This window comes from Cupressus sempervirens, chromosome 7, assembly GCF_028749045.1.
Source record: "Cupressus sempervirens isolate cs-2001-9-10 chromosome 7, ASM2874904v1, whole genome shotgun sequence".
Classification (NCBI taxonomy): Eukaryota; Viridiplantae; Streptophyta; class Pinopsida; order Cupressales; family Cupressaceae; genus Cupressus; species Cupressus sempervirens.
Genome location: NC_143124.1, coordinates 469,955,097 through 470,027,185, shown reverse-complemented (window position 1 = coordinate 470,027,185; position 72,089 = coordinate 469,955,097). Strand labels below are relative to the sequence as shown.

The 72,089-nt window shown below is 33.1% G+C and overlaps 1 pseudogene; it reads right to left on the bottom strand.

Annotated features, from left to right (window-relative positions):
* Window positions 1-40,256: 40,256 nt before the first annotated feature.
* LOC149547573 (peptidyl-prolyl cis-trans isomerase FKBP42-like) lies at window positions 40,257-67,794 on the bottom strand (annotated as a pseudogene).
* Window positions 67,795-72,089: the final 4,295 nt, after the last annotated feature.

Sequence of the window (72,089 nt, the reverse complement as noted above, 5' to 3'; positions counted from 1 at the left end):
AGATTACTGTTGAAGTTTCTTCTTGAATTAGTGTTTAGTTACTTGTAGGGTCCATATGTTGGACATTAGAGATTAAAAAGAATGTTGTTCTTCATTATTGTACTGAACTCACTATGTAATAGCATCATATTGGTAACACATATGGATGATATCATATTTCATCTTGAGTATTTTGGATTGAGAGTGACTCAATTGTTGTATTTGTACTCGTATTAAGTTGATTTAATAAAAAAAAAAAATTGTGTTCTTTGTATTTTTTATTGGTTTCAAATTTATTTGTTTTTGTTGGTGGTAGTGTTACAATTAATTTTTTAAAATAAAAAATTGTGTGTTTTTGCCCTCGTATTATGGGCATGACAATCTACTTCTAAGAGAAAACTCTCCCTTTTTTCTATCTTCAAAATTTCTTCTGTAATATGATAGAAAACTCTCCCTCTTTGACATCTCATGCCAAAGTCAATTTTAAATAATTTTAGTGTAACTCTTGTACTAATTCATATGCAATATGCCCTTTTTGAATACTGCATCAACTAGCTGATCTTCAACATGCTTTGGTTGATGCATCACACAACTTCATTTAGTGAGCTTTAAATAGGGGAATGCCTCCTAACTTATGTCTTACATACAAAAATGCATCCTTAGGTAATGGTTTAGGGAATATGTCTATAATTTGTTCTTTTGTATTCACATATTCTAATCTTACCTCTTTATTTTGTACATATTCTCTCAAAATATGATATTTTATAACTATGTGTTTGGTTTGGGTATGCATTACTAGATTCTTTGATATGTTAATTGTACTGGTGTTATCACATAATATAACCACTAGGTCCTTGAATTCTATCTTCATACCTACCAATAGTTGCTTGAACCAAGCAATATTGGAACAATTAACTACTACTTCCACATATTTTGCCTCTACTATAGACTGAGACATACATTTTTTCTTCTAGCTTGTCCAAGATACTAGTCTTTTACCAAGAAAGTATGATCCACCACTAGTACTCTTCTTGTCATCAACACTTCCTTCCCAATCAGCATCTGTGAATGCTTTCATGTCCAAATTGCCTTCTTTCTTGAACCATAATCTGTAGTCTTCAATACCCTTTAGATACCTCATAATTTTGTTGATTATCAGGATGTGATTTTCTTTGGATTTGTTGAGAATCTTACCAACATACCAACTACCAATGCAATATTAGGCTTTGTGTGCACTACATATTGCCATTTTCCAATCATCGATCTTAATATGGTTTGATCTATTTTCTTAAAATCATTCCAACTAGTCTTGAATCTCCCATTCCATATTTCTTGGGTATCTCCTTGATATATTTGGATTGAGTAATATAGATACCATCCTTCTTCTACTGGATCTATAATCCAACAAAGAATTTTATCTCTCCAAAAATGGACATCTCAAATTATTACTCGTCTCTTTTGAAAATATCTTACATAAGTCATCATTTCCTGTAAATAAAGTGTCTTCCACAAAATATTTTGCCAACACAATTTTATTTTCTAGTCCTTCTTTGATATATAGATTGTTGCTATCATTTGTTCTTTGAAAACCAATTGTTAACAAGTAGTTACGAAGTCTTTCATACCAAGCTCTGGGAGCTTGTTTTAGAACATGTAATGATTTATGAAATTTATAGACCATATCCCTTTATCTAGGGTCTACAAAACCTTCTAGTTGTTCTATGTAAACTTATTCTTTAAGTATTCCATTCAAGAATATAGACTTTACATCCATGTGATAAGATATAAAACCTTTATGTGCAACATAAGCAATTAAATTTTCAACACCTTCTAATCTACGAACATCAGCAAACATTTCACCATAATCAATTCCTTCTTCTTGAAAATAGCCTTTTTATACTAGCCTTGCTATGTTTCTAGACACTTTTCCATCTTTATTCAACTTATTTTTGAAAACCTACTTAGTACCAATTATTTTCTTACCCTTGGGTCTAGGGACAAAAGTCCAAGTCTTATTTCTTTCTATTTGTTCTATTTCTTCATTCATACCTTCAATTCAACTTTCATTATTCAAAGCATCTTTCACTATTCTAGGTTCAAATTCAGTAAGCAAACATGTACCCTTTAATGTGTTTCTTGTCATTGTACCATCAAACTTATCTCTAACGATCTAATTAGGTACATGATGCCTTTTTCCACACTTAGTAGATTATTCTTAAGTCAATTAACCTAGTAAGAATTGTCACATTTAAACTCATTGGTTAGTAAGATAGAACCTTTTCATTTTATGGAACATGGTTCATTGTTTTCTAAACCTCACACTTCCACCATCATAATGTTCTAATTTTTTAAACTTTATTTTTTCACTAGTCATATGATGTAAGCAGCCACTATCAATAATCCATGTATCATTTTTGATAGCACAAGAGATAAGTACCATTTTATCTCCTTCATCATCAGATTCATCTTTTACAACAATATAAGCCATTTCTACATTTTCACTACTATCTGAATCTTTAGCCATAAAATAAGATTTCTTACCTGTGTCCTTGTAGTCTTTGTAGTTTTTGAAATCCTTCTTGCCTTTGAATTTTTTTTTCTTCTTATTGTCATTGTCTTCCTTATTTGGGCATCTTGAAAAAATATGTCCAACTTCTTCACAAAAGAAATAGATTACAGGAATCTTACCTCTATACCTTCCTCTACCTTTGTAATATTTTCTTCTAAGTAAGGCTTCAACAATTTCAAAATCATTGTCAAAATTTTCTTCCTCTTCTTCACTTTCTAATCGTTTGGCCTTTGATCTTCCACCTTTCTTCTTGAGTGATACCTTGGCTTCAAATCTAGACTTGAGTTTGCTTGAACTAGGAGTATACTTATCATAGTTGTCTAGTTCAAATGTAGTCAATCTTTCAATTAGAGCATCCAAAGTAATTTTATTGTTTGGATCACATCTCATCTCTTGAATAGTAGATACATTTATTACATAGATGTGAAGAAGGGTTAACAATACTTTTCTTACCACTATCATATCTCTAATTATTCCTCTATAAGATTTGATAGCACTGGCATTGGCTTTGATTCTCTCAACATATTCTGCAATTTTTTCATCTTCTCTCATTTTCACCTGATCAAACTAACCTCTTAAGCTATTAGCCTTAGGTATTTTCACATTATCATCACCTCCATAGATTTCCTTTAGTTTGGTCCACATTTCATAAACAATAGAACATCCTTTGACTTCATCAAATTCAACATAGTTATAGGCTAATGCAATGCCAATTATCATGATATACATTTATAATGATGATATGATTTTTCTTTTCAACAATATGATCCACAATTAATGCTCTAGTAGGAGTTTTGTAAGTAATCTCCAAATACTTTAAACATAAATCACTAATGGTTCCTTGGTGTAACTTCATAAGTTCTTTCCATTCAAAAAGTTATCTTTGTTCAGCTTGGGAATCTCTCTTCTGTAAGACATCCTAATCTTTAGCTTAGGTCCTTGAAACCTTCTCTGTAAGCACCAAGATGCTTTGATACAAATTGTTAGAAATATAGGAGGGGTAACTAAGAGGGGAGGGGTGAACCAGTTACCAATAATATTATTCCTAGATCCCTTAGATTTTAATACAAATTAAAACATAAACTTTGATTAAACTATATTTTGTTGTTACTCGGCAAAAACATAGATACCTTGTTAATACAAGAAAAAAATTTTTATTCAAAAATAATTGAATATACTAATCTTAATGTGACTAACCTCAATTTCAACTTAGTTTCATCCACATAAAATAAATAGCATGAACACAAGTGACACCAAGATTTAATGTGGAAACCTAATTTAGAAAAAACCACCAATTGCAACGAGTTACTATTTTCACTCTTCTAAAGTGATCCCTATTAGGAGCCAACCCTGTTAAAGGTTAAAAAATGCACTATTAGGTATCACCCTAATAGGAGTGTCCTTGTTAGAGGTTTCTAGACACTTCAATCTAGAAATGCCACCTTGTTAGAGGATTTACAAATAGCAATTAAACTAACTTGGTTAAGAGATTTAGATGACTACTACAATGGTTAGAGAGTAACAAAAAGATGACCTAACTTATGATGCAACCAAAATTTTAATTATATATCACAATTATGTCTTGCATACTTGATCCTTTCTAATCAAATGTATCTTTCCAGCTCAACAAGGATATTCTGCTTATTTTCCTCATTCATTTCCTCTAAACATCTTCTAATCTTCTATTCTTGTTCCACACTTTCAACCTACAACTTGACCTTATACTTATAACTTACATATTGGAAAGATAGCATGAATACAATCTAAAATACTTAATATTCATCTCCTCGATTAGCTAGAACCAACAAACAAATCCATTATACTCAATATGAAAAAACAAGAAAATCCTTCATTAACCAACCTTGCTCAGTAGACACTAACTAAAAATAGATTTTATTATGTTAACCAAGTGAACTCAGTTAAAACTGCACATTCACAAAATTTCCTTTGCTAAATAAGTGAGCTTGGTTAACATTGGTTCCATCAAAAATTTCTTTCATTAGCCAAGTGAGCTTTGCAGATATTATCTTCTGAACTAGGAAAAAATTGGAATTCTCTGTAGACACAAAAAATAGTCTTTGTTGCCCCAGCAAGCTCAACATACACTATCTAATAATGATATGACATTTTGTGTAACATCAAAGAAAATGAAAAATTAACCAATTTTTTTCAATAATTATAACCTATTATAACTTATGAAATTACAAAAACTTAATAATGTGACACCCAAAATGGTCAAGTAAGGTTGACATAGTCAATAATTAGGGGTTTAAACCTGAATGTACCTTGATAGGGGTGTTATTTAAAGATTATGTCAAAATATGAATTACATAAACCTAACTTCATTCAGAACTAAAAAATTTAATCCATATTCAATCAAAGAACAATGGAACCCTAAATAACCTTGAAACATGTTATCATTACTTAGTTTAGGTTTAGTCAACTAACCTAGTTAACATAGAGAAGGTGTTTTAGTAGCACCTTGACTTGAGTGTTCCAAAACCATATAATATGTTGAGATGTCAACTCTACATCTTAATGAAATGTAAACACAACTTACATAGCATATTCAATATAGTATGTATTAAACTAAATAGATATTAACAAAATAAAAATTTAAAAAATAAAATTATTTTTCTATTTTTGCACCAAATTTTGGGCATGATATCATGTACATCCCTTCATGCTTATGTTATTATATTATGCTTTTCATTCTCTATATAATGTGTTTAAGAGATTAGATAAATAGTTTATTTGTATACTATTTTAAATTTATTATTATACTTTTACTACCTTGTTTATAATATTATGATTATTTGTTTTCATACTAACCCAAATAACCCAGTGTGCCTTATATATCTACACATGCATGTTTACTCTATATGGCGTGTCTTCAAAATTAGGGGAAGTAATCATAGTCACTCCTTTGGGAGATCTACATGATGTTACACACTTTCTTCCTTTTCTATCACTATTGTGTATGCATGCACATGCCTGCATGTGTGTGTGTGGTGTATCTTGTTGGTCGATGAAGCAAGTGTGTGGAGGTACTAGGCATTGACTCCACATAGATACACAAGTCCAATCATACCTCAAAATCCTTTAATCAATTGTTGTTAAAAAGGAGATGGAACCATGATCCATATAGGCATCCTTATATCCTTAGTAATAGAAAGCTAGTCACCTAGTTTGGGTTTTATATTTTTGTTATTTCTTTTAATGGTTTGATTGGTAGATTCTAGTGTAAAAGGGTTGTGTTTATGATTTGGATATTTTCATTTTCATGTAATTCTCTATGATATTTTTTTGGTATATTTATAAAATTATATATGGTTGCACACATATATAAGTATATAATATATATGGTTGCATAGTTAATGCATGTAATCAATTGTGCATGTTATAAATTATATGCGACTAGTTTATTAAAACACTTATATATAAAGATAAATTTAATAGAATATAAAAATAAATAAATAAAAATATGTAAAATAAAAAGAATAAGTATTTAAAAGAAAAGTAAACTCTTTAACATAAAAAAGATGGTTATGTTCGAATGGGGTTGTTGTTGCACCAAAAGAATGATTTGTTAATGCCCAATACAATCACTCAACTTATAGTACATGAGTGTGCACCAAGTTGTGGTGCCAAAAGAATGACACCCTTTTTTAGTTTTTAAAAGTGTGTGCACACTATAGCACGTACGCACTTTTGAAAACTAAAAAAATTATAAATGGGTTGTATGCTCATAGCCCATTTCATTTTGCAAGCGTATCTTCCTCACAGTGCCTATGCAGGTTGAAGGAATCAAAGACTTTCACCACCCGCCTCCTCAAAATGCCTCCTCATCATCGAAGTTTGAGATCAAGATCATGTCGTATGTTTTCTACTCTTATTTTTGCATTTTTTAATATGTTTTTACATTGTTTTCTATGATTTTGCATTGTTTTGTAGGTTTTTTTCAATTTTACTTTAAAGTTGTTTATTTATTTAGATTACAATTGGTTTGTTAACAAGAAATGTGAATAATGAACTGCATAATCCCCAACAAGATCAAAACCAAAACCCTCCACAACAAGAGAAATAAATTCTGAAACCTGCACCAGTTGGAAGACCTCCTCCTACCACACAAGACAACATAATAAATGAAATAGAAAGAGGGAAAAATGAAGTAGAAGCACTCATTGGTAGGTTGAAAGCTTGTGGAAAAACCAATCCAATGAGAGCATAATTGGCATCCTCCCTCGAGTCCATTATGACCCATGTAGCTTTTGTTACTAGTCAGTTGGACATTTGACTTGTTAAGAGGGATTACAAAAGAAGATATTATGTAAAAAAAATATCATATCAACATTTAAAAGAAAAGAAATAGAAAAAGGTAGCATTTGTGTATTGTTTAGAAAGCCTAGTGAGCAAAATACTATTAGAGAGACAATTAAATTGTTCCCCATCCATTGGTGCATACATGATGGTATTAGAAATCATTTTTGGAATAGATGGCAGATGGTCTTTGATGCCCCTCCTTGCAATAATCATGAGGTTCCAATGTATTTCTTAAGGAAATTGTATTGTGAATTTGTCCTTGGGGAGATCCCCAATTATTTTGATATATTGGAATCTCAAGGTAGAAGTGGGGGGTCATCATTTGGGAGGTTGGGGGCATGTCATGACCCTAATGTAGTTAGGGCAATTGTTGTCAAGGCACAGGGTGAGCATGTGATTATTCCTTCAGTTGTGAAGGAACATGTAGAGACCAGCACTCTAGGGACTCTTAATGCTTTGACATAGACCCTCATTCATTGCATGAGTCTATTAGCTAACGAGGAGCCTTCTGCGCATCACAGTCACATGTACACATCATGTGGATCCTTATGCATATTTGGTAGTCATGATGTAGATAGTATGGATGATGGACTAGTCACTGATCAGTTCTTGAGTCAGACATTTGGCATTGACACAAGGTAAATTATAATTATAATAAACTAATTTGATCACATTTCATATGTATTCTGAATAACTAATTAATCATCTTGTATTAACCTTATTCAAAATTCAAGGTAAGAGTGTTGGTAGCCCTAGTAGAGATCCCTTGACCCCATTTTTTGTCCCGTCAATGAGTCGAAAGGTATTTATCAATTTAATCATTTAAATTAATACATATATTTATTAAATAATCATATGCAGGATTGACAAAAAAATTTATGCATGTGCATTAGTTCTCTACTAGACCATTAACACTCACTAGGGGCTCTGAGCGTAGGTGTGATACAAGCTTCATAGAGGTACATTTGTTTCATGTTAATTTAATTCATTTGATTATATTTGTTTCATGTTTCATGTTACATGTAACTTATATTGTATGACATGTAGCTCTTGACATTTGAGACTCCTCCTCATCTTTGGCAGTCTATCAGTCATGGGGTTGCTATAGCGACGGCTAGTTCAGAGCCATTGACTAAGGTATGAAAGAATTTTCTTGGTTTTAGTTGTTTATAATAGTTAGTATTGAAATTTCTAATGTTATTTATAAGTTATTATATTGATTCAATTGTTGTAGGGTCTTGTTACACCCAATCGTCCATGTGCTTTTGAGGTGGATGTACACTGTGACTATTTGATGGTGGTAAGAAAATAATTAATTTTGTGTGTTCATATATTTGATTTTAATGTATAATAAATATTGATTCATATCTACTTTGTTTGTATCAGCTTGAGTCAAAGAAGATCCTAAACAAGACGACAAGTGAGCGTGTGAGGAAGACCTCATCATCCCCATCATCTCCCTCCACATAATGACTGAAGACCTCAAGGGTTTGTTTCCTTCCCCTCATGGGAAGGAGAGGATATAATTGATAGATAACTTGTATAGGCATTAGTGAACATATATGTTGGATTTTATGTCAGTGGCCATATTCGATATACATTTGATGTATATGTGACATTTTATATTTGATGTATGACATATATTTGATGCATGATATTATTAGACTTATGACATTATTGGTTAATATATGGTATGTTTGTTCATGTATGACATTGTTGGTTATCATAATATATCATGTGTTTGTTAATGTATGACATTATTGGTTATCATTTTATATTATATATTTGTTCATGTATGAGATTATTGGTTATCACAATATATTATATGTTCATTCATATATGAAATTATTGGTTATCATAATATATTATATGTTCATTCATGTATGACATTATTGGTTATTATTTTATATTATCAAGGTTGCATGGGTACTTGTACCCATGTAGCCAAGTATTAGGTACACATATCCCAAGTACTAGGTACTCGATGGAGAGCATCAAAGCTAAGGACCTTGTTTGAGATTTCTGATCATTTTTTTCATTTTTTTGTTTGTGTATCAGCTCATTGTTTATCAAGCTTAATTCAATATGTAATCAGTTCAAAACATTGATAGAATATTGATTAACTATAAACTTTATCACTGTTCAAGCATAATTTTATCATTTCTAATATGTCTTATCTTATAATTTATGAACTTGTTCATGTTTAAAGTTTTCTTTCTCTATTATTTGTTTATCAAGCTTAATTCAATACCTAATTAGTTTGAAACCTTGATACAATATTGATCAACAATAAACTTTATCACTATAAAAGCAAAAAATTTATCATTTTTAATATGTCATTGTCATATGATTTATGATCTTCTTGTTCATGTTTAAAGTCTTCCTTCTATGTTATGCATCTAAAAATTTATCATAAATTATTATTACAAACATATAACAAATCTGAAACTGAAAACAGTACATTACATTTGCAAACTTTATCATTGTTCTTATTTTGAAAAAACATTTTCATGACTCATAAATTTAGGTTTTCTATAAATATAAAAGTATAATTAAAAATAAAGTTTGATATACCCAAGTACCCCCATCCCCTATTATAAAAAATAGTTATACCTGTACCTGTACTAGTACCCTAAGTACCCCAAGTACCCTCTTCACCATGAAACCTTGTATATTATATGTTTGTTCACATATGACATTATTGGTTATCATAATATATATATATTTTTTTTATATTTTACATTTTAAGTACATTTAATGTATTTCATTTTAATGTAAATTGCATCCAAAATGATGCAGAGTGCTCACACCAAAAGCTAGTGGAATCCCAACAAGAAGACTTTTAAGGAAAAACTACCTTTCCCACCTTTATAAGTGTCTTCAATGACTCTTTCCAACTTGGTTACAATATTGAAAAAACTTCTACCCAACATCACAAAACTACTTGATCACTTTCCCTATTCAAAACTTGGGAAGCGATAAGGGAAAAATGAGCAAATTTGAGAAATGGATCTTAATCAACTTCTTGCTTCAAACTAACATCTTAGCCACTTCAAGGAACACCTAATAACTATCTCAAAAACTTTAGTCTATCATCTATTCCATCCTTTCAAGAGATTCTTCAACATCTTATGAGTGAAAATAATCTTCCAAAATCCTATGACTATATTTTCTTTGCAACAACATGTAATTTGCTAATTTTCAGACAACTCTTCACAAAGGGAAGTGGTTATGTTTCTGTAGACACTCAAAAATGGTTCACATCTATGGTTTGATGACTTCTTCATACTAGTTTTTCCCATTTTCTCATTCTACTAACTCTGATCTTTTGGCCAGATTGACCATATTTTGTCATTTGTATCTTCTTTCACATCAATTTCATGTCAACTCAAAATCATATCAAATCAACTCGAAATCACCCCAAATCAACTCAGAATCACTCAAAATCAGTCCTAATGAACCCGAAACATATCAAACATCCCAAATCAATCATCATTCCACTCCTAGGAATTGTTGTGGCTTTCAGTGTCTTGGAAACCTATCAACTTATTAATCTTATCAATCAGACCTTAGTATTGTCATGGCTGTCAGTGCTAGGTCAAACTATCATTCATTTCATTCAATATTTGATGTTGTTGAGGCTTTCAATGTCAGATCATGGCATCATCAACCATTTTTAATAACATTGACAGTGTCCGTCGATGTTATTATGATCAAACCTTATCAATCAATTTCAATCCTGTAGCATTTACAATGTTGGTTAAATGTTACATATCAACCAATTCATGTCATGTGTCCTTGGCATGTTATCAACTTCAATCAATCAATCTGATCATGGCTTTGATCTATTGGTCATCATCTTATTCGATCTATATCATCATCACATTTTCATCAAAGGGTACAGTCACATTCATTCAATCAATTTGGCCAATCATCTGCTAATTTTCCCTATAGGATTAAATAACCCATAATTTAATCCTATTCTTTCTAATTATTCTTCCTAATTATAATCCTTAATTAATTTTATTAATTAATTGGTTCATCATCAAAAAGCCATGGAAATTCTTAATTTCCTAAGTTCCATTTTCCATCATTAAGTCCATTTTCTACTAATTCTTATTTTGTGGAATAAGAGGATTTTTAATTCAAATATTCCATAAAATATTGCATCATAGTGACACTTGGATGTGACACCTTGTGGATTCTCCTTTGACACTTGGCTGATATTTTTCATAATCAAATATTCTTACCTCTTACGCACGTCCCTATTTGACTTATTCGTCATTGATTCTTGGCTTTAAGTGGGTTGAGGTGTCTTATGACGCGTCATAGATTCTCTTCCACATTTAGCCAAGTTTGACTTTCATGTGTCATAGAATCTTACAATTGGCATATTCTGTCATATGCGTCATAGGAATCTCTTGCCACATCGCGTATCTATGGGTGAAAAATGCAATGCTCTCACCCTCCATATCAATTATAAAATGGACACCCTTCCTCTCATTTTAGATCTTAATGCTTAAGTCTGGAGTCCTTGAGTCTTTGAGTCTCTACTTCTTTGCATTTTGCATTCTTGCTCTCACACTAAAATCACACTTCAAGTATTCTCATGGCTTTATCCCTATCAGAGGCTTTTGCTTCAATCTTGTGTGCATTATAGGCAAATTGGAGCTACAATCATTTGGAGAAGAAAGAAGGACATGGGAGCTACAAATGAAAAAGGGAGTTTTTAATTATGTTTTCTTTCTTTTGATTAGTTTGGCTTTCATGGTAGACTAGTGGGTGCTAATATATGTTGATTGAGTTTGTGATTTTCTCATAGTATGTTATGCATTTAACCCGTTTTCTGGTCCTACAATTTCAAACCCATGAAATGACTATTAAGAAAACTAATAAGATCATTAACATCTTCCACTAACTCCATTCAGTGATAACATGCAGCTATATAAGGTGTAATGACTCTCAAAACACTTATTGAGTCAACTTATTAACAAAAACAAAAAAAAAAGGAAAATCGTTAGGACTAAGGCAATTCGAGTTTATAGGTGACCTCGAGTTTCTTGACATTACAAAAAAGGATTATCTTATTACCATAAAAATATAACATGTTTAAAATGATGTGTATGATCACCTCTTTACCTTCTATGATGAGTCTCCATCATTGGATGAGATGACATATTCAGTTGCCATAGTCAAAGATCGTTGCTCTATGGCATTTAGTGACTCTCAGGGATGATTTAGTTTGGCATGCCTAAGAATTTTTGAGCACTCAATAAGATGGGAGGAGCTTGGGGCTAGTGTTTACCTAGCCACCTAAAGCTAACAAAATAGATAGTTTGATCCCATGATGAAAGGTGAGAGAGATTTTGGCAGTTGGCAACTTTGTACTAGCCAACACTAAAAGTTTTGGCATCACATGAGATGGTATTACAAAATAAAAATGGAGTGAGATCTCCAAAAAGTGAGAGAGGTTATTGTAGGTCTCTGTAACATGGTCCTACAATAGTTAGAATCACATTCATGCCTCACATGAGCTTTAAGATATGCCTTGTCAAACATCCCTATCCTATGGCATTTAGTGACTCTTGGGGATGATTCAGTTTGGCATGCCTATGAATGTTCAAGCACTCAACATAATAGAAAGAGCTTGAGACTATTGTTTACCTAGCCACTTAGAGCTAATAGAATAGACAAGTCAATCCCACAACAAATAGTGAGGGAGATTTAGCAGTAGGCAACTTTGTACTGGCCAACACTACAAGTTTTAGCATCACCCGAGATGGCATCACAAAATCAAAATAGATTAAGATCTCCAAAAAGTGAGAGAGATTATTCTAGATCTCCACAACATGGTCCTAAAGCACCTAGAATTGCATCCATACCTCAAACAAGCTCCAAGATATGCTTTGTCAAAGATCAGTGCCCTATGGCATTTAGTGACTCTTAAGGACATTTCAGTTTGACATGCCCAAGAACATTTGATCACTCATTGGGACAAGACAAGCTTCAGACTAGGGTTAACCTAGTCACTCAGAGATAATGGAATATACATTTTGATCCCACAATGAATGGTGAGGGAGATTTGGTATTTGGCAACTTTGTACTGGTCAACACTACAAGTTTCAGCATCACTTGAGATGGCATCAAAAAATCAAAATGGAATAAGATCTTCAAAAAGAAAGAGAAATTATTGTAGGTCTCTACAACATAGTCCTATAGCACCCAGAATCACATCCATATCTCATACGAGCTCTAAGATATGCCCTATCAAAGATCATTGCCCTATGGCATTTAGTGACTCTTAGGGACATTTTAGTTTGGCATGCCCAAGAATGTTCGAGTGCTCAATAGGATGGGATGAGCTTGGGGCTAGGGTTTACCTAGCCACTTGGAGCTAATGGAATAGATAGTTTGAACCCATGATGAGCGGCGAGGGACATTTAGTAGTTGGCAAATTTGTACTAGCCAACACTACAAGTTTTAGCATCACCCGAGATGGCGTCACAAAATAAAAATGGAGTAAAATTGCCAAAAAGTGAGAGATGTTATTGTAGGTCTCCACAAAATGAACCTATAGCACCTAGAATCACATCCATACCTTACACAAGCTCTGAGATATGCCTGTCAAAGATCACTTCACTATGACATTTAGTGACTCTTAGGTACATTTTGGTTCGGCATTCCGAAGAATATTCAAGCACTAAATAGGGTATTATGAGCTTGGGCCTAGAGTTTTTCCTAGCCACCTAGAGCTAACAAAATAGATAGTTTAATCCCATGACAAATGGAAAGGGAGATTTGGTAGTTGGAACCGTTGTACTAGCCAATACTATGAGTTTTAGCATTACCCAAAATGGTGTCACAAAATCAAAACAGAGTAAGATCTCCAAAAAGAGAGAGAGGTTATTTTAGGTCTGCAATATAGTCCTATAGCACCTAGAATCACATTCATACCTCAGACGAGCTCCAAGATATACCCCATCAAAGATCACTACTGTATGGCATTTAGTGACTCTTGGGGAATTTAGGTTTGACATGCTCAAGAATATTCGAGCACTCAATAGGATGAGACAAGATTGGGGCTAGGGTTTACTCAACCACCCAGAGCTAACAAAATAGATAGTTTGATACCACGAAAAATGGTGAGGGAGATTTGGTAGTTGGTAACTTTTTACTAGCCAACACTACGAGTTTTAGCATCACCCAAATCAAAATAGAGTAAGATTTCCAAAAATCATGTCTCTCCAACATAGTTCTATAGCACCTAGAATCAAATTCATAACTTGTATGAGCTCTAAGATATGCCCCATCAAAGATCGCTACCCTGTGGCATTTAGTAACTCTTAGGGATGTTTCATTTTGGCATACTTGAGAATGTTTGAGTGCTCAATGGGACAATAAAATATTGAGGCTAGGTTTTACCTGGCCATCCAAAGCTAATAGATTAGATAGTTTGATCTAAAAATGAATGGTGAGGGAGATTTGGCAGTTGAAAACTTTGTATTGGCTAACACTGCAAGTTTCAGCATCACCCAAGATTGCATCACAAAATGAAAATGGAATAAGATATCCAAAAAGTGAGAGAGGTTATTGTAGATCTCTACAATAAGGTCCTATAGAAGCTAGAATTGCATCCATACCTTGCATGAGGTCTAAGATATGTCCCATCAAAGATCACTGCCCGATGGCATTTTGTGACTTAGGGATGTTTCAATTTGGCGTGCTTAAGAACATTCAAGTGCTCAATGAGATGGAACAAGCTTGGGGCTAGGGTTTACCTAACCACCCAAAGCTAATGAAATAGATAGTTCAATCCCACAATGAACAATGAGGGAGATATGAGCAAGATATGTATGCCTAGGCCACTTTGTGCAAGATATGAGAAAAAGTGGCTAATTAGGCTAAATTGGGTCTTTTTGAGTTTTTGGTCAAGATAGCCTAGTATTAGGTGTTTTTAGTTGTTTTATAATAGTTTGGAACCTTTTCCAAGCCCTAGAAGTGAAATCTAGTGAGCTTTGCATTAGTTGCACTTTTTGTGCAAAATTGCAAAAGTTGCTTAAAAATGCAAATCTGACTGGATACCTTCTAGCCTTCAAAAAAATGTTTCCCATATTCATATACCTAAGCATGGATAGTTACAACTTCCTAAACTTCCATAAATTGCACAAGTTCCTCAAGCAGCTTTTTGAGCAACATTGCAACTTTTGAGCAATTTTTGCTCTTTAAATATTTAGGTCAAATGGGTCCATCTAGGACTATTCTAGGACCCTAGTTAAGATTCCTACGACCTATTAGGTAACCAAATACCTTAGTTTCCTATGAATATTAAAGGATAATGAATAAGCAATTGGATAACAGCTACAGTTATTTCAAAGACATTGAAAACAATATATATTATTCTTTCAAGAAAAATGAGGTACCAATTCTAAAAATAAGATTGAAATGATTCCCATCAGTGGCATGGCCAAGATCTACCTTTTTAATACAATGAACAATAGTTGGCCTCACTCCCCATGTCTTCTCATTCCTAAAATAGAAAATCTTTATATATAGAGGAATATATATAAAGGAATTGTAGCTACATCTATTAAATATACAAAGGAAGATATACAAAACTTGCTTAATAGAGAGATTAATCTGAGAGAAAAGAACATTTTAGAAGAAAATGGTTATATTAGTGCAATCTAGGGTATGCCAATTACTTAGGATGAAGAGACAAAACCTACAACTATTGGGAAAGAGTGCACATGTACATAGACACAAAATTTTCAGATAGAGAAGTAACAAGTGCTATAGAATTGTCCATGGAGCAATGTGAAGTGAAGCATTAAAATTGGCTCATTACTAGGAAAAGGATCTGGTCACACACTTCATTCCAGCAGCAAAGATGTTTTAATTAGAAATGCCTATTCATCAATGGCCTTGCATTTACAAGACTTGGGAAGCCATGATACTCAATCTAAATATCATCCCTCAAAGTTCTCATCAAAATATATTAATGATCTTAACAAAACAAAAAAAATCTCATTGACACCTTTAAATGGACACTTCAGTTTAAATGGAGATTGTCAGTTCCCAAACATGTCCCAATGAAGTAGATGATTGGTTTACAAATCAACTAGTAGAAAATGGAGTTGTGTAAATGAACTTAATGCTTAGGAAGGTTCAGCAACACTAAAATAAATTATTTCCAAATGCTCAACCCTTCACTAATTCCCAAACTCCTTCCATTCACAATTCAACACACTCCAAGAGGTCAAATCCTTCATGGTACTTGACCTAGGGCTTGATTGGAAAAATCACAAAACACATCCTCCAATTTTGAAACCCTAGAATCCTAAAAAGGACCCTACTAACTATCATTTCCCAAGTGGCCATGAAATTTCAACCCAATAAATTGTAGTTAGAGGCCCTATTTTTGCTGTGTACACCAAAATGTTGTCCTAAAAACCTAGTTTCACTACAAATGCAATAAATTGAGTTAGAAAACATGTATAATGATGAGACTAGAAGAAAAAGAAAGTTGATTCAAAGATCTATCTCTAAAATCCATCACATCTGGTCTGAAAGTCTATACATTTTGTGGAACGTGCAAACAAATAGTAAAAATGACTCTAAAAATAAATTTCTTTATTTGCAACTTCTTCCAATTAGTATATTAATTCCCTCCAAACCTCACAAATGAAGCGCACGCACGCGCGCGCGTGTGTGTGTGTGTGTGTGTGTGTGTGTGTCTATATATATATATATATATATATATATATATATATATATATATCTTCTATGTCTATTTTAATGGTTACAACCAATATTTTAATAGTTATAACCCTTTTTCCACTAAGTTGCAAATTTGAGTAACTTTTACAACTTTCAACAATGCAACTTTGCACAAAAAGTGCAATTTTTACATTTTTCACTTAATTCCACTTCTAGGGCTTGGAAAAGGTTCTAACATACCTAAAACCAACTAAAAAAAACTAATCCTATGATTTCTTGACTAGAAACATTAAATATTTTGAATTTTCCTAATGAGAAACTTTTGCTTATAAATTGTATAAAGTGCCTTAAGCATACAAAATGGTATCTTTCTTTGACAGCCATTGACTTCTCATCCAAGGGTTGTTTATTCTAGCCTAAGTAGGTAAAGGGTTTCTTATTCTAGCCTAAGTAGGTAAAAAAACATGAAAATCAAAATTTAAACCAAGTGCCTTGGTGCCCTACACCCGAACATACCCCCAAACATGAATGAAAAGAGAACAATGACCATGGAATCGAATACACACCTTAGACCTATTAAGGTCTATATATAGTAGATAAAGTGATTCTATTATGTCCAAACAACACTGATATACAGTTATAGTATTTTTCCATTGAAAAGGCTAGTGGTCATGATTTTAGATTCCTAGATTTGCCATTAAACCTTTTGTGTGGTCCATTAGCAATATTGGGTGTTTTATAAGCCTGTTTCTCAATGAGGTCACAAGGGCACAATTTTTGTATTTTAAATGCATATGCTTGTCATATAGGGTCTAATATTTGTATCAAGTCAATTAAGACTTCTTTACATAGTTAAAATTCCTTGAGGCACAAAAATGCAAAAATGCAATAAAAGTTGCAAAAGTTGCTATGCAACTTTGCAACTTTTTGCATAACTAAGAAAAAATGTTTGTAATCATTCCCCCAATAGTCACAAACTTTTAAATTTGGTTGGATCAGTTGTGGAAGACCTTCATATATCCCTTTCAAGTAGGTGGAAGGTATAATGTAAGATTTTGCTTTGAAACAATAAAATATAACCTGTTTGTTGCATTTTGGGTTGTTTTTCTACATGGTACAAACTTGTATGGATGAATAGGTGTCAAAGCTTGGTATGGTTGGATGCATTTTTGAGTTGAATTTCTAATGCAACTAGTTTGAGGTCTTGAAATGTTGTAGAACTCAAGATATTCCTATTTTAGTGCTGACAACTTGAAATTTAAGGGTTTCAAGGGTTTTAAAGAAATCACATTATAACTTGAGATTCCACCATAGGAACTTTATGGCCTTTGGTGGAGTCCTTGTATTCTTAATGCTCTTTGATATTTTTATGGTTTTAGTTGCAGAAATTCAAGTATAAGGGAGAAAGATGATGCCCTAGGTGTATGTAGCATATATGCACCAACTCAATATTTTGCTACAATCAACACTTTAGACCTTAAAACTCATTTCCAAATACTCAAACTTGGGATTTAGGCTATTCAAAATATTTTTCAACATGTCCAATTAGTTTGGTGGTTCTATCATGTGTCTAAATAGTACTTCTTTTGCAATAGTGGTCTAATCAACCCTTTAGCCTTAATTGTTGTCCCCACTGGTTAATGCAACATTTTTGTGTATGCAATGTTAGCACTTTGGAATTTGATAGTATATAAAGAGTAGGAGGTGTCTTGGTGGTTAGTTTTTTCTTCCATTCAACATTGCTTCTTGGGCTACTAAGAATCTAAGAGGTTAATGAAGGAACTATGAGTTTTACTTAATTTGAGGCCTTCAAATTCAATCCACATGCCCCTGCTGATGTAAAAGCAACATACCTTAAGTCTATGTTCATGGTTCCATGTCTAGAGTAGGTTTCATATGTTAAGCCTTTATTATTGTCAAGGTGCAAGTGTAGGGTTTTGGGCTTTGTTTAGGCTTTCAAACTTTATTTAGCTATCCTTGTGGATTGTACTCTCCCAACTTTCATGGTTAGTACCCTACCACTTGCATTAATGATTTAAGGTAACCTTGCACCACTCTTTCTCTCTCTCCCTCTCACCCTATTCAATATAATGAACCAACTAGATCTGCTCTACATTTTAATCTCTCAAGTATTGCCTTGTGGTCTAACTCGCAAACTTTCCAAAGAGTCTTATTATGTGGTTTTCCACCATATTTTATCAATGGACATTTGATGTGACAAAAAAGTTCAAATAATGAAGAATCTTCCTCTCTATTTTCCAATCCTTGAATAGCCACAAGTTAGGGTTCTTCATAGAATATCATCTAAGCTATGTGTTGGTTACAACCACTGCATTGATATGATACTCTAAACCTTCACCATCTATAATCGAGTGATCCAATTTTTGTTTGGCTTAGACATAATGACACAATTAATAATATATCTCTTCTTCATTGTCTTCAAGTGCAATAACAACAAAAACATGACCTACAGTGATAAATGTACAAAATGTGGTCATTAATTCATAAAATACTTAGGTAAAAGTTATAAAGTTACATTTTGAAATTATATATATATATATATATATATATATTACTAGGTTGCACTAGATCAGGCAAGCAGTCAAAGTCAATAGACGGATCCATCTCTACCATTTCTAGTACTTGTGGGGGAAGATAGGTGTCAATTGGGTCCAAAACCCATATATCCCATTTGTCCACCCATTCAGTTGACTCACAGTCATCCCAATTTTCCTCTACACATGATGGACAATAGCATGCCATTTTTCGTGTGTGGGTACTCCATGAACCTACATCAGATCTTCTAAAAGTGTACAACTCACTTGATCTTGTTAGTGTGCAAGAATCCTCATATGGTGCAATGTTAGTATTATTTATCAACCAAAAAAAATTACAAACCATAGAGTCACCTTCCTTACCTAGACCCATTGTAGCATTACACCACTAGATAATAGATTTTGCATCTATCAATATTGCTCCATCTTTGTACTTTAGTTTTTCATAAGCTAATGCTCTTTTGATGCATGTTCCTACACCATCATGCTCTCTCTTTCCATGACCAACCTCTATGAAATTCCACATATATTGAATTCTACACAACCTGTGCATCCCGCTCAACCAATAGAACATCCATGCATTATTGAATTGAGATGCACAATTTTTTATAAAAATAATGTGTTTACAATATGGTATGCTCTTGTTAGCCAAATATCCATAAAATAGTTGGAAACAAGAATGTACAAACTCTATAGAATGTGATCGATCATTGCTGATATAAAAATGGTATTCCCTCAAAATCTTCCTATCATCCTATATAGTTGTAGGTTAATGCATGAATGTTATGTGAAAAATATGGATTCAACCTATTGAGAAGTATAATACTTTGCTTGCACCTCATTTTGTGGTTGTAGTGTGTAGTTCTCTGCAAAGTCTAGAACCAAAACAGTGTTATCTAGTGAAAATGTATCCTTGCACAACTTGAATTTCAAATCCAGCTATCGAGCTCTATGTGCATGCCTTGCATACTCATAAATAATCTTTTCATGAAAAATCTTCATGAACTCATACACTGGAATCTTTTCAATGACTAAATCACATCTTTTATCCCATTCCCATCTTTTAGAGCATATTCCACTATCTTATATTTTCCGTAATCTACTATTTTATTTCCAATTCCATGTGTACTATCCATATGTTCACAAGTTGATAAAAGTTGCAAAGAAGCACAAAATAAGCACGTATCATCCAAGCATGATGTCTTGTAAAATTGTTGGTCATCTGCTATTTCACATAAAATGTTGGATATGAATTCCCGTGAAGATCTTGGTGGCTCATTCATGTCACAATCTTGCAATACAATCTTAGAATGAAAAAATACACATATATGCCTTAAAACATCAAAATGGATAGAAAATTCAATATGTATCCTACAACAACAAGTTGTGCATGTGTGATTTATATTCACATAAAAAGGTTTACCCATCTCAAAAAATCTTTGACTTATTCTAACTTGAGGATATATACCAATAAATTTTGCAAAAAAAATTTGTTTGATTTTAGTCCAAAAAATGTTATGTATGTGGATCGCAATTTTGGCTACCAATCCTCCTTCTTACAACATCTCTTTGATTAGGGGAAACACGTATGTTATTTCTCAACAAATATTCGATCAATGATTTCAAAGCTTCACTAATTTCTTTATCCTTTTGTGGCAGTCTACTGCTAAATGTTCATAAATCATTTTTTATTTGATCTTCCAATCTCTCACACCTTAGCATGGTTCTCCTTAGAGTACCTCTACCAATTTTCAATATTTTTCTTGTCTTTCTCATCAATCAAGCTTTCTTAATTTGGGTACTTACTATTGTTGATGTAATTACTCATCTTGTGATATTACTATCTTTGGTGTGTGATTTAGAACCCACTTTTTCATAAGCACTCATTAGATTCTCTATAATGTTTTCTTCATTTGAATCATCCATCATTCTTAGCCCAAGAATCTTTATGATAGGCCTAAATTTCAAATTCCTCGTCATTTGAAAAAATAATTAGCATTGACCTGTAATATTTAATTCTTCAAAGAATAATCTCCACATACAATTAACTTTTCTTTTACAAATGCACTTGCTAATCTTGTCAGGCATTGATTTCAAACTGTTAGTATCAATATCAATCAAATATTTTGGTCTTCTTAAATGTATTCTAAAAGGTATTATAATCTCTTCCATTCCCTCAACATTTTGAACATCAACATAAGATTGAGTGTTTTGTGTATCTTGAACCAAAGAAGATGTGCCTTGGAAATAAGATGCAAAAGAGGGGATATTGCCTATTTGATATGTTGATGTTGTGCCTTTAACATGACATGGTGGAGTGTGTAGATTTTTGGATTTAAAAATTAACATTTCTTCAACATGAGAGGATGATATGACTCCAACATTGGAAGATGGTGTAGCTTCACAATTTAATTGTTTTCTTGAGCATAGCAATCTCATTCATTCTCTTTGTCTTTCCAATTCTTCCTCTTTGTTTATTTGTATCATTGGTTCTTGTTCCTCTTCGAAAGTCAATTCTTCAATATTTCTTTACAATTTTCTTTGTTCATGTAGTAGTTTCATTTTATCTCCTTTGATTGTCAAATTTGTCTCGCTCTCTTCCTTGGCATGATGATGATGATTTCTATATGTCAAAGTATTCAAACATTTGAATTACTTACAATTTGTAAATTAAAAATCATTCAAATACATAAAAATTATGATTATTTTAATGAATACAAAATATACATTAAACAACTTGCCAAATTTCTAACCATTTTCAAATAAGAATTCATTCAAACATACAAGTTTCAATGAATTCAATATATATATATATATTAAACAACATGTCAAATTATAATCAAATTTGTCTCTATATAACAACAAAAAATATTTAAAAAGGACTGCTCTAACCATTTCTATTGAAAGAATATTCAAAAAACCTTCAAATAGCATATCCAATGATTGAATTTGGTGTTTGCTAGCTTTAAGTAGAATGAATAATGTTCAAAAAGTCTTCAAATAGTGTTTGCTAACTTCCATCAGCTTGAAACCCATGTTTCTGTTGAAATAACAAAATACACAATAGAAAAAAAGTAGAATATGGATTAGTAGGGACCCAAACTTCCCTTATGAACATTTTTTGGTGTTTTCATATAGTGCATACACACTGTAGCACATAAACACTATGTGAAAAAAACTCTATGTATCCCACCATCCCCTATCTCCTACTCTCTCTCTCCTTACCCTCTCTCCTCTCTCATCCCCTACTCTCTCTCCTCTCCCATCCCCTACTCTCTCTCTCTCTCTCCTTTCCCATCACCCACTCTCTCTCACTCTCTCTCCTCTCCCATCCCCTACTCTCTCTCTCTCTCACATTCTCCCACTCCTACTCCCATCCCCAACTCTCTCTCACTCTCTATCCTCTCCCATCCCCTACTCTATCTTGCTCTCTCTCTCTCTCTCTCTCTCTCTCTCTCTCTCCTCCCCCATCCCCTACTCTCTCGCTCTCTCTCCTCTCCCATCCCCTAATCTCTCTCCCTCTCCCACTACCTACTCTCTCTCCAATCTCCCACTCTCTCAACCTCTCTCCTCTCCCATCCACTACTCTCTCTCTCACACACACACACTCCCATCTCCGTCCCTCTCCCTCTCCTACCACCTACTCTCTCTCCCATCCCCTACTCTCTCCCTACTCTCTCCCCTCTCTCATCCCCTAATCTCTCTCTTTCTCTCCCTCTCCCACTTCCTACTCTCTCTCTCTCCCATATCCTACTCTCTCTCAGCCTCTCTCATCTCCCATCCCCTACTCTCTCTCTCTCTCACTTTCCCATCCCCCATCTCTCTCTTCCTCTCCCATTGCCTACTCCCTCTCCCATACCCTACTATCTCTCTCCCCTCTCCCATCCCCTACTCTGTCTCCTCTCCCATACTCTACTATCTCTTGCTCTCCCTCTCCTACTCCCTCTCTCACTACCTACTCTCTCTCACTCTCTCTCCCATACCCTACTCTTTCTCTCTTGGGCTACTCTCTCTCCCCCCTCTCCCATCCCCTACTCTCTCTCTCACTCACACACTCTCATCCTCTTCTCTCTTTCTCACTCTCCCTCTCCCTCTCCCTCTCCCACCACCTACTCTCTCTCTCTCTCTCTACCATTCTCTCATGCCCTACTCTCTCACTCTCCAATCCTATTCTCTCTCTACCACCCCCTACTCTCTCCCATCCCCTACTCTCTCTCTTACACACACTCCTATTCCCCCCCCCTCTCTCTCTTCCACTCCCTCTCCCACAACCTACTCTCTCTCACACACTCTCTCACATCTTCTACTCTCTCTCCCCTCTCCCATCCCCTACTCTCTAGATCTCTCACACACACTCCCATCCCCCCTCTCTCTCCCTCTCCTATTACCTACTATCTCTCTCTCACTCTTTCCCTCTCTAATCTCTCTCTCAACCCCTACTCTCTCTCCCTCTCCCATCCCCTAGTCTCTCTCTTACACACACTCTCATCACCCATGTCCCTGTCTCCCTCTCCCACTGCCTACTCTCTCCCATCCCCTACTCTCTCTCTTTCACACACACACAAAAACACCCATCCCCCTCTTTCTCTCTCTCCTCTCCCATCCCCTACTCTCTCACAGTTGCTCTCCCTCTCCCACTCCCTCTCCCACCATCTACTCTCTCTATCACTCTCTCTCTCTCTCACTCTCACTCTCTCCCTCTCTACTCTCTCTATTCCACCCCCTACTCTCTCTCACACTCTCACACTCTCTCCCATCCTCTACTCTCTCTCTTTTATACACATTCCCACCCCCCTCAATCTCCCTCTCTCACTCCCTCTACTATCACCTACTCTCTCTCTCTCCCATCCCCTACTCTCTCTCTCGGGCTACTCTCTCCCCCCTCTCCCATCCCCTACTCTCTCTTTCACACACACACACACACCCATCCCCACTTCTCTCTCCTCTCCTATCTCCTACTCTCTCTCCTCTCCCATCCAATACTCTCTTTCACTCACACACTCATCCTCCTCTATCTCTCACTCTCCCTCTTCCATTCCCTCTCCCACTACCTACTCTCTCTCTCTCCTATCACCTAATATCACTCTCTCTCCCATCCCCTACTCTCTCTGCCACCCCGTAGTCTCTCTCACTCTCACACTCTCTCCCATAACCTACTCTCACTCTCTCTCCCATCCTATACCCTCTCTCTGTCACCCACTACTCTATCTTTTCCATCTCCTACTCTCTCTTTGCCACCCTCTACTCTCTCTCCCATCTTGTACTCTCTCTACCACTACCTACTCTTTCTCCCTCTCCCACTCTCTCTCCCACAACCTACTCTCTCTCTCACACTCTCTCTTCCATCCACTACTCTCTCTCTCCCCTCTCCCATCCCCTACTCTCTCTCTTTCATACACACACTCTCTCATCCCCCCTCTCTCTCTCCTCTACCATTCCCTACTCTCTAGATCTCTCAGAAACACTCCCATACCCCCTCTCTCCCCCTCTCCCACCACCTAATCTCTCTCACACTCTCTCTCCCTCTCTACTCTCTCTCTCCTATCCCTTACTCTCGCTCTCTCCCATCCCCTACTCTCTTTGCCACTCCTACTCTCTCTCACACTCTCTCTCATTTCCTACTCCCTCTCTTAGACACACTCTCATCCCTCATCTCTCTTTCCCTCTCCCACCACCTACTCTCTCTCTCTCTCTCCTCCCCCATCCTCTACTCTCTTTCTTTCACACACAGACACTCCCATCCCCCCTCTCTCTCCTCTCCCATCTCCTACTCTCTCTCACACACACTCCCATCCTCCTCTCTCCCTCATGCTCTCACTCTCCCTCTCCCTCTCCATCTCCCTCTCCCACCACCTACTCTCTCTCACTCTCTCTCTCTCCCATCCCTTACTCTCAATCTCTCTCTCCCCCTACTCTATCTGCCATCCCTAGTCTCTCTCACACTTCCTCTCTCCCCCATCCCCTACTCTCTTTCTACCCTCTCCCATCCCCTACTTTCTCTCTCTGCCATCCCTACTCTCTCTCACACTTCCTCTCTCCCCCATCCCCTACTCTCTTTCTCCCCTCTCGCATCCCCTACTTTCTCTCTCTTCCACCCATACTCTTTCTCACACTCTCTCTCGTTCCCTAATCTCTCTCACAGACACACTCCCATCCTCCTCCTCCTCCTCCTCCTCCTCCTCTCTCTCTCTCTCTCTCTCTCTCTCTCTCTCTCTCTCTCTCGCTCTCCCTCTCCCACTCCCTCTCCCATTGCCTACTCTCTCTCTCTCTCTCTCTCTCACTTCCTCTATCTCCCATCCCCTACTCTCAATCTCTCTTTCCCATCTTGTACTCTCTCTGCCACCCTACTCTCTCTCACACTTCCTTTGTCTCTCCCATCCCCTACTCTCTTTGTCCCCTCTCATGTCCCCTACTCTCTCTCTCTCTCTCTCTCTCTCTCTCTCTCTCTCTCTCACTCACTCTCTCTCTCTCTCTCTCTCTCTCACACACACACACACACACACACCCATCCCCCCTCTCCCCTCTATATCTTTCTATTGCTTTTCCTCTCTCCTTTCCTATCTATGCACTATTTAGGTCTTAATAGTGTGTGCACACTAAAGTGTGCACATGCTTTTAAGACACAAATTTTAAATAGTGCATGCATGCTATAGCATGCATGTGCTATAGGGCACACATGTTATTTAAAGCTTTGTATTCTACCAAGCCTAAGGCTTGGTTTTGCCTTGGAGATACAACCCAAAGGTTTGGAGTCTGTAAACTAGTCTAAGACATATTTTGCTACAAACATATAAAAAATGATTGATTTTTCTTGTGTGCTCTCCTTCAAGTTTCGTTGTGGTTGAGCATCGATAAAATTATGTTACATGACATTATAGGTCTTTGTGTTAGCTATATAACCATATAATTTATTTTTTATTTGAATTATTTCAAGCCTTTTCGCTATAATTTCTTTTGAATGTATGTAGTTTTTTTGTCAAAAACCAACATGTACTAATTGGGCTGTAAATTTTAGCTCATTCATCAAATTTTGCAACAACTTAGTTTTTTAGAAATTAGACTCGATTCTACACACTTTGAAAAAAAGAAGTTTTGACTTTGGATTAGTTTTCAATCATTTCTAGTGGGAGCAAATAGATATTTCATGTTTTTTGGATGTGTCTAATTAAAAAAACCATTAAGAAAAAATACACATTATACGATTACCGAAAAAATATAGGATAAACTACATAGTGTTAGGTAACTTTTGACTGGTGTGATTAAAGAATTAAAAATTAAACAGTTAAAATTTTAGGGTGACCACACTTTGTACTATCTTATGTTTTTTTTGAATAAATAGTACCACTTTCTATGGCCCCCTTTTTTGAGGACCTAAAACTAAACCATTTTGAAAAGAAAAATTAGTAGTTTACAAACTAGATTCAAAGGAATACTACTTTTTTTTTTGTCATATCTTAAACATTTGAGCGTAACTATCTTCAAATTCTTGTTGAAGTTCAAAAATTACTGATTTCAAAAAAAAGGTGTCCACTTATATACCCCTTTTGGCACCACAACTTTGTGTACTCACCCACACATGAGGTGGTTAAGCTCTTGTCATGAATCTCGAGGGGAGCCTCCATCAAATTTCCAACAATCTTCCCCTTAGTGTTACTTGATAGTCTAAGGATTTGAAGATGTGACCAAGATCTAATACCACTTGTTAGAGTAGGGTTTTTGTTTCACCAAAGGACTAATTTGTTAATGCTTGATATAACCACTCAACTTATAGTACACAAGAGGTAGTTGAGCCCTTGTTATGAATCATAAGGGGAGTACTAAACAAAATTCCAATAGGTTAACACATTCATTCAAGAGAAAAAGATAATAGGTGTTACCCATGTGGAATAATATGAGACCATTTCAATGATGGGCATACAAAATGGGTTATAAAGCACCAAAGAGGGTATTTACATCATTTTAGAGCATTTATTCATTATATACAGCTAAAATAACCTTAATTTATGCCTAATATGCCTAAAAAAATTGTAAAGTGGTAGTTAATTATATAGACAGAAGACATTTCAGATTTTAGAATTACTTTTATTTAAAAGGGTGGTGTACTCTTTTTACTGAAATGGGTATAAGAGTTATTAAAGATGAAAGGTAGAAGAGAGATTGGTTGTACTTGTTATGAATATTTTATGGAGAAAAATTAATGATATGTCAGGGAGAGATTATGAGTATACTTCTTTAAAGATTTGTTATTTTATTTCCTCTTGGAGAAAGAGTTATATGTGAGAGTTTAAAGGCCTAAGAGAAGATATTATTTTTTTGGAATTGATTCTACTTCAACCATGGAGGTTTGTGAAATTGGGGTGGTCCTGAATGATTCATCTCAAGTTGGATTTATTTCCTCTTTGTTCCCACTTCTATTGAATCTTCGTAGGACTTGAGGTATGGATTGAACTTATTAAAAAAATTATTTATCTAATTAAATATTTATTTATTCATATGTTATCCTATTTTTCTATCATTGTATATGTAAACATGCTTTTGTGCCCATGTTTTAAAACTTTCAAAATCATCCTAGTCAGAAAAGATTCTGAATTGCTTAAGTTTCTCATTAGTTTTGTTACTAACAATGTCTTTTATAAAGTTTTGTTTGCAAAGATGTAGTGTTCTATGATTGTATTGAACTTGAACTTGAACCTAAAAATAGATCAAATTTCAAAGTTCAGAATATTGATTCATATGTTCAAGAGTTTAGGTTTCTTGTACAACATTAGTGGTTCAAGCCTGAGATGTAGATTCATTAGTTTAGATGCATGTAGATTTAGAGGTTTGATGGCCCAAAAGGATGAAATAAGTCTAGATTCAAGTTCAAGTTCAGTTAAAAGGGGAAGTAATGTTCTTAAAGTGAGAAATATCTCTCAACAAATTAGTCTTTAAGATGATATGACTCACCCTCAATCTTAATTATTTGATAAGTCACACTATACTCATTGTTGAACATCTTCATGTTCATTATATACAAGGGATATTGGTTGTATTTATAAAATAGAGATAAAGGGGTTGAAGGTTTGACAATACAAACTGAAATTGCTAAAGCTTCTTCTCATTATCTTTGTATCCTAGAACTTGACATGAATAAACAATTTTGATTATATAATGTTTCTCTAATCATTCCCAAGTCCATCTCTTGACACTCACATCCCCCAATGCAAAAACCAACACTATACATGTGAAATATGACTCAAAAAGAAGGATTAGATTCATTGGTGATGATAAGCCTTTTGTGCCAATTATTTGATGAAATGCATCAATTCCCAAAGGCTAATTCAATACATAATCCATGACCTTCATAATGGGATATCTATAAGCCTTTTGTCTATAGAGAAATATAGTTGTGTTGATAATAGATATATCCCTAAGCTCATGAAGTTGGTCTCTGACGACATGAGCACAGTCCAAAGGAATGAAGATAGATTACAAATTGATAAGAGAGGGAAGTGGAGCACAATACCCAACATTCAAACTCCAATATGCAACTCCTATTCTAGACACTTATCTATCTTGTAAGCTTGTGAAATGTTAAGAGACTAATAAAACATATACCAACTCCCCAACCAAGTAATGCAATAGTTTATATTCCAATATCCAAAGGGCTGATTGAGATGCTTGTTCCCAATGTAGTCTCCTCAAGACAAGTTATTCAATGTTCAGGCCTATATATGAGAAATGCTACAATCAGTTAGATGGCAAGCAACCATGCTCTAAAATGCAAATAAGCTAGGAAAATGTAGAAAAAGGTTAACATGTTTATGCATGCACTCCATGCAAGTAATGTTTTTTTGATAGTGTGCTTGATTCCTTCAAGGAAGGTCATGGGTTCCCCTTTATATAGAAGATATTTTCTAATCTCGAGTTACAATGAAGCCATATTTTCATCATTTGAATGAAAATTAGTCATGTAAATGGGAAAAAAACATATGTTTGATACAATATTAGTGTGTGAAGAGATGAGTTCCTGATTATATCATGATGACTCATGATATCATAGATAAGTTGCAAGGAAATCAAAGGTGATGTTCCAAAGGAAGAAAGATTGGTAAGCTCAAATGGAGGCATGACATCGTACATTAGAGGAAAGAATTGATGATAATGACTCCACTTTCATTAGAAAATTTTGACACCAAAGACAACCCAAGATTCCTAATACATTATAGCATTTATAATTTCTCGCACCTCAAATATTTTGAGCTCCAAAAATTTAGAAGGGCATTGACATAGTGAACGTTGATTCAATTGAATGGTGTAAGAATTGATGAAATATTATATAGGAACAACAATGAATCATTTATCGGGTCCCAATGATGCATCTCTTAGATATTTTAAAGATGTTATTAGAGTTGGGATTATCGAGCTCTTTTAATTATATAATAATAGAGATGATCAAGCTCTTTTAATTAAATATAGATTCTCCAATATTCAATAAAGGGCTAATGGAAAAAATTTATAATAAAGGGAAGCATCCCCAAGAAAGATCACTGGGAACCTAATAAAGATGAGAGAAATTAGTTATCGACCTTTGAAATGATTCAATTAACAACTGACAAATGGGAAAGTCCTATTTATTGTTATTTTAGAGGGTAAAAAGGGATTCTTCTACTTTTTCAAGCCCAGAAGTCATCAGGTTGTTTGGGGAGATGAATGTTGTGCAGATTATAGAAGGGGATAGAGAAATTGGTTTGTTGCTATGTATTTCATTATAACTGCAAAGGGGTAGTTTAAACATATGATATTCTTTTATGGATTTATAATAAAGATAGATTATGTTTATTAGATCTTGTGGTCTAAATACATAATTCTTGGATCATTGTTGATTGTACGATTGTTACTTTCATATTTTGAGTTCACATTATTCATAATTGTAAAATAATATAATGTTTTTCTCCATTTTTCTATAATGTTGAGAGGATATAGTGATTGGTAGTATGGATATTATCCACTCTTTCTCTCATTATTCTATTGATTAATTTGATAATAACATTCATTCCATTTTGATGGGTGAACATTAGAAAGCTTTCGTGTCTCTAGGTAAAATACATCACCAATCATTTAATTCATTGTAAATATTTTTAAGAGGGAGTTATAGCTCTCAGTTTAGAGGAGAGTTATCAATCCATAATAACTCGTCCAACTATTAGTACATTTTATTCTTCCTTTTAGATATATTGAGTAATCATTTACATTTATTTCTAAAGGGGAAATTTGTTCCCTAATAATTTTTTGGTGACTCTGTTGGGAAAGAAGGCAAAGTTCTAGTGCTTTCTTTCTTTGGATATTTGAAGGTACCTCCTCGAGGATAGAGTTCGGTGACTCTGATCCTATTTGGTAAAATAAGTCTAGTGTAAAAATAAGTCTAGTGTAAACATGGACTCAATTGTAACTCAATCATGGAAGCCACATTCTATTCCTTTTGGTTTATCTCATTACAAAAGCATGCGCACCGAATCAAAAAAGTACTTTCCTAAGTCTTCTAGAGGAGATGATCAAGATCCTAGCAACCACATTCATACATTCAACACTACCTATGGTATTCTTGGCATCTTTGAAGAGGATGTGTATGTTTTTCTATTTGTTAGATCCCTTGTTGGTGATGTTGAGCTATCTAGTTTCAATATTTTGAAGGTGGGTGCATCACTAGTTGGAGTGTGCTAGAAAATAAATTCCTTATGAGACTTAAACCAACAATCAATGTGAGCTACTAATTATGAAAAGTTTTCATGATTTAGAAAGGAGAAGATGGGGAGATAAGAAACTTTGTGGATAGATTCAACCAAACTTGGATAAAGATTCCGCAAGTTGACCAACCAAGATAAGCTAAGTTGTTGTCAATATTTATTGGGGCATTGCATCCAAAGGTAAAATTACATCTCAAAAGGAGTAAGGTATGTGTTTGAAATTGCTATGAAACAAGTTGTTAGAATTGAGGATAATTTGTTGATATCTAGTTAGTTTTAATAAAATAATATCACAAAATTCATAGGTTTGGATTTGAAATTAAAAGATGAGCTTATAGTTGATAAATTTAAGTCCTCGGTGGATGGTTGTTATAAGATAGGAAGAGATAAATTATACAATAGAGAACCTTTGGATCATGACACACTAATGGATGATGATATGATCATTAGTGGAGTAAAATGTGACAAACCTTTGTAGGAAGGAATTTGTCTCTATGAAAAATAGTATCATCTGGAGGTAAACCCTAAATAGAAAAGGCTTGTTCTCAAAATAGTGAAACCAACACCCCCTACCCCTATTTTGTCAAAACATGTCAATTTTTAGTGCAGAGGATTTGCTTATGCCTCCTATTATTGAGAATGATTCCAATAATGTGTTTGGAGTATATCATCTACATGTTGAGTATGATGACAAGGATTTCCAAAAGCCCACATCTATTGAAAATAATTCCTTTGATATGGAAAAAAAGGTTGTTTGTGCATTGCGAGTAATGTTGAACATATTTCTCAATCAGGTGGTCTAATGAATTTTCTAGGTGTGCCTCTTATAGAGGAAGAAATTAATAAAAATAAGTCGAATGCAAGCTTACCAATAGCTACCTCTTATTCAATATTTAATTGTTTTTCTTTTTAAGTTCCTAACACAGTTTCAGTCATTAATGTTGATTAGGAAAGTATGACTAATCATCATGACAAAGGAAAGATTGATGGGGAAGAAAAAAAATGCATCCTTCAAGTTGATGGAGAGGAAGAATATGAAACATTTTTATTTCATTACCAACCATATCAAGAGAAATGACTACAACCTAAAATACTACAGGAATAAGAGGACTTGTACACTGCTATGAGGTGCTCAAGAGGCTCAAATGTTGATTTCTAGCCTAAAACTAGATCCCTATTGGACAATCTTCAAAAATTAGAGGCAATCATGCTTATTCATGATAACAAGGATTTCCAAAAGGGGGAAGATATCACATGCTTAGGTGAAGGAGGCTTTCTCAAACCAATTGATAGATCAGCAAGTGAAACAAAAAGAAATTTGAAGGATTGGAGGATAAGGTGACTCAGAGTGAGCTTAGTTCATATACCTACCAATTAGGTTTCTTGAAGATGTCACTATTAGAGAAAATCCTCTTTTCCAAACATAGGAATCACCTTCTAGTGGGAAGGATTATTTATTCCTTCTTGGAATAGAGAATGTTGAAACAAGTATACAACAAGGAAAACTCCAAGTCTCCAAATTAATATATTCTCAAGGACCATTGAAGGTTTTATCAAACATATTGTCTCACAATGAAGAAGTTCTAGCCCACTTTCTCTTAGTCAACAAAGAAGGAATTTCTCTTATGGAAACTCCAAATATAAGCCCTTCTAATTTCTTTATTTTAGATAAAGAATTTTCAGACTTATTAACAACAAAGGATGATGAATTTATATTGCCCAATATTGAGCCTATGCTTGGAGATGCTAACTTTTATTTTGGGGGGTGTTTTGAATTATAAAAAGCCTCTCACTAGTGTTGATATTGAAAATGATATAATCCCCACTGTGGAAACTTTTGAACAAGTTTTGTGGTTTGTTGGGAAGGGGCTTGAAATTTTTCTACATAAGGCCCATGAAAACTTAGAATTTTATGATGAAATGTGGCTCTTTGGGCGGGGTGATTGGTTAAAAATATTCCTACACATGATTAATTCAAGTTACCTAGATGAAGAGTTTTCCAAATGGAGGTGGTTTTGGGTTGCACCATACCGATGGAATTCTTTGTTCCAAAAAGGATCTTTCTTCTCATAGCCAGTGAATGGCTTTGTATAAATTTTCTTCATCTCCAATCCATGGTGAGTTCTTCTCACCTATATATATCTATAAATCTTACGACTCTCTAAGATTTTGGTGGTGTTTAGTGTAGCTCGTTGGTTTTTGTCTTGTTGGTAGTTTAAGTGTTTTTGGGTGTTCCTCTACTCTTTCTCCTCTTCACAAGAAATCCCTTTTGATCTATGTTGTATGCCAACTCTTTTTCCCCAATGGATAAGAAATGGTATCCTACTAGAGGCTTCTAGATTCTTCATGTCTCTTATGGCCCACATCCCTAGTCAAAGCCAATTGTAAGCATGATTTTGCACCCAAGTTTTTAAACTTTGAAAATCAGCCTGGTGGGAACAGATTATAAATTGTTTAAGTTCCTCATTAGTTTTGTTACTAATGATGTCTTTTATAAAGTTTGATCTGTGAAGATATAGTGTTTTAGGATTGTATTGAACTTGAAACTCAAAATAGTTCAAAGTTCAAAGTTTGAAATGAAGATTCATATGTTCAAAAGTTTAGGTTAGAGGTGCAACATCAGTGGTTCAAACGTGAAATGCAAATTCACTAGCAATAGGTGATAGAGAAATTAGCTTATTATTTTGTATTTCATTGTAATTACAAGGAAATAGGTTAATCATATGATTTCCTATTATAGATTCATAATAAAGATAGATTATGTTCATTAGATCTTGTGGTCTAAATGCATAATTCTTGGATCGCTACTAATTATATGGTCACTAATTTCATATTTTGAACTCAGTCCTTTGGTTGTTCATAGTTGTAGAATAATATAATGTCTTTCTCCATTTTTCTATAATGTTGAGGGGATCAAGTCATTGGTCATATGGCTATTATCCACTCTTTCTCTCTTTATTCTATTGAATAATCTGATAATCACATTCATTCCATGTTGATGGGTAAATGTTAGAAAACTTTCATGTCTTCAAGTAAAATACATAACTAGTCATATAATTCATTGTAAACCTTTTTAAAAGGGAGTTGTACCTCTCAATTCAGAGGAGAGTTATCAATCAATGATAACTCATCCAACTGTTAGTACATTTTATTCCTCCTTTCAAGTATATTGAGTCATTATTTACATTTCTTTCCAAAGGAAAAATCTATTCCCTAATAGTATATTTAATTTCTAGAGTTATTTAGATATTTCAAGTTTCTATTTTTGAAAATTGCTATCTATTTTGTTATGGTAGTAAGCCACTAATTTTTGGAGATATATTATTTCTATTAGAGGGTTGTTGGTAACTCAAGTGATGAAATATTTTATTCTGATATCCTTTTTGTGTTCTTATCCATGGTTCTTTTGCATGCTACATGTCTCTATTATATGCTTTGGAATTATATATGCTTGATTTGGGATTTTTAAACTAGTTTGACCTCCTACTTGAGTTTTCATGCTCCCAATTATGGTTTAAGACACCAAAGGGCCAATGCACAAGGTTGTGGTGCCAAAAACATGACACACATCTTGATTTTTGAAAGTTTCTTATAGTGCACACACACTTTGTGGATTCACATATAGCATTCATGTTATAGTGCATACACATTGTACTTTCACATAGAGCATAGGGTGTTCACACAAAAGTGGTTATCACTTTAGTGGCATGAATAAATTCAGGAAACATTTGAAAAAATGCAACATTCATTTTTCATATGTTCGTCTGAACATATTTATTATGTTTACATGAACACATTTATTATGTTCATGCGAACACAATACTCATAAGAGTACTATGTGTTTGCACGAACATATGAAATCGATGGTATGTGGCATAAAAAGCTTATTTTCCATTTTCATTCCTCATTTTTACATCATGTAAATTTTTTTTTGGACATTGGAGTGAACGTATCGAAGTGGTCATCGAGTTGCGTCACTTTTCATTTTCCTCTAGACTCCTATCTTTGCGCTATTTCGAGTATGTTTCCATGTCATTATTTCAATATTTTTAATGTTTTAAAAGAATATTTTCATGTGAATTTAATATCTTTATTGCTTATTAATTTTAGTTAATTATTTAAAATTTCCATTTATAAGTTTTTTGTATTTGTTAATCTTTTTTAATGTTATTAGAAAATATTAGAAAAACATTAGAAATTATTAAAAAAAATTAGTCTAGAATATTAGAAAATATTAATTTAACATTAGGAAAAAAATTTATAAAATAATTAGTGCTAAATTAGATAAATATGAAAAAATACATTAGAAAATATTAGAAATATATTACAAAATATTATAAAAAATAGTCTCGAATATTAGCAAAACATTAAAAAATATTTAAAAATGTTAATCTAGTATTAGAAAAAATATTGCTATAACAAAAAAAATTTAGAAAAATCTTTAAAAAATATTAGAAAAACATTACAAAATATTTTTTTAAAAATTGTTCTAGAAAATTAGAAAATATTAGAAAATAGTTTTAAAAAATTATTATAGAATATTAGAAAAATTTAGAAAATTTTACAAAATATTTTTTAAAAATAGTCTAGAATATTAGAAAAATATTAGTCTTATTAGAAAAAATTAGAAAAATATTAGAAAATATTTTTAAAAATATTGGTCTTGAAAATTAGAAAATATTAGAAAAATATCACAAAATATTAAAAAAACAATAATCTAGAATATTAGAAAAATATTAGAAAATATTAAACAATGTCAATCTAGAATATTGGAAAAATATTACTATAACAAAACAAAGTTAAAAAGATATTAGTCTTATTAGAAAAAGCACTAAAAAATATTAGAAAAACATTACAAAATATTAGAAGAATATTAATTTTTAAAAAAAAAATTGGCCTAGCAAATTAGAAAATATTAGAAAATATTTTTAAAATATCATTATAGAATATTGCAAAATATTAGAAAAACATTACAAAATATTAAAAAACAATAGTCTAGAATAGTAGAAAAACATTAGAAAATATTTTAAAAAGTTCTAATCAATAATATTAGATTTTTTTTAGTCTAATTAGAAAAAGTAGAAAAAGCATTAAAAAATATTACTATAACATTTTTTTAAGCAAAAATATTAGTCTTATTAGAAAAACATCAGAAAATATTAGAAAAGACATTACAAAATCTTAGAAAATATATTTTAAAAAAATGGTAGAGAAAATTAGAAAATAAAAATTTTATTTTTTTTGAAACATTACTATAGAATATTAGAAAATATTAGAAAAATATTTTAAAATATTTTTTAAAAATAGTCTAGAATATTACAAAAAAACAAAAAATACTAAAAAATGTTTTAATTTAGAATATTAGAAAAAAGTAGTCTTATTAGAAAAAGTATTAGAAAATATTATAAATAAATATTATAAAATATTAGAAAAACATTAGAAAATATTTAGAAAAACATTGGCCTTAAAAATTAGAAAATATTAGAAAATAATTTTAAAATATTATTATAGAATATTAGAAAATATTAGGAAAACATTACAAAATATTTAAAAAGAAATAGTTTAGAATATTGGAAAATATTTTTAAAAAAAAGTTTTAATCTAAAATATTAGAAAAATATTAGTATAACATTACAAAACAAATTTAGAAAAATATTAGTCTTAGTAGAAATCTAATTTTAATTCTTAACCATCACCCAAAGCCAAACCCTAACTCAAACTAACTCAAAATCTAACTCAAAATCAAACCCTAACTTAAACCCTAATCTAACCCTAACTCAAACTCAAAACCTAATCTAACCCTAAATCAAATTTAAACCTTGATTATGAAGTTTTAATTACATAACAATAACCCTAATCTAATCCTAACTTAAAACTTAAACCCTAATCTAAAACTAACCCTAGCTGAATAGTGTAACCCTAGAACTGTAGCCCTAATCTAACCATAACCCTTGAACTCATACCCTAATCTAACCCTAACCCTAAGTCAGACCCTAATCCAACCTTAGAACTATAACCCTAATTTAACCCTAACTCTAACTCAAACCTTAATCTAATCATAACTAAAAACTCAAAGCCTAATCTAACCCTAACTCAAACTCAAACCCTAATCTAATCCTAACTAAAAGCTCAAACCCTAATCTAACCCTAGAACTATAACCCTAATATAACTATAACCCTAGAAATCAAACCCTAATCTAACCTTAGACCTAACTCAAACCTTAATCTAACACTAAAAACTTAAACCCCAATCTAACCCTAACCCTAACTAAAAACCTAATCTAATTGTAATTGAAAACTCAAACCCTAATCTAACCCTAACTCAAACTCAAATCCTAATCTTAGCCTGAAAACTCAAAACCTAATCTAACCATAACCCTAGAACTCAAACCCTAATCTAACCCTAACCCTAACTCAAACCCTAATCTAACTCTAGAATTGTAACCCTAATCTAACCCTAACCCTAAAACTCAAACCCTAATCTAATTGTATTTGAAAAATCAAACCATAATCTAAACCTAACTCAAACTCAAACCCTAATCTAATCTCAACTAAAAACGCAATCTCTAATCTAATGCTAGAACCATAACCCTAATCTAATCATAACCCTAGAACTCAAACTCTCTAACTCTAACCCTAACTCAAGCCCTAATCTAACATTGAAAACTCAAACCTTAATCTAACCCTAACCCTAACTCAAACCCTAATCTAATCGTAATTGAAAACTCAAACCCTAATCTAACCCTAACTCAAACTCAAACCATAATCTAATCTTGAGTAAAAAATCAAACCCTAATCTAACCCTAACCCTAACTTAAACCCTAATCTAATCGTAACTAGAAACTCAAACCCTAATCTAACCCTAACTCAAACTCTAACTATAATCTAACCCTAACTTGAAAACTTTAACACTAATGTAACCCTAAAACTATAACCCTAGAAATCAAACCCTAATCTAACTCAAACTGTAACTCAAATCCTAATCTAACCCTACAACTGTAACCCTAAGCTAATCATAACCCTATAACTCAAACCCTAATCTTGTTGTAAGTAAAAATTCAAACCCTAATCTAATGCTAACTCAAACTCAAACCCTAATCTAATCATCACTCAAACTCAAACCCTAATTTTTAACCCTAACTCAAACTCTAACCTTAATCTAACCCTAACTTGAAAACTCTAAGCTTAATCTAATCCTAACTCAAACTCTCACCCTAATCTTACCCTAACTCAAACTTAAACACTAATCTAACAATAACCCTAACTAAAACCCTAATCTAACCCTCAAACTACAACCCTAATCTAACTATTACCATAGAACTTAAACCCTAATCTAACCCTAACCCTTATCTAACCCTAATTCTAGAACTCAAACCTTAATCTAACCCTAACCCTAACTCAAACACTAATCTAACCCTAGAATCATAACCCTAGAACTCAAACCCTAATCTAACCCTGACCCTAACTCAAATCCTAATCTTTTCCTAATTGAAAACTCAAACCCTAATCTAATTCTAACTAAAAACTCAATCCTTAATCTAACCCTAACTCAAACTGAAACCTTAATTTCTAAGCCTAACTCAAACTCTAACCCTAATCTAACCCTAATCATAACTAAAACTTTAAAATAACCCTAGAATTGTAACCTTAATCTAACTGTAACCCTAGAACTCAAACCCTAATCTAACCCTAATTGTAATTGAAACCCTAATCTAACCCTAGAACCACAACCCTAATCTAACACTAGCCCTAATCTAACTATAACCCTAACTATAACTCTCATGTATGATTACATATCTTATAAATAAAAATTTGTGTACTAGACTACATGTATGTATATGTGTATTTACAATATATATTGTCTACATCATTGTAGATATGACTTCACATGATTAGCCTGCTGTTGGTACTTGATGTGGATGCTAATTTTCAAAATTTCAAATTAACTTTTTGAACCTCTTTAAATCGAGGCTCAAAGTGGTTCGAAGTGGTTCAATGGTCAAATGGTTCATTTTGTAGGTTTAGTGCAAGCGAATTTCAGATTCATGGTTCAAAATGTAGATTCATTGATTTAGAAAGGTTGAAGATTCATGTTCAATTCTCAAATTTAGCCCCAATTCAATGGTTTGAATTGGTTCAATTTAGAGTTATGAGACTTTGAAGTCCAGTTTGAAACCCCGATAGGTTTAGTGATGCAGGTTCAATCCAATTGATCAATTTGGTATGTTGAGTTCATTACTGTCAACACCTTTAAAGTTATTATGCTCCATTATCTACATAACCAACACATCCTGTACTTCATGAAGGAGGTTGAATATAAATTATAAGTTTCATTAGATCACATATTTAAGGAATGGACATACACCATACAAAGTGATTAGTGATATTCATGATGGGTACACATCAGTGGCATGTCTTGATTCTGAATAACCTATAATGTGCAGTCATAATGTATTGGGATCGAATATACAGAAACCATAATCATGCAAACATAATTTTTGGATTTATATCTTAAAGGTCAAACTAAAAACTCCAAATTTGAATTGGCCTTATTATAGTTGATATATGAAGCATCCATTCCATTATCTATTGAACTAGATATGTCTTGTTTGTTGAATAAATAATGGAATGGACAATTTACAATCAGAGGACACCTTTGAGAAGAAAAATTCTCCTGCTCCAACTTTATCTTTGTTGAGATTTAAAAGGTTCTAAATTAAATCGCTTGGATAAGAAACAATTGCTTGATATAGCATGGAACAAAGAAGAACATAAACATATAACATGGACATGTATTCGTTAAACTGAAAGCATCCAAGAATTTACGTAAACGAAAAAATATTAAAGTGTAACATGCCTCATTATGCTTAACTATGTAAAAGAAGAACCAATCTGTTTGACTATAAATATGCTCCACTTTAGCCCATGCAAATTTTAAATTCATCTTTGCTACATAATGCTTACAGTCTAAAGCATCATTATGCCCATCTATATCAACATGAATAAGATTTATAAAGGTATGTGAAAAATAATGTCGAACGAAGGTTCAAACTAATGTATACAAAACTAATTTCATGCCCTAATTGCAAGCACAAATGCTTTTAAGATTTAACAAACAATGGAGCTGGATTCTAGAAAACATCTTCTTACTAGCTTGCAAACCAAATAACATTATTCCAAACTCCTTTGTGCTACACAAGAAACTAAAGAATGTTGGAAAGTTTAATAAATTAAAGACATCATATTTCCAAAATCCATGGTATTTAACACTTGTAGCTTCTCAAGTTAACTATGTAAAGTTTTTCTTGCATCAAGATTGTAGATCATGCTCTGTGATCCATCATCAGAATAAGCTCATAATAGGTCTATTAACTAAATTACCAAAAATTAGTCATCTTTAGATCTCCTCACCCTAAAAACCATTCTTATTATGGATAAAATCCATAGCCAAATATAATGAACCAGTTCAATCTCTTAGGCTTTAGCTCTGTCCTTGGGCCAAGCAAGCCCTTATTCAGCTCCTTTTATTTCATATGCATCTCCTTGTCATGTTGTGCAAGGAGATTTAGCTCTCGTACCATTGACTTATCCTTAGGATAAAGTTTCTTAACGTTTTGAAAGTCCTCTCTTGCATTATCTATCTACCCAAGAGAATATTTTTCCTTCCCACATCTAAATAAAGCCTTCACACTGTTCTCATCTTCAACTAACACCTGTAGATAAGGAAATTGAAAATTAGAGAGTTGAGCCCCATTTCTTGATCTCTTCTAGATATAGAGGTAAAAGGAGACCCATACTTGCAATTTATGGAATCCTTTTCCTCAAATTGTATTGGGTACAAAAGTATCACAAGTGTTATTAAAAAAAAAGACTCAATACACCATTACACAATGCATGTCATGTTACACTGGCCAATGACATCTTCATAAAAATTCAGTTTCAACAAACATGTAGCCATGTTGAGATGGCATGGATTCTTAACAACATTTTCCATGTCCTTATATTTTCCAAATAATTGGAACATAAAATCATCTCCCATGTACGCTAGGGCTTGCACAAAACAACATCTTGGAAAAGTTTGCTAGGTAGGAAAACTACCTGAACCTAGGTAATTTGGAATATAATAAATATAAGAATCAAAAAAGGAATATATATGTCACCATTTCATATTGTTGCATTGCCTCTGCTAGTTTTCCTTTAAAAAATGCATTACCCTCTATACATGTCATATGAGTTGCTTCAATCTGTTCCTCTATTATCTTGTCACTCAGTGCCTTACCCTAACAAATTTATAATAAATGAAAAGAAAAATTATAATTTTCAAATTGCAATGTAACTACACAACAAGACAATTTTTTTTACAACTATAAGCTGCCAAGATTGCTGGAATAAGTATCCAATCTAATTTGCATTTGTTGAAGGGGAAGACTAGTAGGAATTCAACCTAGGTCTATTATGCAACAAGCACTCAAAATTAACACTAGACAGAGTGTGGCTATCATCTTACTAAAAGGCATTAAGATTTAAGAATGATGCAAAATAGAATTAACATTGATATACAACCGCATCCTTCACCCTTTCTATCCCTAATACTAGCCATTCCAAAGGAAATTGAATCACACAATTTGTAGCATTTAGTATTTGAGCCTTTGTTACTCTTACACATTTAGTGCCTACACATATAGCTTGACCAATTAGTGTGAGAAGAGAAGAATTAGACTTACCTCCTTTACTTCCTAAAACCAATAAGCTCAACCTCATATATGAGATCAGCCTTAGGAGGAACATTTGGAAAAGAAAAGTTGTCTTCTTCCCCATATCCTAGTTTCCATCCCACATGAAGCAATGCATGTTCACCAGCTTGCATGATCGCTACACCAATTTCCAAGCCACTTAAGACCTTTTTCTCTATAGGAATAGTAAAAGTTACATCAAACCTAAACCATGTTCATATATAGATACATTATGAATAAGAAACTAATTACGTTCTAAACCATATAACATCAATCTTGTAATAGAATACATTTGTTTTAATATAGCATATCAATAAGAACTACCCAAACAATGCCAACCACAATTTTTGACAATAAATTATTCCTATAGTTGTTTTTCATTTTAAAGAGTACAAGATTTCAACTATAGATAGAATACACCATTCTTTAAAAACAATGTCACACTTGTAATTTTTATTAATAATTGGAGGATTATAATCGGGCCCCAACTCATTAAAGCTATATATGAAATACAAGAGAGAGATAAATTTAGACACTTGTAAGCCTCTGATGAATAATTGCAGATCAAATAAAAACTCATGTACCAAAATGAGCAGTGTCTAAACTGCCTAATAACTAACCCCACAAATGGACAAAAAATTGATTTATACCAAAATCCACCATTCTCAAGTTGGCATGCAAAAAAATGTGTTTATATTGTGGAAACAAGGGCCTAGCCATATCTACAATAAGCTGACACCCCTAAGATTTTCCCAGTGAATGCATATTTCACACAACGCCCAATTTCCTCCCCTACTCCCTTACAATCAGAACTAGTAGCAACCTGAACACTAGGCTCTTTAAAAGAGAATTTTTAAAGTGCAAATCAAACCATCTTTTGAAATAATAGGAAGAATTAACAAAATTGGAAATTTCCAACACTCATTAAAAAGAATTACCAATAGTCCATCTACATCCATTGCAAGATCTCAACCCCAAAAAAACTAGTTCTATTTCAAAATAAACTAGTTAAATCTCCCTGGGCAAGGTTATGAGTTTTCCCACCAAGCTTTTAGATGGTTACTCGGCCATGCCTATAAAATCTTCATTTGAACTATCAAATAAAATTATTACTCTCTTGTTCCCATACTACCTTCATTTGAACCATCATATAAAATAATATTTTCTATAGAAAGGAAAACTACTTTTAAGAACCACTCTTGACAGCTAGACAATGAATGTAAACATTAAGTTTATCCTTAAAATTAAAAAAATAAAAGCACTAGTTTTGAGAATGTCCATACTCGTAGTACCATCCTACCCTAGTATTACTATAATATTAATAATATTTTAGGCATCAACATCAAGAATCATAATGGTATTTTGGAGCCTATCAATTTGAAACATCTCCATAGATGGGAGAATCCCAAGATGAATAGCTATGTTCCATCATTTCTAAGAGAGCCAAAGCTTGAGAGAACACCACAAATATATCAACAAAACATATCTTGCAAAGCACAACATGACAAAGTAAAAACTAATTTTCCACCATAGATATCCCATCTACACATGCCAAGTGGTAGGAGCACATACCATGCATTGCTCTTAAATAGAGCCATGTGGGAAAAAGTCAACCTTACTAAATAATGATGATCCATACACTTACATGATACACTCCTTGAGCTCAGGAAAAATGCATTGGGAAAGGTAATGTGGAGCTAAACAATTAACCTAGAATTAGGAACGAAAAACCTAATTAACCATTAAAATGACTTGACTGTCTATGAGATATAGTCATGTAGACACCCAAAAATTAGGAAACATATTCAACCTCACATGTTTGATAAAACACACTATATAAAGATAGTGTTGACTCATGTTAAATTTGGCACATTTGAAAGTAGATAAATATAAAATTTGTAATAAAAAAATGTCATTTGAAGAACAACTAATTTATTATAATTCATATATGTACTATAATGTTAAAAAAAGGTTCCTAAAATTTAGAAATTTGAGGAAGAAATAAACTAGCAAGGTGAAATTTTTCTACCAGTTATTTCCTTCAGCATAAATCTTGAGCCTCCAAGAAAATAACAATTTAAGGAAGCTATTAGCAACATTGCTAAGAAGAAACCAACTACCTAGATGTTGGTATTGATCCACCATGGGTGAAAATGAAATCCTCAAAAGTCTATTAAGATTTCTACAATTTTCATTTCTCACCATCACAATTCTTGTCCACTCTTTACTTTTATGCAATACAAAATGTATTTGTAAACTTGTTAATGTTCTCTATACCTAATAACTGGTTGACAATGTTGTGATTGGTAACAAGAAGTGACATGAACAACAAAGGATGTGTTCAAAGAAAGTCTTGTAGATTTTATACTAAAATAATTCTGGATTCTAAATTCAAATTCTCTCAAAAAACAAAAAATAATAAATATGAGAACACTAATAAAGTAGAATGGATAATTGATGAAATAAAACACCATCCAATTCTACCAGTGTTTCAAGGGGGTACGTTCCTTGGATCAAAATGACGTCCCAAACATCCTATGTATTGCAAGGACTTAAAGAGGTTGTTTCCTGTATGGGTCTATCCTAGTTTTTCCCACCTTTTTTGGAGCTTTTGTAGCTATATAGATGTATGAATGTATGTATGTATGTATATGATGCTCTCAGCAACAATATTAAGATTTAACTTGTATTTCAGTACTAAAAGATGATGCAAATACAACATATCTATGAATGCTTAGTCAATAATACATCCACGGTGCAAATTAATGGCATCAAACAATGATAACAATGAGTTGCCTATCAATATTGCTGCCTAGATCTCAGGTTTAGACTCTAAAAGTATTGTACTGAAGTGATATACCACTTTGAATATTTCTACTCAATTCACTTTCTATGCCATATGATACATCAGAGGAAATAGGCTACTAATATCATGCCAACAATCACACCAATGGGAATTCCCATAATCACTTTCTTGAGTACTCATTTTGCTAATAAGATTCTTTGTGTCTAACCATTGGAGTTCTATGTAACTGGCTTTTGTGTCTAACCACAATATTCTTGTTATAGCTTACCATATTTATAGGGTTATCCATGCCATTTTATTTCTATCTAGGTGTTCTTTATTTAGATTGATATGTTGTCTTTGGTATAGCTTTTCCCATGTATTGAAATGTTCATACATTATGTCTAGTTTTGGTGACCTATCTTTTTTTTGGCTCCTCATTCTGGGTAGTCTGTGCTTTAGCTATGTATGCTTCAGAAATGGTTCATGTATTATATGCAACATTTTTCTTTGTTCCATGATTGATATTCAACAGAGAAGGGGCCCTTAATTTAAGCCCTCTATTAATTGTTTTGTAAAAAGTCTTGATGTTTAAAATAAGATCATGAAAACAAAAGAAAGTCCATACCAATCAATCAATGAGAACAAAATTTCACCCTAATCATCCAAATAATATCGGTAACCTACAATTGATGGCCCTTCATTGTCTGGATAACTTGTGTTGTGCTTAGATCACATGCAATAACAACTATATCCATTCCTCTCGAGACAAGCCTACCTTTAGGAAAATGCATGTTGGGAGGTATCCAAGCCAGAGGACCCACAAAATTGTTGTATCTAATCAACATCTTCTTTAAAACATATTTTCTATTGGCTACTTCATCAACTAACCAAAATCAAACTGTCTTATCTCTTGAACCTATACCAATGCCAATATCTCCACAAATGCATATTCCTTAAACCTGAAAAATATTTTAAATATTTTAAAATATTCCACCTAAGAACATCTAATGCCTATAAATATTGATAAAAATGTGGCTAAACATAAACAAGATACAACAAATATGATGGAACTTACAAAAAGCATGGTACCAAAAGTTCAAAAAGAAAAGTAGCCATATTAACACTCTAGAATACTGTAGCGCATGCACTACAAAATTTTAATGTAAATGATAGTTTTCAAACATGTTCTAATATTTAAAAAGTAATCTCTTATGTGCCATTGAGCTCCCTAGATGTGTTGGGTCAATGTTCATTCCTGACAAGTGAAGTCACATGCATCTTCATAGAAGACATTCATATTTTAAAAAATCTTGAGATAGGGTTTAGGACTAGTATCTAAGGTGTTATGTGTAGAAACAAGGGTACTAACATCTCTTAACATATCAATGGTAATATTTTCTAATAAACTGGAATTACGAAGTAATTGGTGATGATATAGACAATAATATTATCAATGATGATAAATTTGAACATCCTTCAACCAAATTGACTTGTAGAACCTCTAAAATGTATCATTCAATAACTTCTTGTAAATTTATTTTAAATAATTGTTAGGAAATTTTTTTATGAAAATTTGGTAGCCCATTTTTTTCTAATGTCATAGTTTATTAAAATTCTATGATGAATCAAATAGCTAAGAAATGGGTTTATCATTACTTAACAAGGGATACTAAGTGAAGATATTGTCTATTGTCCACCTAGTGGGATAGGTCAATGGAAAAGGTTTCTACAAAATAAATAATGTAATGTCCCCTTCCTGAACACTGACAACTTGGTGATTGTTAGGCCATTCAAAAGGTTCCTATAGACTCATGTGGTTGGATTTAGGATTTCCTTGGGATTTGAAGACCTTGCAATTCACCTTATTTGGTATTTACAAGTATTTTTTTGAGCTCATACTAGTAAGAGATGCACTATGAAACATTTGGGGGATGGTTTCAAACAAGTAGTCCATTATTATTGTTTTTAGTAAGCCACCTTCTTGGCACTACCTTGGTCGCTTAGCATCAGTTATCCGTTGGAATAGATGGCTAATGCACTTAATAATTATTTGATTAGGGAATCATTTTAAATAAAATTAATGTTACAAGTTAAATTAAATATGTAATTTAACATTACATTGAATATATTTAAGTAACTTTGTAAAGTGGTCTCTAAAGGGCCATAAGAAAACCCTTTAAAAGGTAATTTTAAGTTGTTTTAGAAGGATATGCCTACATGGGAGAAGTAAGGAGGATTTTTTTTAAATAACATATGTATTTGATTCCCAATGTAGGGCGTGGGATTTAGAAGATAAAATAAAAGACTTTTTGGGAGCTCATTTGACATTCATGTTTTGGAGGATTGATGGACGATTATCGTTGGTTGAACAAAATTATTCCAAAGCCCTTGTGAAGGGCACAAACCTTCACAAAGGGGATTCCCTATGAAAGGGAAAGAACTTTCCTAGTGGATTTGTAGGTGATTTCAGTAAGGAACTAAGAAAGAGCTTTATTTGCATAGATTTTAGTTGCATATTTGTGATGTAGTAGAAGGGTGGTAGCTATTCAAAACACAATCAAAGTTGGAAATTTTAGAGGTTTAGGCACTCTAGCCTATCAATCATATCAAATGCTTCAAGGATTTGATTTGTTAGGACTATCTTCAAGAATCCTAAATGAAGGATTTGGTTTTGTAAACTTTAAAACAATTGGACTAAAGGGTTCTAAGGTTCTAATTCAATTCAAAGGCCCCCAATTGACACAACTCTTCATCAAACTACTCAAAAATTCTAGTAGGTTGTTTAGTAGACTGGTAGTAGAACAAAAAACTAAATAACACAGACTTCTTCCAAGATACCTGACAAGGTAATGGTATTTATGGATTACCTAATATAGTTACTTTGGACCAACACAGTTGTTCAACAACGATGGCCTATTTTTAATGCCTAAAAATGACCTAATTTACAACGGAAGTACCCTCAATGATCTCCTATCAACCCCAACTCCTATATAGCATCTTCTTATGTCTTCAAATGGTTAATTCCAAAAGGAATTAGAATCTAGCACTCTACAACCTAGAAATTTCCAAATTGTGCCCTCAAACCCTTATAATCTAGGGCTTCCTGAATCTTCTTGTTCTCCACACTTTTGAGCCAAATTGGTGATTGAATCACCTGTCACTCTACATAATCAAATTTTCCAAAGCATAAAATGTATGCCTCAAGTGGATAGATCACCCACTACTACACCTTGGTGTTCAACTTCAATAACTTTTCCCACTATCTCGCCTGTGATCACTTCTATTCAATCCAACTTTCTATATGCTCAATTAGTCATTTATAATACAATTTAAATTAATTCATTCCATCAATATTAGGCCTTCATACTCATGGAATGTTATTCATTACTCCAAGAACCCTACTACAATAATAAACTTAAACAAAAACCTAACTGGTAACAGTTACTGGCACAATAGAAAACTTAAAACAATTGTGAAATTGGTCAAATAGAAAGTCAAATGATCAAGAAAACTCTATCAATGGATAAGGAATTCAAACCAATCCAATTGATATTCTAGGAATCATACAATTTTCTAAAAATAGAGTAGTTTTATTTCTTCGTTCTCCAATTCAATACACCAGTTTTCTGATACTAGTCTATCTTGTAATAGAGACTTCACAAAAATATATAACAAACTTCAAGATAACTTCTCCATGCTACTTCAACCAACTCACATCATTGAGTTGAATAGTTCATTCTTAAAGCAATAAGAAGTTTAAAATTCCCTCTAACTTCCTAAAGTAGCCATTATGATTTAAAAATGTGAATTAAAACATAAAATGGCTTTATTAAACATTAGAGCCTTTCTCATTATTAAAGCCTTTCACCTAGTTTCCTAATACCCCTCCTAGACATCTTAAACACAATTTAAGACTTGGATATCATTAGTCCATAACAATCAAGTTCTTAGTCCATAAGAGCACATTACAAAATGAAAAGTAGTCCTTTGAGGACACTGCAAATATGCTAATGTATTGTACTATTTGAAAGTCATCATAGGTGCTAGGACCCTCCAATTAATCTGTTTACCCTGATTGTGCATTCCATCCTCTAGATTTGCTTTGAAGGTCTTGAAAGTCTGCATAGTCTCCTTTTCCAAAGTGGTTGTGTGAGGTTCTCTGACACCAATCTGGTTTGTTTTGAAGGGGGTTTATTGTTAATATTACAATAGCAATAAAAATAGATTTGGAAGTGTAAGTTTTAGTTTATCCACCATCAATTGGCCATACCTTTTCATCAACTATCTATCCCACTTTCAGGAGAGACATGGGATTTTTAGGGCTAAGCAACTAGGGTTTGGGTGGTTTCTTTCCATAATTGACAACACCTAGGTTTGGAAAATACATGGATATCAGCTGTAGGGAGAAGTATAGATTTGGAAGGATTTCAACCATCATTGGAACCCTACTTTGCTAGTTAAACTATTGCTTCATACCTATAGAAAAATCAAATTCCAGATATGAGTTGAACATGTTGATTATTTCAAAACTCCTAGAGTCCTAACTTAATGTATCTATTTCAAACATAGCTACTCTTCATGAATTTATGGGCATTAGACAACCTATATATTCACTACTTAAATTATATTAAATCTAAACTTGTATTGCAGCCTATAAATAATGTGATTAGTCCCTCTAGGTATTAGAGAATATTGTTCTATTTGAATATTGAGAATATTTGTTACTAGGAACCTCTATAAGACAATTAGTAGTTTCCTTATTGGTTGAAGGAGAACATTATCTCACAAAAGACACAACAAAAATTTAACGAGCATATAACTAAGAATAAGATAATAAGAGAGTTGGAAATTAGTCAAAATTCACAAGAAGTTGTCATGGGAGTAACAAAGAATTTGTGATTAATCTCCTCCATCCTGAAATATCATTTACTAAAAAAGTTTTAATCACCCCAAATTAGAGTCCCATATCCATGATTAATCCACCTAGGTATTGAAAATGTTGTTCTATTTATGTATTGGGCATATTTCTTATAAAGTACCTCTGTAACATAGTTTGTAGTAAAGAAAGAGATAACTTCATGCATTTGTTTGTGAAAAAGCAATAAGCCATACATAGTCTATAGCATAGAGAAGCATCCATGGATTGGATTTAGATAATGAGGAAACCATACTTCGAAAGCACAAATGGATTGCAGTTGTTGTGGAGTCAAATAGCCAATTTAAATGGTTGTCCGCTCTCCCAAAATTTACACAAACTCAAAACTAAATCCATTCTGAAAAAGTCTTTCTAATAAAATGTATATCTGTGAATCTCCTTTATTTGACACATTATATTTCCACTCATCATTATCTAACAACCTCATTTTCCCAAAATCTAATAAGTAATGAACCAACAAATAGATACACACACCACAAAGACAAAAAGAATAATCCCAAATTGCCCACCAGAAAGTGAAACCACAATGTTGTGTACCAATAATGCTTTCATAGCTGATCAATCCCACCCAAATATTTCAATACAGAAGTAATATGCCACCCAAAAGGCATTTTAGTCAAAGGGATATGTTCAAGGAAGATTCCATTAACACTATTATGATAAATACCACCATACCTAACATCTAAGCATGCTAATGAACATGCCATGCACTGGAACCCTTTGATGTGATTCTTGGAACATAAAATTGGCTAAAAAATAGCCATATCACAATTACCTAACCTTTGTCTAAAGTAGTCAAAAACATTCAATAAACTATATGAAAATAGAGATAGGTATTCTTGCCTTTGTAAATGTAGAAATAGGGTTTAGAATTCAGGTTCCCGAGGGAATTTATTTTATGAGGATTTGTAAAAATGGAGTAGAGTAATAGGGATAAGGAGGGTCAACTGAATAAAATACATGTCACCTTAATTGATTAGTTTTCTTAACATTGTTGATTCTAAATGAATTTATGCTTTCCTATATTTGAAAATACTTGAAGGTATTTATATTAATGTTTTTTCTTCATGGTATTTGTGGAAGTGGATAATTCTAGATCTTTAAAGGTGTAATAGATTTCATGAGCTCCTAGGGAAGATGTGATTCCTATTGATGTATCATGTGTGCATTGTGGTTCAATTCTATTAGAACCTATAATGGTGACATTAACATGAAAAATGTGAATAGATAGATTTCATAATCACAAAATATCTATCTATCCAATTATATAGGCATGAGAAGCAGTAAAAGACATTGAATGGGAACAAATTGTTTGATTCAATGATACCTTCTCTGCTTCTGTTTTTCTAATTAGGTTTCCATAAATCTTCAATAGGTTTTCCTTTTAAGTGTGAACCTCTAATACATATGCACAATACACAACTTGTGGATGAAGCCTTGCATCTAAAGCCCATGGATAACAAAAATTCTTTACTCAGTAGAAATTTTAATTAAAAACTTATGATCCCAACATCATGAAATTAATATAAAAACCCAACTCAAATGACTCTGTGGAGCATCATCACAAAACAATACCAAAAAATATTAGGAGTAAGCAAGAGAAGCAAAATAATGGATTGTATACAGTATTAACATGGTGTCAAGAAATCCCTAGAAGATCAATAGGATTATACAGAAGAAAAGACTACAATTTAAGTGCACCAAGTTATGGTGCCAAAAGGGGGTATAAGTGGACACCTTTTTTTTGAAATCAGTAATTTCTAAACTTCAACAAGAATTTGAAGATAGTTACACTCAAAATTTTAAGATATGACAAAAATAAAAGTAGTAGTCCTTTGAATCTAGTTTCTAAATTACTATTTTTTTTTCAAAATGGTTTAGTTTTAGGTCCTCAAAAAAGGGGGCCACAAAAAGTGGCATTGTTTATTCCAAACAAACATAACATTGTACAAAGTGTGGACCCCCTAAAATTTTAACTTTTTCTTTGAAATTCTTTAATCACTCTGGTCAAAAGTTACCTAACAATATGAAGTTTATCCTATATCTTTTGGGTAATTTTATAATGTGTATTTTTTTTTAATGAATTTTTTAATTAGACACATCCCAAAAATGTGAAATATCTATGTGCTCCCCCTAGAAATAATTGAAAACTAATCTAAAATCAAAACTTCTTTTTTTCAAAGTGTATAGAATGGACTCTAGTTTCTTAAAAACTAAGTTGTTGCAAAATTTGATGAACGAGCTAAAATTTATAGTGTAGTTAGTACATATTGGTTTTTGACAAAAAATGAACATACATTCAAAAGAAATTATAGATGAAAGGCTTGCAATAGTTCAAATAAAAAATAAATTATATGGTTATATAGCTAACACAGAGAGCTACAATGTCATGTAACATGATTTTATCGATGCTCAACCACAAGGAAACTTGAAGGAGAGCACACAAGAAAAATCAATCATTTTTTGTATGTTTACAAAATCACATGTCTCAGACTAGTTTACAAACTCCAAACCTTTTTGTTGGATCCCCAAGGCAAAACCAAACCTTAGGCTTGGTAGAATGCAAAGCTTTGAATAGCATGTGCACCCTATAGTGCATGTGCGCTATAGCGCACACACACTATTTAAAGCTTTTTAAATTTGATTCTCAATAGTGTGTATGCACTTTATAAAAAAAATTATTTTGAAATGGATGTATGCACTATATTGCATATCCACTATAGTGTGTACATGCTATGGCTTGGGATACCCAAGCCATAGCATGTGTGCACTATAGAGCGTACGCACTTTTTAAAACTAGAAAAAAATAAGGTGTCATCTTTTTGGCACCACAAATTGGTCCACTTACATTGCAATAAAATATTCACATAACACAAGTATTTCTTCTCTCATTAGAGTTGCATTGATCCACACAAAACCCCAACTCAAATGGTTCTAGCCAAATAGTAGACATTAGACGCAAGTGTGCAATAAGAATAAAAAATTGTATATAGTATTGCCTGAACAAGCATGATGACATGTAATCCCATGAAGATCAACATGGTTATGCACAAAATAAGATTATCTATTATCTAATAAAATATTCACATAACATTAGTCTTTTATTTCTCGTTAACATACCTACCTTCTTTCGAATTATAGAGGACACAAAATGGATTTTGTTATTGTTAATAGAATTTCTAAAATAACACATTCTCTACCTCACACCAAAGTTAATGAAAAATCTAATCATATAACATGAGATACATACCCAAATCTCCTGTCACATTTTCAGTAGTGTGAAGGAAGAATGGACACAAACTTATAGTTCAACTATATACCATCCATAAATCCATAGATAGACAAACTAATTCATCCAGTCATCCAAAGAACAAACAAGCTCACATTATTTCACATAGTTATGGGACCATTTCTCAAAACCATTTTAGACTTGGTAAAAAAGTAAATTAGGCCAAATCCAAATACAAGATCTCCCAAAATATTTACAAGTACAATATTTCTGCCAAAGGTATTGAATTAGTAGTAACAAAGAAAATAAATTCCATCAATGATGTGGTAATTCAAGAACATTTCCATCAAGATTCCATAGATCAGGATATATATATGGATTTCTTTACTTGTTGACCTTCTAAAGTTCTCTAAGCAACAATGTTTCTTTGATTTCTTGAGTTGTAGATGTTTCCCAAGTAAGGAAACTATCTATTGTTAGAACTCAAATGCCACTTTGACGAGCAACTAGAATAAGGAATAGAACATAGAACCATTTAAACAACACCCATATTTGATATGACTACAAGTTCTTAGTGTATCACTTTCTAGATCAACCAAAAGTATAAATATTTGTGACAACGAAGTCCACGACAATTCTAGTTGCTTCAAGTTGAGGGACTACCCAACTAGCTATGAAATTTATGTTCATAGCTACCTATCTAAGTAAGAAAGTGAGTTTTCTCAATACCATGCAACTATTAGCTTATTAAGTCTACCTTTGATGTTCAATATTTTTCATTAGTATTTCATTGCCCTATTAGGCTTACTTAGTGCTTGTCATAACTAAGTGTTCTAAAATTCTCTCTATATTTTCTATCATCATCCAATTGGGGCAATTAAAAATAAAAGTATTATATTAGTCATTCACCTTGAATTAAAGATTATCAATCTAAGAATATCCATACATAGTTTATAGGACATCTAATAAGGACATATTATTTTTTCTATTCATTTATTTTTATTAAAGAGATTACTACTAAAAACTTATAGGCCAATGCAAATTCATAGTAAGCACTACATTGTAGTTCTTTCGGGCTAATGATTACTTTTTTATCCCTAATAAGTGCATATTTTCTAAGTTACGACTAATAGATTTTGCTCAACCAAGTTGTACAAAAAAAACATTTTGAAACATAGAAATCAACATGTGTCAAGTTTCTTTACAGTTCTATATAGACAAAAAAATCATACCTCATATGATATTTTAAACATCCTCTGAGTGTTGTAATTAGAATTTTTAGAGTTTAAGAGTAGAATCATTCAAGGAAAATGAAAAAGGCATAGGCAAAGGAATAATCATGGGTATAGGTACAAGCAGGAGAAAATCATAGGAGTAGGACTAAGTTAATAAGAAAATAGATTGATACCCATAGCCATAAGCTACAAAAGCAAGGGTAGTTTTCCCAAGCATAGTTGACATATATGAAATAGTAAAGAAATAACATAAAACATATAATATAAACAACTTTCCCTTATGCACAAAACTAAACTAAACTTTCCCCTATGCACATGCCTCAAAATTGATAGAATTATTAAATGATAGGTGAAAAACCTTTAATCTTCCTCCGTCAATTGATCACTACAATATGAACACTAGCCACGAGTTTCCATGATACCCAACACACACAAAAAATGAGCCCTAAAATTAGCCACAAATTTTCATGATACCAACACAAGAATGACATGTATAATCTTTCTCCAACCTATAACGGATGCAAAAACCATTAATCTTCCTCCAACCTATAATGGATGCAAAAACCTTTAATCTTCATCTAGTGATCGATCACTACAATATGAAAACTAGCCATGAGTTTCCATGATACCCAACATGGGACAAAAATGAGCCCTAAAATTAACTGCAAATTTCCATGATGCCAACACGTGAATGAAATAACACTATTTTTGCATGACACTATACAACTATAAGCCCAAATTTTCCTTGTTATGCCCCAAGTTGGTCAAAATTTTGACTAGCTTGGAAAAACGTAGGATATTTTCAACTTGGGAAAACTTAAGTTGGTCAAAATTTTGATGAAAATAGGTATATAATTTTTATTTTCAACCAATGTGGTAATGAAAAAAAAAGAAAAGATTTATAGTTTTGGTCAAAAATTTTGGTAGAAAAACAAGTGCAAATGTACTAGTGGGTGGTCACTATGTCGTGACTGAGAAATGTGAGATTTATGCCAATAACGACACAACGACTTCCTATGAAATAAAACATGATGAGCCCTAATTTTGAAAGAGTAATGCCAAAAGTATTGATAGCTATAATGACTATGCCAGCATGTCAAGGGAAAGCTGATGTCATATGCTATGTGGACCCACACTCATAAAAAGATACATGTTGATTCCAATTGTCATATTGAAGATGCATCTATGGTGGTCATCTTGTTGCTATGGAAACTCACTTGATGTTTAGTGCATGCAATATGGTGACCAAAAGAAAACAAAAGGACCCACCACAATTACATTAAAACACTTGTGAAATACACATTATCAGATCAAGGATGAATCAATGATGGTCTCTATGTTACATACAAAACTTACTCGATATTTATGCATAGCGGCATAGCGAGAGTGAAACACATGTTCATGAGCATCAATGGGTCTAGATCAAGTTGCCAACAGTAGAGAGAAAGGCCTACTTGGAGAAATTTTATTAGGTTGGCTACCAACCTAGCAAGTGGAAACTTTGTCATTCATAATTTTGTTCCTAGATCATAGATTTTTCAAAACCAATGGTGTGTTTTTAGAATAGAAGTTGATACCACCCTATTTCTCCTTACAATTCATTTATGAAGATTGAGGGCTTCCTATACAAGCCATAAATAGAGTATAATGCAAAGATCTCACCATTAGTTCTCTACACAAACAAATTCCAAACTTTCACAGAGCTCAAAGCCATTGAGGAATTATGCTTTGTGTGATTAAAATGCGAAAGAATTTGCAGTATTTACATTGTGTTGCAAAATTCTAGTGAAAGAGTAGTGAAGAACGAAGTGAGTTTTTCAATTCACCATATATATCAAATTATTCTAGTATTCTACAATTCTTATCCATCATGCCTCCAAAGAAAGTATTCTTGGGATAGGTAGATTATGCTAATAGAAACATGCATGATGACCTTCTTTAATTATTACCTAAGTCCACAAATGAGTTTGCCAAAATGGAAAAGCTAATTTCTATAAACCCTAGACTCAAGATTGCAGATGAGTTGTTTGATAGATGGAATTGGATTAGAGATGTTACCATTGCCAAAACATGGCTCCATCTTTTTAAAAATGATTCTTAGAAAGAAAATTGTTTTATGCCCACAAAAACATCTAGAATTTTGGTTTGGGAAAACTTGTGGTCCCTAGTGTTTTTATGGATTATGGCATGCTAATGGCCATTGTCCAAAATTATGACCCAGTAGCTAGGGTAGTGAAAATAATGGATGGTGAATGCCTGGTTAGAATATATCTCGAAGAAATTTGAGAATTTTTTGGCCTATAACCATTTTTAGATTATCATATACCCATTGACCTACTATGACTAGAAAAAGAATACTCATCTAAGAAGGATAAGATCAGGCTGGGTGGACTGAGGACACACATACATTCAATTAGATATTTTCTAGTAGTCACAATATCTACTAGGGAACCTTTTAAAAAGGAATTTTTCACTTCTAGGGCCATAGAAATATATATGACTCTGTATAGGATTTTTGGTAAGGATGAATAGAATTTCATGCCTATAAATATTTTGTATATGATGGTCCAAATTTCCCCTTTTGGTGTTGATATTTTTATTTTATTTTGCATCCTACTTGGTGGAGGAATTCATAAAGAGTTAATTGGAATTGCAAAGGGCAAGGTGGAAATAATTTTTGGCCATTATTCACTGTTAATGCACATGTTCCTATTTACAGGGGTTACATATTTTGAGAAGGAGATGATTTTAAATAGAAAGTATGGAGAAGAAGATCTACCAGTCCAATTGTGGAGTGCAGACATGACCTGGGATGCAAAAGTGACTAGTTTGCTAGGTTTGATAGGTATTTTGCTTCAAGGCTAAGGTACCTCATATTAATGGACAATCCCAGAATCCCCAAGGCATTGATGGATTTTATTAAACCCATACTAGATTGATAGGTAGCCTGATTATGAAGAGAGTGGAAGAAACTACTAGTATAGAAGTTGCACACCTAGGTGCCAGAGTATCCAACTTGACTTTAACCACTATTGAAAGAGATGAAAAGGCAAGGTTGGAATCTAAAGATAAGTATGAAAAGGTTTTGGAAGCATACAATCAAGAAGTTCAAAGGAGAATTGAGCTTAAGAATAAAGTGATGGGATGATCCACTAGGCCAAGGATTACCTACCCTTGCACACCAGTGGAGCCTATCAAATCCACTCCTCTCATTGAGATACTAGATAAAACACAGAGGCCATAGTATTATACTGCAGAGGATTTTGAGAGGATTTTGAAGAGGACAAAAGTAAACTATGGGCATTGCATGTGAAGCTAGAAGTATGATATGAGGATAAGTTGAGGAAAGCCCTCATGTATTTGTTTGATAAACTTGATTGGCCCTCATTCTATGAGAAATTGGGAAAAACAATAAATGTGTGGGATGAGATAAAGGAAAATGATCAAGCTTTAAAGCCAATTGTAAATAAATGGATTAGGAGGAGTAAAGAGGTCATCATTTTTATGTTTTTCTATGATTTGTTCATCTAATCAGCATATAGAGAAAAATTATGATATTGTCCATGACCTCTCCAATATTGATGATAGGAGAGTTGAGTTGAAAAAGAGGATTGTTAATTTTTGGGATAAATATAAGAGTGTCAAATTTGATTTATTCCCACATGCTATAGATAGATAGAATAGAGTAAAAAATAGAGAGAAATGGACCCAAGAAGTGAATGGCTTATTCTATTTAAGGATAAATAGAGTTATTAATGAGAAAGGAAATGTGTGGTGGGCAGCCACAACTGAAGAAATTGTAAAAGTGTTGTCATTCTTTAATTCTTTGAGAAGACACTTTGCTAAAATTGATAAAAATATTGAATATATAATTAAGAAGTAGCAAGATGTTTTACAATTTGATTGGCCAGATGACATCCATTTTGAAAAATGGATAATAGATATCACTCATGGTGAGTAGTTAGAAGAAGTTGAAAGTTATGATGATGAGATGGAGCAAGATGAGGTACAAATTATTAACAAATCATCAAGAGATCAAAGGAAAGAAGAAGATAAAAATGAGCAACCAATTGTAATTGTAGGCACAGAAGCCTAGACTGATGACATGGTAGAAGAGGAAATAAAAATAAATGTTGTTTTATTAGTTCATGATGACATTAAGGGGGATCCTCAAATTGAATTGAGCTTGTACAAATCAAAGTTAGAAAAATTACTATCAATTCCATTAGCTACATCTTGTAAGGACCCACAACAACAATAAAGCCAATCATCAACTTTTTCATCAAACAAAGAAAGTATCACAATAGGTGTAATAGAAAAATCGTCCCATAAAGGAATATTATGATGTTAAGTTTTTCTTGTTGTACATTTCTTTGTCTTTTGTGATAGTAATGATGTAAATATTTTATCCTAAGGATAGCTATTAGTTCTCTCTACCTGAAGCTTGTTGCATCTCACCCTATATAAGTGAGATCCCAAGGATAGAGAAAGGGCCTATGAATTTTGTAATTTTTCCTTGTTCAAAACTACAGACGGTCCACTTTTATGTGTAGTTTTCTAATTTTTCTTTCAGGCTTTGTAATCTCTTGGTGTTTTCATCGATAATAGAATTAGCAAGATATTTTGAGTTTCATTGAGTTTTATTAGTTATTGTATCAGTCTTTTCAAAGGATAATACAAATGGGTACTTGAATTATATCTATGTTATCAATCTCTATCTCCATTTTATGAATTTTTTTACTTTCAGATCAATTAAATAAGGTTTAATTTATTGAATGTAATCTAGATAGGTTGTATATTGATTCTATTCTTACTTTTAATTCAAGGAATTAAGGAAGTGCTTTAATGAATCAATAGGGTCTGTAATTTTATAAGAAGGATATTTCATAAGAATGGGAATTGGTGATTAAAGTTGATATAATTTATTCACAATGTATTTGAATTAGATACCCTGCTAATAGTTGACTCTCTACTATAATGGACAAGGCACTAGTCATATAAATAAATAAAAAACTAAAGTAAATTTTGCTACATATATCCATTTTTTATTCAAATCTAAATCAATCAAATACTATATTGTGCATAAGGGTGGTCATAATCTAATCTTTGGGAATTTATGAGTTATTGTTAGCTACTATAACACATCTTTGTTTTAGATATATATTAGAATAATTAGACCACATCTACTACTTCTAGGGATTAATGGTAAGAGTCAAGAAAATATTTGAATCCCTAAGGTACTTCCACCTTGGTCCTACAGAGCCAGAAGTGTAGGAAGTAATTGTGCTTTGTAAACTTGGCCTAAACACATAGTTTATTATGCTAAATATGAGCACTAGCTACCTCAAGGCATAATAAATTTTGTTGTATTTTGGTAATAATAGTCACTGTTAATTCAAGAGCCAAAAAAATTGGTGACTCTATTGGGGAATGTATACAATGCATACCTATGTGTGAATTTTACTATTGTTTATTTGGTTGTGTTAGTTTACAATTTTGTTAGGTTCTTAGAAAATTACCCATGGTTTTATTGGGTTTTTCTAGTAAGAAACCTTGAGAATTTAAAAGAAAAGAGAAAACCCAAAATGCCACAGGTGTACGCTGACATGTACAGTCCTTATAGAGTGTCTTATGTATCAAACAAGAGTTGTAGTCCCAGAATAATTGTGATTGGTTTCTCTTTATGTGTCAAATTTATTCATATTATCCCATGATATTTTCCTTAGGTCAACAAGTTATTGCATTATATTTTACCCTAGGTGGGTGGTGACTCGAAAAGGTTTTAACTAGTGTCAAGTTTAAGAAGATTTCAGATCATGGGAAACATGAAAAATACCCAAGAAAATGTGAAGAAAAACCTAGAAATTAAGTTGTAGATTAGTCTTCCTCCTAAAGGAAAGAAAAATTGGGTTGTAAAAGGAGCACAAACATAAGAAGAAAATCATTCTCAAGAAGAAGTAATGAGGTGAAATAACATTTTATTTTCTGCTAATGAAAGGGAATCCTCTCACAGAGGTTCTAGGTTTTACCCAAGTTTGTATGATGAGGATTACTTTAGTACTCATGAAGCAATATATCAGGAGAAGGTTATGCAGCCATATGTGCCTAGTTTGGGTGCTAGGAGTAGTGATGACCTTTTTCTAGAAAGTAGGAGTCCCATTATGTCAGACAATTCTCCTAAAAGAGTGAGACCAAGACACTTAGAGCCTGATCATTTTAATTATGAGAGAACCTCTTGTTCCAACCTAATCTTGATGAGAATGGGAACCTAAAGATTGCAGCTTGTAGAGCAAGAGGCCATAGATAGGAAATTTCAAAAGGAGGGGGAGAAAAAATTCTGAAAGCCTTTGAAGAAAAGTAGGCACTAATTAGGAGAATTGTTGCCCTAAGAAAGAAAAATGAAATAGTAGCTAGTGCTTGGCAACTTGAAATTGTAGGTCAAGTTGAACAACTTAGGATGCAAGAGAAAAGGTTATTAGAAAGTCAAGATGTAAATCTATAAGGTCTTGTAATACAATAGATTAAAAGTTGTAAGACTCTAGAAGTTGAAAACCACAAAACAAGAGATGTAGAGCATTTTGTTGATGTTAAGGATAAGGGAAAACAAAAGGAAGTTGGTATTAAGATCATGGAACTAGTAAAGATGGTTTAGATGCATCATCATATGTCACATTCTAATATTGAATTGGAGAAGATGAGGAAGGAGAAAGATGCTTTAGCTAAGAGATTACAAAATTGCAAAAAATGAGGCAGCCATAGCTGAGATGAATAATAAGATTAAATTCCTAGAAAATGCTAGGAAGTAATTGGAAGCTATACCTAAAGATAATGCTAAAAATAGATCAAATGATGCAAATCAAAATACTATTAAGTTGTCTACTTCTTTCTTGTCTTACAGAAAATCTATCTTTAAAAAATTGTTGCAAATGCTAGTACTAGTAATACTTTGAATAAAAATGAAAGAAGTGTTGTTAGTAACCTCAAGATTAACCTACAAAGGAGACCTATTCAGTTAGAAGGTTATAGGTAGATACGTTTTGATGGAATCATTGGATTCCCTAACTCCATTCCACAAGAAATGAAGAAAAGGTTGCCTAAGTGCTTTGGGGATAATGCTATCACTTGTGAGGAATATTTGAGGAATTTTCTTGACATGATGAGTGACTATGAGGTTGAGGCTGAATATGTTATCATGAAGATATTTGTTCAGTCATTAATTAAAGATGCTAGAGAGTGGTTCAAGAGGCTTTCTAAATTATCTATTATAAACTAGAAAGATATTGAATTTTTTTCAAGGAGAAATATGGTGATAAGTAGAGCCCAAGTTATATCTTAGGTAAATTCAATAATATTAAGAAGTTACATAATGAATTTTCATTGATTTCAACACTAGATTTCAGAAGAGGATGTACAAGCTGATGCAAGCGATGTGAGTTGATGACAAGATATGTATGATTAGTTACTTAAATGCTTTTGATGGTAAAATGGCATACCAACTTATGGATAAGGAACCTAGGGCCCTAAGAGATGATTTTAGAATTGTTATAAATATAGAAAATATTTTGAGAATCTCAAGAATGCTAGAAAGAAAAAGAGAGGATCCTAGACTGTATGGGAGTAAGAGAAGTAGAAAGGAAGAACACAAGCCTATAATTGGTAGAAAGAAAGATCATAGTCAGATGAGTCAAATGTTAAATTCCATAAAAGGTTTAAATCATCCTCAAGCTAAGATTGATAGAAATCCCATTGAAAACAAGGCCCCTTATCAATCCAATTTCAATATGCATAATAGGTTGCAAAATTTCCTTTATCATATTGCTTAGAAGGATGGTTAGCCTAGTGTTCCTCCTACAAAGAAAATCAATAATAAGGTGATCCTTGATCCCTTATCTAGAAATTCTATGAATGTGCTAGATGATCCTGAGTCCACTGTTAAACCCACATGGTGTATTGCTTGTCAATTGTCCCATGCTCCTAAATATTGTACAGTAGCTTTGTCATGTTCTAGAAATTAGACTAAGATAGAAGAGAAGCAGGAGTATGACGAAAATAGTTATGATGTGGGGTGCAATATGTTTGAGTCACATTATGATTATTCTGACTATGAAGATTATGACAAAGATGTTAATGAGCAAAGGCAATTTTAGAATGATATGCGACAGTAGGTATTTTCCAATGAAAGTGATGTTGAGGAAAATGTGTGTAACATGACAACTACTAGGGAAGAAGTAATATTAAGGAAGCTTTCTAGGTAATAAGTTGATCAAATTACTACCAACATGATAGCTTAGGTACAAACTATAAATATGGCTCAGAAAGTTGATAGTGGCAAGGTGGCTAGTATGTTTATTAAAAGGGTTGATCCTTAGAAAAGGGAGGGTGTGAAACCTATAGAGGTTCTTGATCTAAAGGCCAAAGTTATTAGCAAAAAATTGGAACCAAAGAAGATGGAAAATACCAAGGTTCTTGAGTTTCAAAATAATGCTCCTCGAAAGTTGGAGGAGAAGATACCAAAGGTTCTCATTGCAAATAAAAAAAAACACCAAAGTGCTATAAGTATTTCTAATAAAGATAAGGAGAAAAAGAGTATGCTTATTGATGTCCCTTCTGATTCTTCCATAGATATGCTTGTTATTTTGTCATAGATCACTATCAAGGTCCCTCTATCTAAATTATTAAGAATCCTTGAACACCAAAATAAAGCCATAGAATTGGTAGGAGGTATTAATGAAGAAGTGCAATATGATTGTAACAAGAGTCATACTCCTAAGGAAAATAGTAAAGGAAAGGTCAAGAAAAGGGAAGCTGAAATAATTGTGTCTCAAATTCTCCAAATATTTTTGGATGGCTCTATAAATTAGTGCTTGGGACATGTTGAATCATTTTTCCTGAGTATCTTGGTAAATGATAAAACACTAAAAAAATGCATGATTGATTTTGGTGCTTCTGATACTATTATGCTATTTGAAATAATGAAAGGATTGGGCCTAAAGGTTGATACTACTTAGGGATGATGTTGTGCTATGGACAAAAGAGAAGTGATTTTCATAGGTACTATTAATTCTTTTCCATATAAGTTGACGACTTATCCTGGCAAAGAACTCACTATTAGTGTACTAGTTGTAAATATTCCACCTCAATATGGCATGTTATTATCTATAGAGAAAATGGAGTGCTACAATGGATGGGAGTTTATAATGTGATTTTTCATTTGCCATTTTTCAAATTCATGGGAGCCTAGTGAAGGTAGACAAAGAGCCTAAGAGTGTATACATGATTGAAGAGGAGATAGAAGATGACATCACTAACTTTGTTGATACAAATGTTAATGCATTCCGATCTGAGGTTTTGATTTTGAAAAAGGATAAAGATAAATCATTGATAGAAATAGAAGTTGATACAAAGACATACAAAGGTGATTTGTGGACTCTCTTTTTTGATGGTGCCTATTGCAAAGATGGATTTGGTGTAGGTATTTTATTGATTTCTCCTGTAGGGGTAGCAAACGAATTCTCTTTTACATTGAGCTTCCCTTGTACTAATAATATACCAGAGTATGAGGCCTTGTTTTTAGGACTTAGATTAGCCTATAAACATGGATAAAATGCTTACATGTCATAGGACATTCCTAGTTGGTTGTATCCCAAGTGAGAAATGTTTATGTGTCAAAAAATACAGGACTGAAGTAATATAGAAATGTTGTGTGGGATATGATTCAATATTTTGATGCATTTGGGATAGTTTGGAAGGATAGGACTAATAATAAGATTGTAGACTTGCTAGAAAATATAGAAATAAATCCTAATGACATTACATTTGCTACTATATCCAAGGTTGAAGTCTAAACTAGGCCTTCTATTCTTGAGAATATCCAAAATTGGCAAGTACTTGAAGATGATAGAGACATTTTAAGATTTCTAAATTGTGAGAATATGTTGTCAGGTCAAGAAGTTGATTGTGTAGCCTATGTAGAAAATATAGATTGAAGAGATATTGACTTTGGATAGGAGATTGTGCAATTGAAAAATAACAAAGTCTCAAAGGGATTAGTTGTTTTAGAAACTATTTTTAATAATCAAGAGAGGTCCAAAATGGAAACTAAGGAACATAATGCTAAGAATCTGGAGGAGATAAATTTAGAAACTAAAGAAACACCTAAGAAGGTATATATTGGTAAGAAGTTGTCTCCTACAATAAGTCATGGTTTGATTGGTATGTTAAGAAAATATAGACATGTGTTTGCATGGTCATATGATGACCTAAAAGCATATAGAGAGGATTTATTTCAGCAAGAAATCCCATTGAAAATAGATGTTAGCCCCTTTAGGCAGAAATAGAGACCTATTAATCCAACTCTTGCCCCCAAATGTAAGAGGAACTAATGAAATTAAGAGATGCATGGATCCTTAAACCTATTAGGCATTTATCTTGGGTGTCTAATTTAGTCCCTGTTAGGAAAAAGAATGGAGATATAAGGTTATGTGTTGACTTTAGGAATCTCAACATATCTTCATCAAAGGATAATTATGGGCTACCAAATATGAAGGCCATGCTGTAGAAAGTCACTATCCTAAGCTTATTTCTATGATGGATGGATTCTTAGGATATAATCAAGTAGTTGTTAAAGAATTAGAACAGTTTCAAATAGATTTTACTACTCCATGGGGTACATATGTATATGTTAGAATGCCTTTTGGGCTTACTAATACTGGGGCTACTTTTCAACTTGCAATGGATGTGGCTTTTGCTGATATTGTTGATAAATTCTTGGTTGTATATTAGGATGACCTAACTACCTATTCTAAAGATGAGAATGATCACTATATGTATTTAGAGAAAGTTTTATCAAAGCCCTTAAGTATGGTATTTCTTTGAACTCTAGAAGATGTAGAATTGGTGCTATAGAGGGTAAGATACTAGGGCATCTAGTTGGTAAACATGGAGTGAGGATTGATTCTGAAAGTGTAGAAGCAATAGATAAAATTTGGAGGCCTAAGAGTGTTAGAGTAATTTAGTCATTTTTGGGGAAAAAATATTTTTCTTAGAATTTTTGTGACTAATTTTGTGGAAATTAGTAGGCCTATATCAAAGATGTTAAAGAAAGGATTTAAGATAAAATGGGAAGGAGAGCCTAGCATTACATTCCAAAAAATTAAGCAAGCTACTAAGGATGCACTTGTTCTTAGTGCACCTAATTGTGATAAACCAATGCATATATTTTCTTTTTCTTCATTTCAAACTGCTACTGCAGTACTATTATAGAAAAATGAAGAAGGCTATGAATAACCTATTGCATTTTTTAGCAAATCATTATAGGCAACATAATTAAAGTATGATTTTAGTGAGAAACAAGCATATGCACTGGTGAAGGGAGTGAAGGCCTTTAGGTGTTATCTAATGGGAGAAGTCTCTACTGCCATTGTTGAAGACATCTTCTCACAACAAGAGGTATCTACTAGAAGATGTAGATGGATTAACATAATACATGAATTCTATATTGATATTTAGATCACCAAAATGGTTAGAGGACAAGGCTTGGCCAAATTAATTATAGAACCTCACTTAGAAGCAAATCAAGAAAACTAGTTTGATGATAATTATAGGGATGATCTTTGTGACATGAATACTTCTGATTGGTATAGGGGTATGATTTATTATTTGAAATATATTAGGTCCCCACCAGGATTAACATAAAATCAGAAAAGATCCCTAAAGTTATAGTCTATAAGGTATGTTATAGTGCAGGGGCAGTTATGGTGGAGAGATATCAAGGGAGTAATTTTTGAAGTGTGTAGATGAGATTGAGTCTAAGAAGATCTTAAGGGATATGCATGAGGGTGGATGTGGGGGTCAATATATGGCTGAGACCATACCTCACAAAGTTCTCAAAGCTGGCTTTTGGTGGCCAACACTCTTCAAAGATGCTCATAAATTTGTTAGAAAATGTGATGCTTACCAAAGATTTGGTGGGAAGCTAAAATTCTCTATAAATTTACCATTAAGACCTATTGAAGTATAGACACCATTTCAAAAATGGGGAATTGATTTCAATGGTGAGATTCCAAAAAAGTCCAGTGGTGGGCATTCCTACATTCTGGTAGCTACCAATTATTTTACTAAGTGGTTTGAAAAAATTCCTACTAAGAATGCAACAAGTAAAGTAGTGACTAACTTCATTATTAATAACATCATAACCAGGTTTGGATGTCCACCAAAGATTGTGACTGATAATGCTATGTGTTTTAGATCTAAAGAATATAAAGAATTTTGCAAGAAATATGGCATTATAGAGTCCACACCCTCACCCTACCATCCACAGGGGAATGGCCAAGTAGAGTCAAGAAATAAGAGCATATTGAAAATTATTAAAAGAATTCTAGGAGAGAACAAGAAGGCCTAGGATTCAAAATTGCCATTAGGTCTATGGGCTGATAGGGTTACTATGAAAAAGGCCATTGGATGTGCTCCTTTCAATTTAGTTTATGGCATACAGGCTAGACTTCCACAGAACAACTTAAGGAAAATGTATAAATTTGTTCAAATTTATGAAGATGATATTATTGATGAAATGCAACTCAAGATGGATGATATCTTGTAGCTAGAAGAAACAAGAAGAAATTCCTCTATTATCAATATAAAACTACAATCATAGATGAAACATCTATATAAAAAGAGGACTATTCAGAGAAAATTTGAAATAGGTGATATGGTACTGAAATGGAATACTAGGATAGAAGATAAAGGCAAGAATGGTAAGTTTGACCCAATCTGGCTTGTCCCATATAACATTCATGATAAAACTGGTGAAGATTCATATTTTTTGAAGGATTTAACTAGAGGTATTCTTAAATTTCTAGTTCATGGACAATTTTTAAAAAGATATTTTTCTTAAAATATCTTTGTTTCTATGAGCAGTAGTCTAGGTTTTTGGTATACATTCTATAAATCCTTTGTGTGTTCTGTATAGCCCTTGTACATAGTTATTTCTCATGTGGTTTCTCTCTTAGAATTTTTCATTATTTATCAAGTGTGTCGTCTTCTCTACCAAAGTGTCTAGATTCTTGCATAGACACAAGTAGTCTATCATCCCTAGACAGAGCCACTAATGGTCTCACTTTCCACAATGCAAATTTTTTCCTAAAACTATGTATGAAAATCAGATAGATCTATATGAATCCTACAAATTAGGGTTTGGTCTTTTAAAATTTTGTTAACCCTAGGAAAAACCCTATTAAAAACCAAATTTGTGCCCTAAGTAGACCTTTTAGGTGTTATGCCTCTACTTTGAAAATTGAGCAAGAGAATCATTTTGAAAAGGGTATATACTTTCAGTAAGATTTTTTAATTTTTAATTTTTCCCAAATTTGTTTCCTACCTTCAGATCTTCTTTTAGATCTATGATGGTCATCATGTTGCTAAAAAAAGTTGTAAGGTTCTTATCCTTCACAACATTGTGAACATTGTAAAATAGAAACATGGTGAGATAAAATTCCAACAGACGGGTGCCAAAATTTTAATTGCTTTTTGTGGATTTTGGTGGCATAATGGATGTAAAAATGTTAGGCATCATGAAAAGTACTAGTTGGAGCATGCTTTGTTTTATGATGTCAATTTTTGTAAAGTCCTGGTGGTCACTATGTCACCACTAGAAAAGGAAAGAGTTCTATCAGTAGTGACATTGCAACCTCTCACAAATGGAAAACACCATGTGCCAAAAGTGAATACACCAAAAAATTTGCCTGTCATTAAAAAACTATGTCAACTTAGTGGACTATTGGATGCATCAAAGATGTGATAAATCAAGTATGATAACAAGAATATGTTTTATTTCATGGTGCCAGGATTTTTCAAGGTTTAAGGTGGTCGCTATGTTGCCATCAGAATGTGTAAGAGTTTCACTCGTAGTGACATGGAAACTTACTGGGAAATTGGAATGCAGACAAGGTCTACACTGAAAAGCGGGCACTGAAAAGTCTTCTTATCATCAATGAGCAACGTGATCATTTTGGAATGTTAGAAGAAATGAATGGAGTAATAGTAATGAGAATGTGCATATTTTATGTGCCAAATTTTTTCAATGAATGTAGCGGTCACTATGTTGTAACTAAAAAATGTGAGATTTATGCCAGTAATAACATAGTGACTTCCCATGGAATAAAACACGGCAAGACCTAATTTTCAAAGACTAGCACCAAAAGGATTGATAGATATAATGAATTTTCCAACATGTCAAGAGAAATATGATGCCGCATGCTATGTGGATCCACACTCATAAAAAGATACATGTTGATTAAAGTCATCAAATTGAAGATACATCAATGGTGGTCATCTTGTCACTATGGAACCTTGCTCGATGTTTAGCGCATGTGATATGGTGACCAAAAGAAAAACCAAATGACCCATCATAGTTACATTAAAAAACTCGTGAAATACACATCGTCTAATTAGGGATGAATCAACAAGGTCTCTATGTCACATACGGAAGCTACTCAACCTTTATGCATAGCAACATAACTAGAGTGTGACACATGTTCATGAGTGCTAGTGGGTCCAGATCAAGTTGCCAGCAATAGAGAGAAAGGCCTACATGAAGAAATTTTATTGGGTTGACTACCAACCTAGCAAGTGGAAAGTGACTCATTTACAATTTTATTCCTAGAGCATCAAATTTTTCAAAATTGACGTGTTTTAAAAATAGAAGGTGATGCCACCCTGTTTCTCTTTACGATTCATTTATGAAGATTGAAGGCTCCTCGTGTAAACCAAAAATAGAGTATATTGCAAAGATCTCACCATTTCTTCTCTATGCGAACAAATTTTAGACTTTTAGAGAGCATAGAGCCATTGAGGAATTATGCTTTTTGTGATTAAAATGAAAAAGAATTTCTAGTATTTACAGTGTGTCACAAAATTGTAGTTAAAGAGTAGTGAAGAGCCAAGTAAGTTTCTCAATTCACTATATATATCAAATTATTCTAGTATTCTGCAGTTCTTATCCACCATGCATCCAAAGAAAGTATTCTTTGGATAGGTAGATTATGCTAACAAAAACATACATGATGACCTTCTTGAATTATTGCATGAGTCCACAAATGAGTTTGCCCAAATAAAAAAGCTAATTTTTGTAAACACTAGACTCAAGATTGTAGATGGGTTGTATGACAAAGGGAATTGGGTTAGAGATGCTACAACTGCTAAAATAGGGCTCCATCTTTTTTTTAAATGGTTCTTACAAAGAATTATTTTTTCTCCCCATGGAAACATCTAGAATTTTAATTTGGGAAAACTAATGGTCCCTAGTATTTTTATGGATTCTGACCTACTAATGACCATTGCCCAAAATTATGACCCAATAGCTATGGTAGTGAGAAGAATGGATAGTGAATACCTAGTCAAAATAAATCCTGAATAAATTCAAAAAGTTTTTGGTCTAGAACCACTTTCACATTATCATATACCCATTAACCTATCATGACTGGAAAAAGAATACTTATCTAAGAAGGATAAGATTAGGTAGGGTGCACTAAGGGCATAAATAGGTTCAATTGGAAACTTTATAGTACTCACAACATCTACTAGGGAACCTTTTAAAAAGGAAATTTTCACTTCCAGGGTCAAAAATATATATGACTATGTGTAGGATTTTTGGTGAGGATGAATAGAATTTCATGCCTATAAATTTTATGTATATGATGGTTCAAATTTCCTCTTTTGGTGTTGATATTATTTTTTATTTTGCATCCTACTTGGTGGAGGAAATTTATATAGGGTTAATTAGAATTATGAAGGGCAAGGTGGAATTTTTTTTGGCCATTATTGATTGTTAATGAACATGATACTATTTAAGTGGGTTACATATTTTGAGAAGGAGATGATTTTAAGCTGAGAGTATGGAGAAGAAGATCTGCCAATCTAGTTGTGGAATGTAGACATGACCTAGGATGCAGAGAAGGCCAGTTTTTCCAGGTTTGATAGGTACTTTTCTTCATCGCTAAGGTGCCTCATATTAAGGGACAATATTAGAATCCCCAACATATTGATGGATTTTATCAGACCAATGGATAATCCTTCTAATTTGAAAGTATCATATAACTAGGTAGATATCATACCATACTCTGTTTCAACTATTTTTAGGGTCTATGTTTTCCAAGGGACACCCCATGTATTGCCCTACCATGTGCCTTTGAAGGTAGAGATAGCTGAGATGTTGTGGTAGTTAGGGGGATTAGAGGAAGCATATTTGGCTAGAAGAGGCAGAGGCTCAATTTCCCCACTTGTACTGTAGCCCATCATTTCATAATTACAAAAGGTGGTTGGTTGTTCTTGTACAAATTTCTAGACTAGTACAAGATGGTTGTGTATCATCCCTATTTTTGTGATACTGATGGATTTTTTGGTTATTTAGACTAAGGGCTAAATTTGGCTCCAAAAGACATAAGTTTAATTTCCTTGAGGACATAATAAGGAATGAGTTCTCTCTACAAGACCAAGAAATCAAGAAAGAAAAATGGAGAGTTTTTTCTAGAGTTTTTGAATTTGTTCATTATTTTGATAATGATTACGAGCCTCTAGGTGATGCAGAAAAAGAGGAAGATAGATTAAATAAACTCACGATTACTTTTCCTAAAAGCATGGAAGCCATGAATGAAAAGAAACAATTTTTAATCAATTCTTTTCTAGAAAAGCTAGAGACATCATGAGGAGACTAGCATTCACTCCTATAGTAGGAACAAGGCAGTTGGTTATCTAGAAGAGACCTAGCTATAATGTGATTCAAAATAAAAGGTTCATTGGGGATAAAGGAAAATAGATAGTACGATCAACCAGTGTTGTCCTAGAAAAAAGACTTGACGATCCCTCCCCTAAGACATAGAGAGTAATATGAGAACAAACACCTTGCATTGAGGAATATTCACCTACACAATTCCCATTACAAATTGGAGATGAACAACTCACCAGAGAGTAGATGGAGTAGATAGGTTCCCAATGGGGAATTTCAATACACAACCAGAGTTAGAAGAGGGAAATTTGTAGGAACCTCCAATGCCAAGCCTTGAGTTAATAGTGGAAAATTACAGAGGAAAGGACCCTGACCACATAATTGAATAGGCCAGTCATGAGATTATATCTGATGAAAATTTTGTTTAAACTAGAGCCTTTTACCAATTTTCTTGCAGATTAAACATGGGAAAGTTTGAAGAGAGGTATAATAAACTAAGAATAGAGCATCTAGGAATGGAGGAAGAAGATGTATAGAAATAGATCAAAGAAGAAATGATGTATTAATTTAAGAACCTAACCTCTGAAGAGGGGAGACAAATGGTAAAAGTATCTAGTGTTTTGTTGCTATCCAATTGGGATATAGCAAATGCTTTTGATTTTAATTTTGTTGCAGATAGACTACGTATAGAAGATCAAGGGTAGAAAGAAATAAAGGGTGCTAAATTTAGTGAGGAGTAGGCCACATTGGTCATTTGGTTAGTAAGGAAAGGATTTAGGATTGGCTTTTCCCATCTTGATGATACTGGATTAATAGGCATCATGATTGTGAAGAGAGTGGAAGAAACTACTAGTATAGAAGTTGCACTCCTAGGTGTTGGAGTATCTAGCTTGACTTTAGCCATTGTTGAAAGAGATGAAAAGGCAAGGTTGGAATCTAAGGATAAGTATGAAAACATTTTGGAAGAATAAAATAAAGAAGTTGAAAGGAGAATTAAACTTGAGAATAAACTGATGGGATGGTCCACTAGGCCGAGGATTACCTACCCTCACCCACTAGTGGAGCCTTTCAAATCCACTCCTCTCATTGAGATACCAAATACACCATAGAGGCCACAGTATTATACTGTAGAGGATTTTGAAGATGAAACAAGTAAGCTATGGAAATTGCATGTGGAGCTAGAAGTACAATATGTGGATAAGCTGAGGAAAGCCCTCATGTATTTGGTCGATAGAGTTGATTGGCCCTCAGTCTATGAGCAACTGGTAGAAACAATAAATGTGTGGGATGAGATAAAGGAAAATGATCAAGCAAAGCTAATTGGAAATAAATGGATTAGGAGGAATAAAGGGGCCACCTTTTTATGATTTTTTGTGATTTGTTCATCTATTCAACATATAGAGAAAATTTATGATATTGTCCATGACCTCTCCAATTTAGATGATAGGAGAGTTGAGTTGCAAAAGAGGATTGTTAATTTTTTTGATAAATATAAGAGTGCCAAATTTGATTTATTCCCACATTCTATAGATAGAAAGAATAGATCAAAACATAGTCAGGAATGGAGCAAAGAAGTGAA